The following is a 65987-nucleotide window of genomic DNA, read 5'->3' as shown; positions in this document are numbered from 1 at the left end:
CTGTCTCGCGAGCTCACCTTTATTACAGCCAATTGTTCATTTGGGAAACTATCATTAAGGAACAGGATCATAAGCAATATTTTCCAATCTAGACAAATTATCAAAGCAACAGGATTATCAAGCACCTTTCCTATCTACAATATGTAGATCAAATTCTTGCAAAAGAAGTACCCATCTAATAAGCCTAGGCTTAGCATCTTTCTTTGTCATTAGGTATCTAATTGCGCATGATCAAGATGAATAGTAACTTTTGAATCAACAATATAAGATCTAAATTTATCACAAGCAAAAACTACAGCTAATAATTCCTTTTCAGTTGTAGCATAATTTCTTTGAGCAGCATCAAGAGTTTTACTAGCATAATGAATAACATTCAGTTTTTTATCTACTCGCTGTCCAAGAACAAATACTTACAAGAAAATCACTAGCATCACACATAATTTCAAAGGGTAAGTTCCAATCAGGAGGTTCAACTATAGGAGCAGTTGTTAAGGCTTTCTTAAGAGTTTCAAAAGCTTCCTTACAATCATCATCAAAAACAAATGGTACATCTTTTTGAAGAAGATTAGTAAGAGGCTTTGAAATCTTGGAGAAATCTTTAATAAATCTCCTATAAAACCCAAAGATGACCAAGAACACTACGAATACCTTTAACATCCCTGATAGGGCATCTTCTCAATTGCTTCAACTTTAGCTCTATCAACTTCAATACCTCTCTCGTAAATTTTATGTCCCAATACAATTCCTTCATTAACCATAAAGTGGCATTTCTCCCAATTAAGAACAAGGTTAGTTTCTTCACATCTCTGCAAAACTTTATCAAGGTTTCGCAAGCAGCTATCAAAAGAATTCCCATAGACGGAAAAATCATCCATGAATACCTCTACAATACTTTCACAAAAACCATGAAAAATAGCAGACATGCATCTTTGAAAAGTAGCAGGAGCATTACATAAACCAAAAGGCATGCGTCTATAAGCATAAGTTCCATAGGGACAGGTAAAGGTGGTTTTCTTGATCTTTAGCTTTAACAAAGAATTTGTGAAAACCCGTAATAACCATCAAGAAAGCAAAAATGAGTATTTTTAGACAATCTTTCTAGCATTTGATCAATAAATGGTAAAGGGTAATAATCTTTCTTAGTAACTTTATTAACTTTTTGAAAATCAATGCACATTCTATACCCTACAACTACTCTTTGAGGAATGAGCTCATCATTATCATTAGGCACAATACCATACCTCCTTTCTTGGGAACGCAATGCACAGGACTAACCCATCTACTATCAGCAATAGGATATATAATACCAGCTTCAAGAAGTCGTAATACCTCATTCCTTACCACTTCCTTCATCTTCGGAATTAGACGACGCTGAGGTTCAACAACAGGCTTTGCATCATCTTCCATATTAATAGCATGTTGGCATATAGACGGAGAAATCCCCTTCAAATCATCAAGAGTGTAGCCAATAGCGCCTCGATGCTTCTTCAATATTTCCAATAACCTTTCTTCCTCAATCTCTGAAAGCTTAGAACTAATAATAACAGGATATATTTTCTTATCATCAATATGAGCATATTTAAGATTATCGTAAAGGCTTTAAATCAAAAACAGGATCTTCCTTTGGTGGCGGTGTTGTACCCAAATCTTCCACCTAAATCATGCTTGAGAATAGGTTGGCGAAGAAAAATTTCCTCAAGCTCATCTCTTTCTTTCCTAAAAATTTCGCTCTCGCTATCCTCCAAATGTTGCTGCAAAGGATTATTAGGAACAAGAACAATAGATGCACATTGCTCCATTTTAAAATCATTACTAGGCAAATCAGCTTTATAAGGAGTTTTAGTAAATTTAGAGAAGTTAAACTCATAAGATTCACCAGCAAATTTAGTCAAAATTTTCTCTTTCTTGCAATCTATAATAGCTCCACAAGTATTTAGAAAAGGTCTACCAAAAATAATAGGACAATAATCACTAGCAAAGCAGAATCCAAGTACCAAAAAGTCACAGGATATTTAATCTTACCGCATAAAACTTCCACATCTCGAACAATACCAATTGGAGAAATAGTTTCTCTATTAGCCAGCTGAATAACCACATCAATATCTTCAAGTTCACAAGAATCAATTTCGTGCATAATCTCCGTGTAAAGCTCATACGGAATAGCACTAACACTTGCACCAATATCACATAATCCATAATAACAATGATCACCAATTTTAACAGATAGCATAGGAACACTAGCTTGTTTGGGTTTATTAGGATGTGAAACAATATTAGAAGCATCTTCACGTAAAATAATATGACCATCCTCCACATTTTCAAATACAAGATCTTTAACTATTGCAACAAAGAGTTCAACTTTTATTTGTTCTTCGTGTTCTACAGTTTCTTTTCACTTTTATGAACCGCACTATTTATAACAGAGTACTCCTTCATTTTAGCAGTGGAAAGGAGTTTTTTCAATATAAACCTCAGAATAACATGATCAGCAGCTTCAACTACAACACATTTATTAATAGATGAATCAATTTTATCTTTATATGGTTCATGATACTTATCAAAGTTCTTCTTTGGCAATTCATAATGAGAGGCAAAAGCTTTAAAAAGATTTACAAAGAACTTGAGAATCAAGACCATATGTAGCACTCATATTACGAAATTTATCAAGATCCATAAAAGCTTCAACGCATTTATAATCATAAATTATACCCGATTCTCGATCTTTGTCGTTCTCCCAACCTTCAAAGATTTTCTTGGATTCGATCAAGAAGGTCCCTTTTAAACTCTTCTTTGTTGCGTGTAAATGATCCGTATCAAGAAGTATCTAGCAAGGTCTTGTCTTGAAAAGAAAGTCTTGCATAGAAATTATCAATAATAACATTACCAGAAGCTCATGAATGGGGCATTTGAGCATTAAAGACTTCAATCTCCCCAAGCTTGGGCAATACTCTCTCCATCATGAGGCCAAAAATTATATATGCGATTCCGATCCTTATGAATTTCACTTGGAGGATAGAACTTAGAATAAAACCGGGCACAATATCATTCCATTCAAGAGAATCCCCATTATCCAAGAATTTATACCAATGCGCCGCTTTACTGCATAGCGATAAAGAGAATAGTTTCTTCCTCACTTCATCCATAGCAATACCTGCACATTTGAATAACCCGCATAATTCATGCAAAAACAGTAAATGATCACCTGGTGGACAGCTCCATCCCCTTCATAGCGTTATCCATAACACGTTCAATAATTTTCATAGGTATTTTATATGGTATTACTTCCTCACCTGGCGCCTCATCCACTACCGTTGCAGTAGTAGTAGATTTCCCAAATAGGAATTGAAGAGAAGATCTCTCCATAATGACTTATAGCAAGAAAGTAAATAAAATCAGCACAACAAGAAAGGTTTTCCTTACCAATTCCACTTACCAATAGCGCTTCACTCCCGGCAACGGCGCCTTAAAAATAGTCTTGATGACCCACAAGTATAGGGGTGTATCGTAGTATCTTCGATAAGTAAGAATGTCGATCCCAACGAGGAGCAGAAGGTGTTGACAAGCAGCTTTCGATGAAGGATTCACCGTAAATGCTCACAGACAAGTATTCTGGGGGGGTTGGATGTAACAGTTGAATAAAGTACGAGTATGTAAAGTGCGAGAGTAATAATTGCAGCGAGTGGCCCAATCCTTTTTAGCACAAAGGACAAGCCGGTTTGTTTACTTATAATGACCAAACGTTCTCGAGGACACACGGGATTTTAGTCTAGTGCTTTCGCTACATACGGCTAAATAATCTTCATTGTTGTGATAAGTGTTGTGTGGGTGAACCTATGCTAATGTACCGCCCTTCCTAGGACTAATACATACTTGTGATTATACCCCTTGCAAGCATCCGCAACTACAAGAAAGTAATTAAGAAATAAATCTAACCACAGCCTTAAACTCGAGATCCTGCGATCCCTCCCCGCATCGATATACCAACGGGGTTTAGGTTTCTCACTCCGGCAACCCCGCAATTGGCAAACGAGTACAAGATGCATTCCCTAGGCCCATAAATGGTGAAGTGTCATGTAGTCGACGTTCACATGACACCACTAGAAGAATAACACCACAACTTAAATATCACACCATTGAATATTACTCATCCATAGTTCACTACTAACATTTAGACTTCACCCATGTCCTCAAGAACTAAACGAACTACTCACGAGACATCATACGGAACATGATCAGAGGTGATATGATGATGAATAACAATCTGAACATAAACTTGGTTCAATGGTTTCACTCAATAGCATCAACAACAAGTAGAAATCGATATCGGGAGAGTTTCCCCTATCAAACAATCAAGATCAAACCCAAATTGCTATGGCGGTGTAGGTGTCCAGCGGTGATGACGGCGGTGATGATGGTGGAGATGATGATGATGGTGATGGCGATGATGTCCAGCTCGATGACGGTGACGATGGCGTCGATTTCCCCCTCCCGGAGGGAATTTCCGGCGGATTCCCCGCCCGCCGGAGAGCTCTTTTCTCTCTGGTGTTCTCCGCCCGCAGAGGCGGCTGTAACTCTTCGCGAGGTACCCTCTGTGGCTTAGGTCTTCGGACGAAGGGTTTGGCGAAGAAAAGGAGGCGAAAGGGGTCGTGGGCCCTCCACACCACAAAGCCGGCGCGCCAGGGCTCGGGCCGCGCCGCCCTAGGGTGTGGGCCCACCCCGGCTGCTCCGGCTCCTCCTTCTCGCTTCCTTCGTCATCTTGAAAAATAGGATTTTTGGTATAATTTCCTTCCAGAGTCGATCTTCCCAAATATTGCGTTCGACGGTGCTTTTTCCAGCAGAATCTCGGCTCCGTGTTCGATCCTCCAATAACGATGAAACATGCAAAATAGATGAAATAACATAAGTAATGTGTCCCAATATGAAATATATCAATGAATAACAGCAAATTATGATATAAAATAGTGATGCAAATTGGACGTATCACGCCCCCTACTGTGTCACCGCCTCGTCAGCCTTCCGACTCCGCCTCTTCGCCTATTTAAAGGTCCCTGACCTAAATCTTCGAAAAAAAGCCACGGTACGAGAAACCTTCCAGAGCCGCCGCCATCGCGAAGCCAAGATCTGGGGGACAGGAGTCTCTATTCCGGCACGCCGCCGGGACGGGGAAGTGCCCTCGGAAGGCTTCTCCATCGACACCACCGCCATCTTCATCAACGCTGCTGTCTCCCATGAGGAGGGAGTAGTTCTCCCTCGAGGCTAAGGGCTGTACCGGTAGCTATGTGGTTCATCTCTCTCTCCCATGTGATCTTTATGTGATCATGAGCTTTGTGATCTAGTTGAATATCATCTATGTGCTACTCTTGTGATGTTATTAAAGTACTCTATTCCTTCTTCACGGTGTAATGGTGACAGTGTGTGCATCGTGCAGTACTTGGCGTAGGTTATGATCATAATCTCTTGTAGGTTATGGAGTTAATTATTACTATGATAGTATTGATGTGATTCATTCCCCCTTCATAGTGTAAAGGTGACAGTGTGTATGCTATGTTAGTACTCGGTTTAAATTGCAAAGATCTATTATGCTCTAAAGGTTACTTAAATATGAATGCCGAATGTTGTGGAGCTTGTTAACTCCGGCATTGAGGTGCTCTTGTAGCCCTACACAACGAATGGTGTTCATTATCAAACAAGAGTATATGTAGCACAAAGGAAGAGAACTTATTTATTTATGTGATCAATGTTGAGAGTGTCCACTAGTGAAAGTATGATCCCTAGGCCTTGTTTCCAAATACTGCAATCATCGCTTGTTTACTGTTTTACTGCATCTTTACTTCCTGCAATATTACTACCATCAACTGCACGCCAGCAAGCACTTTTCTGGCGCCGTTACTACTGCTCATATTCATCCATATTACTTGTATTTCACTATCTCTTCGCCGAACTAGTGCACCTATACATCTGACAAGTGTATTAGGTGTGTTGGGGACACAAGAGACTTCTTGTATCGTGATTGCAGTGTTGTTTGAGAGGGATATCTTTGACCTCTTCCTCCCTGAGTTCGATAAACCTTGGGTGATCCACTTAAGGGAAACTTGCTGCTGTTCTACAAACCTCTGCTCTTGGAGGCCCAACACTGTCTACAAGAATAGAAGCACCCGTAGACATCAGAGCCCATCATTAAAATGAAGGTCAATGATTTTGATTGTAATACTTTATGTGATCTTGGTGCAAGTATTTCTGTTATGCCTAAGAAACTTTATGATATGCTTGACTTGCCACCGTTGGAATATTGTTATTTGGATGATAATCTTGCTGATAATTCTATAAAGAAACCTTTGGGGAGAATTGACAATGTTCACATTACGGTTAACAATAACCTTGTCCCCGTTGATTTTGTTGTTTTGGATATTGAATGCAATGCATCTTGTCCTATTGTTTTGGGAAGACCCTTTCTTCGAACCGTTGGTGCTATTATTGATATGAAAGAAGGAAATATTAAATATCAATTCCCTCTTAAGAAAGGTATGGAACACTTCCCTAGAAAGAGAATGAAGATGCCTTTTGATTCTATTATTAGAACAAATTATGATGTTGATGCTTCTTCTCTTGATGTTACTTGATTTTCACTTTCTGCGCCTAGCTGAAAGGCGTTAAAGAAAAGCGCTTATGGGAGACAACCCATTATTTTATTTCTGCAATTTTTGTTTTATATTTGAGTCAAGGTGCTTGTTACTACTGTAGCAATACCTTTGTATCTTTATTTTATTTCATTGTTGTGCCAAGTAAAGTCTTTGATAGAAAGTTGATACTAGATTTGGATTTCTGCGCAGAAATAGATTTTTTGCTGTCACGAATTTGAGCTTTTCTATCTGTATAAAACTCGTAAAATCCTGAAAAAAATTCATAAGTAATCCTCAGATATGTACGAAACTTTCGTTCAACTGGAGCTTTTCCATCTGAGCATGTTAAGTGCCTCGAAAAAATTCATCTTTACAGACTGTTCTGTTTTGACAGATTCTGCCTTTTATTTCGCATTGCCTCTTTTACTGTGTTTGAGTGGATTTCTTTGCTCCATTAAATTTCAGTAGCCTTGGGTAATGTCCAGAAGTGTTGGGAATCATTGTGTCCTTGCTGAACATGTGAATTTTTGATTATGCACTAACCCTCTAATGAGATTGATTTGAGTTTGGTGTGAAGGAAGTTTTCAACGATCAAGAGAGGAGGATGATATAATATGATCAAGAAGAGTGAAAAGTATAATCTTGGGGATGCCCCCGTGGTTCATCCCTGCATATTTCAAGAAGACTCAAGCGTCTAAGCTTGGGGATGCCCAAGGCATCCCCTTCTTCATCGACAACTTATCAGGTCACCTCTAGTGAAACTATATTTTAATTCCGTCACATCTTATGTGCTTTACTTGGAGCGTCCGTGTGCTTTTATTCTCGTTTGTTATTTTAAGTTCTCTTAATAAATCGGATCCTAACATGCTTGTGTGAGAGAGAGACACGCTCCGCTTTTTCATTTGAACACTTGTGTTCTTCGTTTTATTTTTCATGTTCATGGCGAAAACTGAAAGCTGCAGCACTTATTGTTATTTGGTTGGAAACAGAAAATGCTTCATGTGGTAATTGGTATATTGTCTTGAATAATTTGATACTTGGCAATTGTTTTGAGCTCTCAAGTAGATCATGTTTAAGCTCTTGCATCATGTAGTTTAAACCTATTAATGGAGAACTATCATAGAGCTTGTTGAAATTTGGTTTGCATGATTGGTCTCTCTAAGGTCTAGATATTTTCTGGTAAAAGTGTTTGAGCAACAAGGAAGACAGTGTAGAGTCTTATAATGCTCGCAATATGTTCTTGTGTAAGTTTTGCTGTACCGGTTTATACTTGTGTTTGCTTCAAACAACCTTGCTAGCCAAAGCCTTGTACTGAGAGGGAATGCTTCTCGTGCATCCAAAACCTTGAGCCAAAACCTATGCCATTTGTGTCCACCATAAATACCTACTATGTGGTACTTTTCTTCCATTCCAAGTAAATACTTCATGTGCTACCTTTAAACAATTCAAAACTTTATTACTCCTTATTTGTTTCAATGTTTTATAGCTCATGAGGAAGTATGTGGTGTTTTATATTTCAATCTTGTTGGGCAGACTTTCACCAATGGACTAGTGGCATATACATCCGCTTATCCAATAATTTTGCAAAAAGAGTTGGCAACGGGGTGCCCAGCCCCAATTAATTAACTTTCATTAATAATTCTCTTCACATGTTTTGCCCCGATTCATCAGTAAGCAACTTAATTTTGCAATAGACACTCCTCCATGGTATGTGAAATGTTGGAAGGCACCCGAGGATTCAGTTAGCCATGGATTGTGAAAGCAAAAGGTTGGGAGGAGTGTCATCTATAAATAAAACTAAAATACATGTGTAAACAAAAGAGAAGAGGGATGATCTACCTTGCTGGTAGAGATAACGTCCTTCATGGGAGCCGCTCTTTGAAAGTCTGTTTGACAAGGGGGTTAGAGTGCCCACTACCATTCGTTGACAACAACAAACACCTCTCAAAATTTTATTTTTATGCTCTCTATATGATTTCAAAACTTGAAAAGCTCTAGCACATGATTTAATTCCTGCTTCCCTCTGCGAAGGTCCTTTCTTTTACTTTATGTTGAGTCAGTTTACCTACTTCTTTCTATCTTAGAAGCAAACACTTGTGTCAACTGTGTGCACTGATTCTTACATGCTTACTTATTGCACGTATTATATTACTTTGTGTTGACAATTATCCATGAGATATGCATGTTGAAAGTTGAAAGCAATTGCTGAAACTTAAATCTTCCTTTGTGTTGCTTCAAAACCTCTTATTAAGAATCTATTGCTTTATGAGTTAACCCTTATGCAAGACTTTTTTATGCTTGTCTTGAAAGTACTATTCATGAAAAGTTTTTGCTATATGATTCAGTTGTTTAGTCATTATCTTTTTGTTAGCAAACTATAGACCATTGCTTTGAGTCACTTCATTCATCTCTTATGCTTTACAATAGTGTTGATCAAGATTATGTTGGTAGCATGTCACTTCAGAAATTATTCTTATTATCGTTTACCTACTCGAGGGCGAGTAGGAACTAAGCTTGGGGATGCTTGATACGTCTCCAACGTATCTATAATTTCTTATGTTCCATGCTAGTTTTATGAAAATACCTACATGTTTTATTCATACTTTATAATGTTTTTATGCATTTTCTGGGACTAACCTATTAACAAGATGCCACAGTGCCAGTTCCTGTTTTCTGCTGTTTTTGATTTCAGAAAAGCTAGGTTACAAATATTCTTGGAATTGGACGAAACAAAAGCCCACGGCCCTATTTTCCACGGAGTGTTCCAGAAGACCGAAAAATAGTCGAGGAAAGCCAGCAGGGGGCCCACACCATAGGGCGGCGCGGCAGTGGGGCCCCTCGCGCCGACATATGGGGAGGGAGCCCCCTGGCTCCCCCGACGCTGCCCCTTCGCCTATTTATTCCTTCGTCCCCGAAAACCCTAGGACGAAGAGCCAAAATACCAGAACAGTTCCAGAGACGCCGCCGCCATCAACCCTATCTCGGGGGGTTCAGAAGATCTCCTCCGGCACCCTGCCGGAGAGGGGAATCATCACCGAAGGGCTCTACATCACCATGCCCGTCTCCGGACTGATGCGTGAGTAGTTCATCCTTGGATTACGGGTCCATAGCAGTAGCTAGATGGTTGTCTTCTCCTCTTGTGCTATCATGTTTAGATCTTGTGAGCTACCTATCATGATCAAGATCATCTATTTGTAATGCTACATGTTGTGTTTGTTGGGATCCGATGAATATGGAATACTATGTCAAGTTGATTATTGATCTATCATATATGTGTTATTTATGATCTTGCATGCTCTCCGTTGCTAGTAGAGGCTCTGGCCAAGTTGAAACTTGTAACTCCAAGAGGGAGTATTTATGCTAGATAGTGGGTTCATGTCTCCATTGAATCTGGGGGAGTGACAGCAACCCCTAAGGTTGTGGATGTGCTGTTGCCACTAGGGATAAAACATCAATGCTTTGTCTAAGAATATTTGTATTGTTTACATTACGCATAGTACTTAATGCAATTGTATGTTGTTTGCAACTTAATACTGGAAGGGGTGCGGATGCTAACCTGAAGGTGGACTTTTTAGGCATAGATGCATGCTGGATGGTGGTCTATGTTCTTTGTCGTAATGCCCTAAGTAAATCTCATAGTAGTCATCATGATATGTATGTGCATTGTTATGCCCTCTCTATTTGTCAATTGCCCAACTGTAATTTGTTTACCCAACATGTTATTTATCTTATTGGAGAGACACCACTAGTGAACTGTGGACCCCGGTCCATTCTTTTACATCTGAAATACAACCTACTGCAATCATTGTTCTCTTTTGTTTTCTGCAAGCAAACATCATCTTCCACACCATACGTTTAATCCTTTGTTTTCAGCAAGCCGGTGAGATTGACAACCTCACTGTTAAGTTGGGGCAAAGTAGTTTGATTGTGTTGTGCAGGTTCCACGTTGGCACCGGAATCCCTGGTGTTGCGCCGCACTACACTCCTTCACCAACAACCTTCACGTGGTCTTCATCTCCTACTGGTTCGATAACCTTGATTTCTTACTGAGGGAAAACTCGCTCCTGTACTCATCATACCTTCCTCTTGAGGTTCCCAACGGACGTGTGCTTTACCGTCACAAGCAGCGACGTTTCACGGTTTTTTCTTTGTTCAACAAAATTAGGAGGGTAGGATGATCTTGTAAAGTAAACTCTGTATATATGGCATCCCGCACCTTATTACAGGTTGGCTCAACAAGTTCTCTGGTGCCTTCAGCTGTGTTTCAGCAGTAAACTGCATTATTACCAAACTCTGTCATCAGTCTTGCGACTTCAAATATGGTAATACAGAGGCTAGCAGGTCAAACTGAAGCTATAAGCTGACACTGAAATAGGGTATATATACTTTGGAGTGGGATTGTGGGATCTAGTGTGATATCAGCACTTCGGATTAGTACTGCACATGGAGATTTTAAGTGTTGATCTACATGACATTTGACAGCTCGGCTTGCCACTTTGCAGTTTGCACCTTGTAATTCATGTCAGCTTAATAGACTTCTGTTGTAGGATAATCTTGTATGATAGATTAGTGACTTAAGTTATGTGTTAATGTCTTTATCAAGATAGGCAACGTGTATCAAATGGCGAATTTGCCATTGAATTTGTCTCAAATGGCATAGTCGTGCTGTAATTTTCTATTAAGAATCTCGTGCAGGATTAGGGTGTCTTTTGTTCAAAGAAATTTCATAGAAACTTTGAAGGATACCCATGTCTTGAGTATTTTCTTGTATGAGTTATTTATATATTAATGGGATTGGAGGAGTGCGGACAAGGAGGCTGAGCTCCAGGGAGCCTTTTATTTTTTAAAATTCAAAAGTCATATTTGCAAGTTCAAAAAAAATATGAAAAAATTCTAGATGTAGACAATGATGTATCCTACAACTACAACCATGCAAAAAATCAATTCGAAATTCTATATATTCGGGGCTACAGAATCCCTACCTTTTTTTACCTTAGTTTGATTTTTTGATTTGAAACAGAATTTCCTTTTCTTCTAGTCAAATAGTTTACTTTCCAATTCTTTGTCTCCTCTTATTCTAAATATCCATATATAAAACCTACCATGTACTAGGTTACCATGCTGAATATAGCCTTTGGATCAAATGGATGGATGACCCAAAATATGTTTGAGACTGTAAGCTTTAACTAAAAGGGTCAGTTGCAATAGTAACCTTTTGAATTCATCAAATGTTGTAACTCTTCTAGATAGGGTTTACCGAAGCAAAACATTATATCTATATAATTCTCTTGGGATCAAATAATCCATGAAGAAAAACATTGCTCCAATAGGGAGATGCCGTAAATGGGGAATTACAACAATAAATGTGTATTCAATGTTTATGTAGAGTACTTTTGTAGATGAAATGCACTGCATGCCCGACTTAAAATTGATAAATCCATCTGGCTCACAATACTAAACATTTGGTGTTTATGTACTTTGCTTCGCTTCTATCTAGTCACCCTCATGTTTACCTTTTATGGTGGAGGAAAATAAACATTAATATACATTCTCCATTATCCATGGATGGAGAAGGAGAACTTTTATCCATATTATGTAAACCTTGTTTTCGCATAAACCATCATGTAAGATGTGTTGATTAAACAAGCATCAACATCACTTAGAATTCGGAGTTTCTTACACACGAGGGCTGCAAAAAATTAGGAGTTTCAAACACATAAGGACTATATATAATATTCCACATCTATTAGTTGGTAGAACTCATTAGTGTGAAATCATATTTGAGCACGCCCACTACTTATTCAAAGGCACACCACAGATCAGTCCTCACATCGACCCTTTCCTCCCACCTTCACATAACTGTGTTTAGGTGAGAGGACAACTATGTTTACTTTCATGAGCATAATATATACTTGGATCGGAAGAGAGCACAGTTGAGAGTTCATGTACTTAGACAATCACACCCACACCCAAACAAATAATTCCTTTGCTTAAAGGTCCGAGAGACAAGAACCTTCTATATAGGTTGGTTTGGACTAGATCTTGAGAATGAGCAGCATCAGGAAATGGGTTATTTGGAGCATCTAGCCTTTGTGCGCTGCCTTTTGATCTGATGCTCTACGTGTTGGATATCTTCAAGGCTGAACTGCAAATGACTGCACTTTACACTATGTAAATTCCTCTGGGCCATCTGATGCTGCTACAATCAGGATATTCATTTCGGCTCACAGGTGCATATAGACCCGCTGTGTAAAAACATATTTCAAAATATCAAAAAAAAATCTGAAATAAAATTGCATGTACATCTAGACATTTTATGTTCGTGCACATGCTTTCGGGGAAAAAAGAATATTTTTTATGTTTCATGTAAAAAAGACAATTTTTGATGTTCTAATATGAATATTCATGGATCATTTTTTTTGTCTTTTTTGCATAGGCCACGTAAAATGTTAGTTTCACCCGGAAACTTGTGTGCCAACATAGAATGTCCGAATGTACAAGTAAAATTTTATCTCTTTTTTTTTGACATTTTTAAGTTTTATTTTTTATCCATTTTAAATAATAGGTTCATATGCATTTATGTGCCGAAACACCACCTCCGCTACAATCGAGCTATATGTATATACTCATATAACATTTTGCATTCTGTACGGCCTACACACATTTTTAGTTGTGCTTTGATCATCAACTAGACGGATGTTTTATGAATTATGCGCCCAAAAAATTGTACCTTTGTGAATTTATTTCGTACGTGAACTCAATAGTAGTATTATGTTCAATTGATTTTATGGAAATCCGAGTCTCAGAGCGAAAGTAAAATTGAATTTACTAAAATCCTTTGAAATATGTCAAGTTCAATTTAGATTCACTCATGGGAAGTAAAAAAACACGAAATCAATATCAGAAGTGCATTTTAGATTACAACTATTTGTGATTGTAGGGACACATATTACTACTAAAACCGGGTTAAAATGAGTGAGGTATGATTCTTTTTATGTCTTATGAGAATTCCACAAATCATTTTGTAAAATTTCGTTGACAAAGAGTTCAAATAGACATTTGTGTATGTACATAAAACACACGGTGCGTCTGCTTCGTCGAGTTCAAATACCTCCTCCTGGAAAGGAGAGTGAAACCAATAGCCGAGATATCAGATATACTTGCACATGCAAAAGCCAAACCAGAAGATTTAAGCTCCGTCATGTAGGTACTATTTGTAATGTTCCACATCTACTAGTTGGTAAAACTCATTATTGTAAAATCATATTTTAGCACCCCTACTGCTCATTCAAAGGCACAACACACATCAGTCCTCACATCGACCATTTCCTCCCACCTTTACATAACTATGTTTAGGTTAGAGGACAACTATGTTTACTTCCATGAGCACGATATATACTTGGATCGGAAGAGAGCACAACTAAGAATTCATGTGCTTAGACAGTCACACCCACACCCAAACAAATAATTCCTTCATTTGAAGGTCCGAGAGACAGGAACCTTCTATATAGGTTGATTTGGACTAGATCTTGAGAATGAGAAAGGAAATGGCTTATTTGGAACATCTAGCTGTCTTGCGCCGCATTTTTATCTCATCCTGTACGTGTTGGACATCTCCAAGACCGAACTGCAAACGACTGAACTTTACACTATGTAAATTCCTCTGCGTACAATTGATCTACATAAGTGTGATTGTAGGGAGAATTATCACTAAAGCTGGGTTAAAATAAGTGTGATCCGATTATTTTTTATGTCTTATGAGAAATTCCACAAACCATTTTCTAATAGTGTGCGACATATCACCATGTGGCATGCGGATCCGGCATTACATAAGTCCGACAATCTTTGTGAGGATTGAAAAAAAAATTAGGGGCCTCTTTGATTCAAAGGATTGTCGTGGGAAGTTCTCAGGATCTAAATTCTTAGTTTTTCTGTACGATGGTTGTTTGATTTGTAGGATTGAATTTCATATAATTTTTTCAAGGAACCATTTGCACTCCATTTTACACGAGGCTACTCAACCTTTTGGTAAGCATTATTAATTCTTTGCTTCTCTTGTGTGGAAATCAAACAAACTTCAAAGTGTGGACTAAACAAGCACCAACATCATTTAGAATCCAGAGTTTCTTACACATGAGAGCTGCAGATATTAGGAGTTTCAAACACATAGGGACTATTTGTAATGTTCCACATCTACTAATTGGTTGAACTCATTATTGTGAAATCATATTTGAGCACGCCTACTGCTTATTCAAAGGCACAACACACGTCAGTCCTCACATTGACCATTTCCTCCCGCCTTTACATAACTATGTTTAGGTAAGAGGGCAACTGTGTTTACTTCCATGAGCACAATATATACTTGGGTCGAAAGAAAGCACAACTAAGAGTTCATGTGCTTAGGCAGTCACACCCACACCCAAACAAATAATTCCTTCGTTTGAAGGTCCGGGAGACAAGAACCTTCTATATATGTTGGTTTGGACTAGATCTTGCCATACGTGTTGGACATCTCCAAGGTCGAACTGCAAATGACTGAACGATACACTATGTAAACTCCTCCGCGTAATGTGATGCTGCTACAATCGAGCTACGTAAGTGTGATTGTAGGAAGAATTATCACAAAAGCTGGGTTAAAATAAGTGTGATCCAAATTTTTTTATGTCTTCTGAGAATTCCACAAATCATTTTCTAATATCGTGCAATAGAATTGAATTTATTATAATCCTTTGAAATACATCAAGTTCAATTTTATTTTCACTCATGGGAAGTAAAAGAAACATGAAATCAGTATCACAAGTGCATTTTGGATTACAACTATTTGTGATTGTAGGGAGAAATATCACTAAAGTTGGGTTAAAATGAGTGAGATCCGATTCTTTTTATGTCTTGTGAGGATTCGACAAATCATTTTCTAATAGCGTGTGGCATGCGGACCCGGCATTACATAAGGCCGATAAAATTTGTGAGGATTGAAAAAAAGAGAGTTAAGGACCTCTTTGATTTAAAGGATTGACGTGGGAAGTTCTTAGATCCAAATTCTTAGATTTTTTTTTCTACGGTAGTTGTTTGATTTGTAGGATTGAATTTCATATAATTTTTTATTCAAGGAACCATTTGAACTCCATTTTACACGCTTCTACTCAACCTTTTGGTAAGCATTCTTTGCTTCTCTTGTGTGGAAATCAAACAAACTTTGGTGTACAAGAAACTTGGTGGGATTGGTATGTGTCTATGATTGCAATCCTACGTTTTCCTATTCCTAAATTCTCAAAATCCTGCGAATCAAAGAGATCCTAAATGAGGAAAACATCGAGTAAAAAGAGTATCTGTTCCTTGTTACGATTGTACCAAAAAAAAAGTTAAGAGCCTCTTTGATTCAAAAGATTATCGTGGTGCGAGTAGTACATGGAAAGTCCAAATGAGAAGATTCAAAAAAAAAGCAAAATGAACGGGCAAACCAGCACGATAATTCCGAGTCCATTTCGCTTTACGATCGTACGCTCGAACCGAACCGAGCTCGCTCCCTGGGTCGGACCCCATCACGGCCACCTCCTCTGCGCTTTCTGCCTCTGCAAAATCGCCTCCCTTCTTCTCTTCTGCGTTCTGCCCCTCTCACTACGCGAACCCGCCTCGGCGACACGAAGCGAGGCGTGAGCTCGTCCGCCGCGAGATGGTAAGCACGATCCCCTCCCCCATTCCCATTCCCATGCCTCCGCCGGCCCGCCGTGCCCAGCGTCCGCCGCCGCGTCCGCACGCGGATCTAGCCCGTCACCGGTGGGTCGCGAAAGGATCCCCTTCCTCGCTGTCGTTTGGGTTTGTCGAGGGTTTGGGATCGATCGGAGGTCGCTGCTAGGGTTTTGGCGGGGGACGGGGGGCGGTCGTTGCGTGATTTAGCGGATCCGTGAGGGTCTGGGACCGATGGGTGGACTGGTTGCGGAGGGAGGGAGGGAGGGATGCATGTTGTTTCCACGACATTCCACGCGAACGCTGTTAGGTAGTTTGCTCACTCAACCAATGGCCCAATGCCGGTGGACTGGTAAGCGCCTGGGTGCTACTCATCTGTGCGCTGAGACTTGAGGACCGAAATTTGTTACGGTAGCTGCAGTTGGAAACTCATGGTTAATCCATGCCTTCGGGTACAGCTTGCTGCAAATGCTCTGGGGAGTTCGTTTGGGATGCCTTCTGCCACCAGCATTGATGTGCGTTCATCTCACGCTGAAGTTGCCCTGTCATGACCATAGTATCTGAAAGCTGATACAGTAAATACCTGAGCGGCATGAATATTGTGTGCTAATCCCTACCAATTTTAGTAGTGTTAAGGATGTTCAGAGGTTTGTAACATTGGAGACCCAGTTTTCTGATATTAATCTTGATTAGGAAGCAATTGCTCATTCGTTATACATGCTGATATAGACTCTTGTGACCTGTTAGTCTGATCCATTTCCTTTGCTTGATGTTAATCCTAATCTGTTTATCTTGTTACTACCCTGACTCAGACTTGTATTTGTTTGATTTCATCCTAATCTTGGTATTAGTTGGCTCACTAGTGTTGTTAGCCCTAACATTTCCTTTGCTTGGTATTCTTATCAAGTTTTAACAATTTCTTTGCAATTGGGTTTGGAGGATATGCTTGACATCCCCTGTAGATTTAGATTTAAGCTGTTACTGTTAGTCTGATCCATTTCCTTTGCTTGCTGATATAGACTCATGTGACCTGTTAGTCTGATCCATTTCTTTTGCTTGCTGTTCATCCTAATCTATTAATCTTGTTGTTACCCTGACTCACACTGTTAGATTTCATCCTAATCTTGGTATTAGTTGTCTCACTAGTGTTATTAGCCCTTACATTTCCTTTGCTTGGTGTTCTTATCAAGTTCAACAATTTGGTTGATGCTTTTACCCCTTTCTCTTCTTTTTGACACAAATAATACTACCCTTGTTTGACATAGGAAGGTAACATATGTATGTAAGTAAGATGGAGGATGCTGTTTGAAGGATGCAAAGCTTCAGATGCTTTCATCCTGTTTGTAGAGTTTGTTTGACCTCCTTTTGCTATTTAAGGGATTACCTCTGAAGCTTGGAGCATTATAATAGTATTCTGTTGATCTTTGGGAAGTTGGGTTAGCTGTGTTATAACTTATAAGTTGTGACCCCGTCTTATTATTTGTTTGCAATTGGGTTGGGAGGATATGCTTGACAATCCCCTGTTGATTTAGATTTAAGCTGTTACTGTTTGAAATAATATATTCATTGTGTTGAAGTGGACATTAGAAATCTGTACTATCTGTTGATGGTGCAACATGTCTGAAGTATTTACTGCTTTCCTCTGCTTTTCTGTGCAGGTCGCACTTTTACATTAGATATGCTAGTTTGTTTCTTGTCATCTTTTCAAAATGGTGAAGCTGACAATGATAGCCCGTATCACTGATGGCCTTCCATTGGCTGAGGGGTTGGATGATGGTCGAGATCTGAGGGATGCCGACTTCTACAAGCAGCAAGCAAAACTGCTGTTCAAAAACTTATCAAAAGGGCATCATGATTCATCAAGGCTGTCAATCGAGACTGGACCATACCTTTTCCAGTATCCTTAACCTGTACGCTACCTGCAGCATTTTGGTTTTGTTCCTCTTTTGGAGAAAATGTGATATATCCATGATTTTTTTGTCAAAGTTTTCTGTCCCAGAGAGGAATAGAATCATGCAACTTGTGCAGCTTAATTAGATAACTAGCTTCAGTAGTTGCTCTATTAGTAGCTGAAGTCTCTTCTGCAAGCTTATGTCAATTTTCTGTGCCAAAGAGGAATAGAATCATGCAACTTGTGCAGCTTAATTAGATAACTAGCTTCAGTAGTTGCTTTATTTGTACCATTGTAAAATTCTAGGCCACAAATTTAAATTTCTGTATGCTTTATGGCATAATACACTGTTTTTGTTAGCGTTTTTATTTATATAGAACCTGCTTATTCTGATCTGCCCTAGCATTTCATAGGCATTGGTAACATACTTCTACTGCTTATGTGAGTAAAAAATTTGGTGACTTGAATCCTAAACACTTTGTTGAACTGCCCTCCCTTTTACATCTACAACACCTCTTGTAGTGCACTCTGTCTTCATGATGCATTCGTGTGTTTATTGCATGTAGTCAGACGTTGCTAATACTGTATATTGAGAAGGAAATCCTCATCTGTAGTTGTAACTTGTTTTCTTGGTGAAATTATTGTACCTCTCTTGTTGCACCTTGATTCAACAAAACAGTTACATCATTGAGAGCCGTGTATGCTATTTGACAATGTGCGACCGTTCTTATCCAAAGAAACTTGCATTCCAGTATTTAGAGGATCTAAAGAATGAATTTGAGAGAGTCAATGGCAGCCAAATTGAAACTGCTGCAAGGCCATATGCTTTCATCAAATTTGGTACGGTTCTGTGGATCTTATATGAAGATTCTTCCTGCTCATTTTCTTAATAGCTAGTACTTGAGAGCTTATATATATGTCTATGTTTAGACACGTTCATACAGAAAACCAGGAAACTGTATTTGGATACCAGAACCCAAAGGAACCTTGCAAAGTTGAATGATGAGCTCTACGAGGTGCACCAGATTATGACTCGCAATGTTCAAGAAGTTCTTGGCGTGGGTGAAAAACTAGATCGTGAGTTCCACACTGTCATCGTATGTTCATTACGTTGCACTGTTGCTTCATTATATTTTTCTCGATTGATAGACACGTGAATGATTTCCGTGCATATTTAGATATAGCTGGAACATATCTGTAAGTGTGTACCCCGAAAGGCATCAGTGAGTAGGGTGTCTGTTATGTTCAGAAACTAATTTGGTTTCAATGGATGTGAAATTTCTGTTGGACTATAGTATAATTTTGGTTTCATCAATAGGACCTTTTACTCTTCCATATTTCATTACACATGCTTCTTTTGGAATCCCTTATCTGTAGTATGAAGTTATTATGACTGCCTTAATGCTATGTTTTCTTGCTAGTCCTATATTTCGAGAACACGTGCAAAGACTTTTGTGCAATTTACTTTTGGACACTGCATTTTCATATTTTCAGCTTTTTTGCAGTGGACGCTTCCTTTTTAGCTGCACTTGTTGTGGTCTATCTACGTATCATTACATATTCATAACCCTCAGCCATGTCAATTTAGACTGTTGCTCAAAAACAAGTTTCTATTTGTCCTTTGCAGAGGTGAGTGAAATGTCTAGTAGGTTGATCTCTGATACCAGAATGTATGCAGACAAGGCAAAGGATCTCAATCGCCAGGTATCCCCCATGTAACTCCACTTTCCGCTCCAGTATATATGTATCCAAGCAGTTAAGCTGAGTACTAGTACTAAAACAAATGATAAATCTGTACTGGACACGAGATAAGTACGGCCCGCTTTTGTTCAAAGTAGTGTTTTCATCTTTTTTGTTTCTTATGTTAAATGAAAGTAATCTTGAGGTAAACTATTTGCTTGGTTCGTACTATCGTGGTGCCATCTTTTTTCTCAAACTTACTAGTTCAAGATTCCATAGTTAGATGTAGGCTGCAATTGACATTGCAGTGGATTATGATAAATTCCATCTGCCTAACCAACTTTTGCTTATTTTTTCCTTTTGGTTGCCAACTTTTTATTTATTTCCGTGGCTTTTTGTCTAAAACAGACTATAAAATGCGTGCTGCTCAACACAGTTGAGTAGCCACAAACTTCCCTTCATACTTCCTGTTTCAGTTCGATTGGTCACTTCCTGCAAATTTCATTTGTTGTAATTCTCACTCTAAACAAATAAAAGCCGTGCACTCAAAGCCTAACTTTGTCCCATTGTGATCTGCAACAACCTTCTAATTAATTCTTAATTTGTTTCCGTCTTCTATTTGGTAACCATACAAATTCCAGCAAGTTTCTGCAATCCTAGATGAGCATGGGAATCTTGCATGCCGTACTATACCCTGTCTCTGTTGTTAATACTGGTTTTATCTTGTGTGGTTGAGTTGATTGTTCAGTATAACGGCTACCTGATGTATACCACTTCTGAGAATGTGCAAGATATCTGGTTATCATTTCATTCCATAAAAAATAACAGTTTTACACTGGTTTCAAGAGAACCACCACACATAAAACGATAGGCTAAAAGAATAAATTATCATATGGGGTACGGCTCCCAACTATATCTCTATGTATTGAACAACCTGCCTAAGGGCTCCGAGCCCTGCCATCTGATAGACACCACTTCACCCATGTAATTTACTCATTTACAAACTAGTCAACATTTTTTTGCTGGTTGTGACTTGTGAGTGCTCATCGAGCATTCCGCTCGATAACTAGTCACCGTTAGCTACTGTCCTTTTTCAAATTAATCTAACAGCATCGCCTCTTGTTGTTTTCAGGCCTTGATTCGGAAGTATGCCCCTGTTGCCATTGTGATTGGGATAGTAGTGATGCTCTTTTGGGTCAAGAACAAGATATGGTGACCGGGTGACGCTCGGACATCCTCCATTACAAGATGAAGACTTCTCAAGATCCCGATTCACCGTACAATCGATTCCAGCTCAACAGTCGCTTCTACAGCTTATCCCGCATCTGCCTATTCAAGCGAGAGTACACTTTAGCTGCATATTCCTCTCAAACAAGAGTACCGAACTGCAAACCTAAACGCGTTGTGTAGTAGTAATAGAGCCTTATCCTGATGGATGAGTTCCATGAATTCTTGGAGCCGCACATTCCATTAACCAATATACTTCGTAGATGTGTAGAGTTGGCTTTTCGATCTCGGAAATGGTAAATGTTTCTTTTTGCCATGTACTACTAAGATTCCAGGCTGATCGGCTAGTATTTGTACGGTTCTAAGTGGGCATGTTTTTGGAATGTTCGTAAACGCGATGAAATCTGTTCACAATGCTGGCTGGAGAACAGGCCATTTCATTCCCACATTTCTAATTTGTTCGGTTGATGAACGTTTTGGCCCTGGGTATTTCACACAATTCTAGTCGAAATTGCCTCGTTTGCTGTAAAATTCTGACCTGATTTCTTACAGTTCAATCCAAACCTTTCTAGAACTAGCAGTAGGGAATCAGCAGCGGAAGCCAAGCACCCTGCCGTCCATGGGCGAGACGCCGACGCGGCACATCTTGGATGCCTGCACCCGGTGCGTGAGCACCCCCAGCATCTTGACCCTCCCCTTGACCACCAGCAGCGAGTCCACCTCCATGACCACGGCGGCGGCTGCCGGCTGCTGCGCGGCCATCTGCAGCGGCGGCGGCGGCGTGGCGGCGGGGAATGCCTGGACGGCGAAGCTGGCGGTGAGGTGCTTGGTGCTGCCGCTGTCGATGAGGCCCGCGGGGATGTAGATGGAGCCGATCTCCCCGCCGGCGTAGGCGATGCGCAGCGAGCTGTCGAAGTGCGCGAGCGGCGCGCGGTTGGGGTTGCGCACCGTGGCCAGCTGCTCGAAGGTGAAGGCCACGGTGCCGTTGGCCGCCGCGAAGGACGGCAGCCGCACCGCCGACACGGCGATGTCCGGCGGCCGCGGGCGGAAGAGCAGGAACAGCGCGGCGGCGGCCCCGCCGCCGGCCAGCAGGAGGAAGACGGCAGCCAGGAGGCAGGACGTCAGTGGGGAGGCGCGGCGGCGTCGCCGGGGCTGCTCTGGCTCGTAGTAGTACGGGTACGGCCAGGTGGCAGGCGATGGCGGCCTGTCGGTTGTTGCGACGGGAGCCCCGCGCCCGTCCTCCGGCACGTAGTAGGGTTCCGGCCGCGGTTCTGCCGGCCTCGCCGCGGTGGGGGCGGGAGGTTCCTGATTGGCGCGGCCGTCTGGAACACCGTTGGCCTGCCCCGGTGGCTTGGCCACTTGCTGAGCGGCGCGGCCCTCTGGAACGCCGTTGGGGTGGCCGGGTGGCCTGGTCACGGTGGCGAGTGGAGCCTCACGAGCTGCCCGGCCCTCCCGCGCGCCGTGCGGCTGCCCCGGCGGGCTGGCCACGGTGGCGGCGGGAGCTTCCGGAGTCGCGGGGCGCTCCACTGGCGGCCTGGCCACGGCGGCTGCGACGGGAGCCTCTCGAGTTGCGCGGCCCTTCGGAGCCCTCTCCGCCTGGGCCGGCGGCCTGGCCACGTCCGCGAGGAGGGCCGCGCGGGCCTCGGCGGCGTGGTTCGTGGCCGGCCGAGGCCTGGGCGGCTGCGGCTCAGGCTCCGGCGGCCTGGTCCTGACGGGGACGGGAGCCTCGTCGCCCTCCGCGGCGCGGTACGGCCTCCTCCCCTGCCCCAGCTGCTGCTGCCGGCGCTCCGGCGGCCTGGCCGTGCCGTCGCCGGCCGCGGCCGCGGGCTCGCGATCTGTCGGCGGCCGCATGCGCGGTGGGAGCGGAAGTGGTTGCTGCCGCATCCTACTCGCTCGTGTCGCCCGCTCTCTACTCTCTTGTTGTCTTCCGCCGCTTTACCTCGGCACGACAAGGCAATAATAATGGTGTTGGGTGGCATGTGCCCGGGGGGGGCGGAAAGGGAGGGGAGAGTGGGGGAGTGAGCTGCTTGCTCAGTGGAGTGAGCTTTTCGACTTTGGAGACTTCTCTTCCAGATGAGCTGAGAGACTGAGCTGATTGTACGTTACCACCATGTGAGTGATTTTCTGGCGGTGTGAAACGGCCACGGAGGTCGACGGACGAATCTTGACCGTTCGCGACGCTCACGCGGTTGTGATCTCGGTCAGGGAGGGATGAGTTTATCAGCGCATCTCCGCGGCGGCGCGAAGCATTTTAATGTCTGCGAGCGTCCTTTGGTCGCGCTGCCGACGCTAAAATAACCGTTTTTATCTTTGCGTCCGGGGGCTGCTCCGGTGGGGTGATGCATTTTTTTTCCTCTTCTCCATTTAAACATAGTTTCAAATATCACATTTTGAAACATGATTTTACACAAACTAACACATAGTTTGGAACATGGTTTACACAAACTAACACATAGTTTGAACCATGGTCGACACAAATATAATTTTTTTTAAGGGCATTTCCAGCGGCGCGACGCATTTCGGACGCCCAAAAGTGGTCGCGAGCGTCCGTTTGCGTCGCCCCGCGGACATATTTTGTCCGCTCGTTCGTTTGCGTCTGGGTGTGCTCCCACCGGGGCGGCCCATTTTTTGAATTGCAACATAGTACAAACATTGAAAGTAGTACATAAAAATGCATAAAAACTATATAAAGTAGATCTATAGGCCTAGACTACTTGCTTCCTGATGGGCCGGCACCGTCGTTGCGTCGCTCCGTCGCCTGCTTCTCCGCCGCCTCCCGCGCGGCCGCTATGGCTCGGTGCGCCGCCGCGTCCTCTTGCAGGCACTGCTCCAGCCTCGCGTTGGCGGCCTCGTCCTTGAGCGTCTCGAAAGACTCGACGAGGGCCCGCTGCTCCGCCGCCCTCTCCTCCGGCGTCGGCGCATCAGGGTCATCGGATGACCAAGATATCTCCGAGTCGAGTCCCTGGCCGCACGGCAGCTCGCGAGCTCGCTGTTCCAGCCTCGGCGTCCAACGCTCGCGTGGCCCGCCAGCTCCTCCTCTCGCTTCGCGCCGCGAGTGCCGGGCCGCGGTGTCCCCGACCGGTCGAGGAGGTCGCCCGTGTCTTTCGTAGTCGAACTCGTCGGAGGAGCTCGACGCCGGAGGAGGTGGAGTGGGAGGTGAAGGTGGAGGTGGAGGCGCGGCAGCCTGGCCGCGTCTGGCGCTGCTCATGGTGGATCTGCTTGAGAGGAAGCGGTGCTACGGCAGCGGCGGCTAGGGTTTGTGGGGAGTAGATGAGATGCTCGTGCCCCTGTATGTATAGCGCGGAGGCAGGGCGACGGCCGCGCCACGCGTGGCATCGCCATTACTACGTGCGCAGAGGTAGGCGACGGCCGCGAGCCACGCGAGACATCGCCATTAACGCGGCCGCAGACTGCCGAAGCGACGCCTCGGTGCCAGTACTGGCGGAGAAGACGCATCGACGCTGCGCACGCTCGCGGAAGCCGAGGCACGCCATTAACGCGGCCCTGCAAAGGCTGCAGCGCGCCGCCCGAAAGTAATGCCGCGGAAAACGAAGAAGTTGTGCCGCTGCCAGGCGGGCCCGTGCGAGGACCGAGCGGACATTTTCCGCGACCGCCGAGTGTCCGCGTAGACGCAAACCTGGCGCATATTTGGGCCAGGTTTCCGTCTCCGCGGACGGCCCGGTCACTTTGCGTCGCCCCGCTGGAGGTGGTGCCAGACGCATTTCCGGTCACGACGGACACAAACGGTCGCTCAGCGTCCGTTTGCGTCGCGCCGCTGGAGATGCCCTAAAAAGAAGCCAGTTGTGTTGATTTCCGTATGTTCGCTACCAAGAAAGAACATTCGAGGGGCACACCCAATCACCCAAACTGGAAAATCCAGCGGGAGGAGACGGTGCCCTTGTTGGTTCTACCGAGGAAGAACATCCAAAAACCTCGACTACTGGCTTCGTCTGGCCCGTAGCCAGATACGCTGCAAAGAAAGAACACTCTAAGTTCTAACTATCGGTGTCCGAGCCGAATTCGCCGGTTTGGTAGTGCCTGCGGTAGGCTGTGTCGTCGAACACCTTGACGATCATCTCGCCGCCCCCCTCGTAGAGGAAGGTGAGCTGGCAGCCGGGCTCGAGCGCGAGGTCACGGGCGAACTTGTCCCGCCCCGTGTGGAGGTACATCTTGCCCTGCCCGTCGAACAAACCTCCACGGTCCAGCGGCAGAAGTTGCAACTGGCCTCCTGTAGCTGCAACTGCGCCGGCTCGACGCCGTCGACGAACTTGTCCGGGAGCCGCTTGATGTCGAGTGGGTCGTCGTCGATGCGGGGGAGGAACTCGAAGCAGCGCTCCTCATGCGAGGACGAGGAGGGCGCAAGCGACGGCGAGCGTGGGGCTGTAGCTGCTCCACCACGGCGGCCCCTGCCCCGGCCACGGGGGCACCCAGGGCCGCAGCCTCGACCGCCTCGCCGGCCACCAGGACCGGCCATGGACTACCTCGCGGGCCTGGATGTGTCACAGGAACACCTAGGCGGCGCTACGGTCGAGCTTTGTGGCGGCTAGGGTTTCTTTGGAGGAGTAGATGAGGAAGAAGAACGCGCGCCCTCTTTATATAGGCCGGAGGCATGCGGTGGCCGCGGGACGCGTGGCGTCGCCATTAACGTGGTTGGCGGAGGTGGGCGGCCGCTCGGCAGCCGAGGCATCGCCATTAACGTGGCGTAGAGTGCCGAAGCGACGCAACGGCGCAGTCGCTGGCGCGTTTGAAAAGACGTATCGACGTAGGGTCGCTGCCAGACGCCCGACGAAACGTCCGCCAGACGCGAGCGGACACTTTCCGGACGTCCGCAGAAACGCATCCGAGGCGCATATTTGGGCCAGGTTTGCGTCTCCACGGACGACCCGATCACTTTGTGTCGCCCCGCTGGAGGTGATACCAGACGTATTTCCGGTCACGACGGACGCAAGCGACCGTTTGGGCGCGCCGCTGGAGATGCCCTCAGGGGTTCTGTTGCGCCGGTAGGTGACCAGCAGGCTAAAATAGGCGATTTTTCATCTCTTTTCTCCTTAGCTTCATCGGCACACTTCGTTGTTTCGTTTTTCCCCCCCACCTTTGGGTAAAGCTACAAGATCTTTATCTTGAAAAAAGCTTACTACTACTACATGATCTTAGTCTTTAAGCAACGTGCCACGCTGGCTGCGATTTCTTTTTTGCTTGTTGGGCCAGAGCAAACAAATACGACGTCATTGGTTGCTACTATGCTGGACAATGAACAGATAAAACTGCACTTTCCACCAGCTTCATTTCAAGATTTTGCAAGAATAACCATTTTTACGGTTTTCACCCCTTCCACGTCTAACATGTTGCATGATCTACCAGGTCTCCGCTAATGACTACTTACCTCGGCTAATACGCCTACTCTACCTCCTTTTTTTTTCTTCTTTTTTTTGCTCTGTTTCCATCTTCGAAGTTCTCGGTTTTGGAGAACTTGAACTTCAGTGTTATCATGCTGATGTTTGTGATGCTGATGTAAGGAATTGAGACTACAGCGGGATTTTTTTTTCTCTTCCTTTTTAGCTATGTGCATTCGTACTACTATTAGGATATTACTTTAGTATAGAGACTAGGTATAATTGGTATCTTCACGCGATATGAATATATTTTCTTTATTGAAAAATCAATGTCTAGAAAACATGGTACATTATACTAAATTGAAAAATCAATGTCTAGACAACAATGTCTAGAAAACATGGTGCACAATTCTAGTGGTCATGAGTCCAGCGTGGCCGTTTTCTAGTTTTATCACCATGTTCTCCCGATGCCTTCACCTGAGCTGCCCTTTCTCTCTTCCTCGGCATCTCCCTCTCACAGACACCCGTTTGTCCTCCTTCTCCTCTGCATCCCGCTCCCCTAGTTTCTTCCCTAACTCATCAAGCCAACGCTGTTGCTCTTCTCTATGTTCATTTATCTCTTCCTCTCACGCTTCTTTCGCCTATGCAGCAGCATCTCTCCCACAATCCTCCGCGTACATGTCCTCACATGCATGACGACCGCGGTCCTCAATCTCTTTCAGTGCCCACTCCAGTTGCTACGTGTCAATCCAATGGTACGACGTGAAGAGGGGCTGAGGAGACTGCAACACAAATAACTACGTCAATTGCAAAGACAATAGAAAAATAAACAATATGTCTATTCATCTTGCTTACAACTTGTGGGTGCACCATGATCATAGTTGGAACACATGAAAAACTTCTTGTCCAACTTATCAGAAAAATCCTCCTGACTCCTTCATCTCTGCAAGATCTCCACACCAGCATCGCTCCACTCTCAGACCTCGGAGCAAGCTTGCATCTTTCATCTTCCTCGTCCTAGAGCCTTGGTCTGAGCAAGGTACAGTCATGGTGGCTAAGAGTTGGCGGAACGAAGAGGAGGTGTAGGAGCACTGGTACATCTATAACATGTTGATGCCTGGTTTTATAGAGGGCACGACGAGAAATAGCGGTAAAGGGTGGCAAGAGAAAGTGGCGGGACGATAAATGGCGGGAGTTGTTGGCGGGAGGTAGTGGCGACAACAAGACATGGTTTTAGGGCTCAAACTACCGATTAAATCATGGTAACCACAGATGTACTGCATTGATCATGCATCTTCGAACTTGGCCATAGCAATAGCATCCTGTCGACCACACCCAAGATGAAAAGACTTGCCGGCCCCGCCGATGGCGCTAGGTTTCGATCGGTTTCACCAACGCCGATTTGTTAGTTTACGTGATTGCTCTGGCGATTGACCAGCCCATCGGCTCTAGCGAGGTTCAAGTCGGTGTGGAGGACGCCGAGGTGGTATTATTTTCGTGATTTCCCCGATTTACATAACATTTATGGTATTGAATAAAAATCATATTATTTAAAAAATAGCCATGATGCAGTCATCAATCTTGATGCCAACTGAGCTAGATAGTGCATAAACAAATAATCTAGATAAGCACGTGTTAATGTTTCATACTACATAATTTTTGTGACAATGAGATGATGCTTTTCAGCCTGAGAAATAAAACGGGCAAAAAAGAGTTCCGTCGCCGGGACTTGAACCCGGGTCTCTCGGGTGAGAGCCGAGTATCCTAACCACCTAGACTACGACGGATTTGTGGCAGAAATCATTGCTTACTATTTGAATACACTAATATAATACCATATCCAGTTAGCCTAGCCTGGCTTTCTTGCACCCGAACTACGAGAGGACGACAAATTATGCACCTTTCGCATGCTCAAAAAACACATCTTCGCCTATCCGCGAAAGCGCCGGCCGGAGAAGAGAGGTGGCGCGTCAACTCCGGGCTTCCGCGGCGCGAGGGAACCGCGCTGTGACCGAACACGCCGCCGCTTCCGACAGAGGCGCGCACGCCACTTTGTCCAGATTTACCACGTCCGCACGTTCAGCAGGCAGACCGCAACTTGCGAGCTACCACGAGCGACGCCTATAAATTGGCGGGCGCGTCCCTCTTCCTGATCACAGCAGCCGGCGCATCCATCACAAGCTAAACCATCAACCATTTGGGCAAGCATCCTCGACCGAATCCACCTTCAGCAATGGCCGAGCACGTGAGCCACCAGGCCGGCGCGGCGGTTGGCCACGCCCAGGTACGTCAGTTGGCCGGCCGGCGACGTGCTTCCTGCTCAGGCCGTGCAAGCGTGTGTAGTTAGCTTATTACTATAACCTGGATGCCCGATTGGCAGGACACGACCGGCCATGTGGCCCACGACGCCGCGGGCACCGCGCACGGCGCGGCGGGCGCTGCCCACGACGCCGCGGGTGCGGGAGCCAACCAGGCCGGCGGCGTGCTCGAGGAGGTCGGCGGCCAGGCGCAGCTGGTCGCTCACAGCGTCACCGAGGCCGCCGGGGGCGCCGCGGAGGCCGTCAAGGACGCCGCCGGCCACGGCGGCAACTAGGCAGCCCGCCAACCCCGAACGCGCGGCGCAGGCATGTGCGTGCCTACGAGCATCGATCTACTCTTATATATGACTGGAGGCTGAAAGGATCATCAGCCGACGCGTCTATATTTGCTTGTTTTGCTTCCCACTACTACTTGTTACTGAAACTAGCCGGAGTGGTTTGATTCTCGCCGGTGGACTGAGCTGAGGATCGCCACGCTAGCTCTGGTTCGATTTGTCTCGTCCCGCTATGTAAGGTGCGACGTGATTTCTAATAACAAGTGGAGTATTGCCGTACTGGATCTTGCATTCATCATTGCATTATGGACGGCGGTGTTGCTATTGCCGCTGCTATGCACGCTAGCTTTTCAGGCTACCTGCTGAACACGCTAACCCCTGCATATATATTGTCTGCTCCCGAGAAATAGAGTTGCTGACCTCATCAACATAATGTGATCAAGGGAATATCAACAGTAAGCATAACTTGAGTAGCAGTGCAAGACCTTGATATTCTACAATTAATCACAAGAACAATTTAAACTGAGTTGTTGGAAAACCCTTATCAAATAAGATCATCTTGTACGGGATATTCACAACATCTTTTCGATAGCAAGTGCAATGACCACTCCAGCAAGCATACAAGTGCCAGTTTGTCAATGTTGCACCAGAATTCAACATAATGCTTCCAATATTATAACAACTTATTACCAGAATCAGCTTTTTTTTTGTTGAGTGCGAGGCTAGCTATTTGTCAAGCGCCTTTCATTGGGCACTCGGCAAAGAAGCTCTTCACCGAGTGTCTTAGAAAAACACCCTGCAAAGAAATGACACTCCACAAAATAAAAGAAAAATACTTGTGAAAGATTTTTTTTAAAGGGGGGCAAAAGATTTGTCCCCATTCATTAAATAAGTAGGATAGTCTTGACAAGACAAAATAAAAAGGAAAACATAAGTTCCTAAGAGATTACTCTCCCGATATTACAAAACTCAAATGCTTCGCACCCGCGGTGCTCCAAAGTTTAGCCTCATCCTTAATGATTTGAAGTAAGGTGGTTGGGGGCGCGGACTTATTGTTGAAAATTCTCGCATTGCGCTCCTTCCATATTGTCCAAGTGACAAGCATGGTTATGGAAGATATGGCTTTCCGGTTCTCCATTGCATTGCACAACATCATCTTCCACCACTCCCGAAGGGACGCATCTCCCCCACTCATGAGTGCAGACGGAGGGGAATCCAAGCCAACTCTTAACCATATCCCAAATCCTCTTGGTATAGCGGCATTGAGAGAAGAGATGTGCCGCCGTCTCTTGAGTTTGCATGCAAAGCAGGCAAAGCCCACAATTGTCCCAACCCCTTCTCTCAAGACGATCCGCCGTCCAAATTCTATTGCAGATGGCCAACCAAGCTAAGAACTTGACCTTTGGAGGGGCTCAAACCTTTCACACCATCTTGTTCATATTTGTTAATGTGGCTCCAAAGAATTGCGCCTTGTAAGCGGAGGTCGTCGTGTACTCCCCATTCGAAGTGAGGTTCCAAGTGATGGAGTCTTGAGCGCCCTCAATAAGTTGAAAGACATTTAATTGCACCCAAAGCCGGATGTACTCATGAATGTGATGGACGGTCAAGTTGGTGTCCATTTTTATTTTGGCAATCCAAGCGTTATTGGTGAGTGCATGCTTGACTTTCCATTTCTTCCTCGTGGAGGCCTCATATATGAGTGGGGCAATATCTTTGGGCTTTTTTCCGTTGAGCCACGAGGAGTCCCAAAAAGGAGCAATCTCCCCGTTACCAATGGAGATAGTGGTGGATGCATAGAAGAGCTCCATATCCACCTCATCACAAGGGGTACCCATGCCCACCCAAAGCTTACTCGGGTCACGCCATTCAAACCAAGGCCATCTCAACCGAAGAGCCCACACAAATTTCTCGAGATGTAGGATGCCCAAACCACCAAGATTCTTGGGTCTATGATGACCCACAAGTATAGGGGGTGTATCGTAATACTTTCGATAAATAAGAGTGTCGAACCCAACGAGGAGCAGAAGGTGTTGACAAGCAGTTTCGATGAAGGATTCACTGTAAATGCTCACAGACAAGTGTTCAGGGGGTTTTGATATAGCAGATGAAATAAGTACAAGTACGTAAAGTGCGAGAGAAATAATTGCAGCGAGTGGCCCAATACTTTTTAGCACAAAGGACAAGCCGGTTTGTTTACTTATAATGACCAAACGTTCTTGAGGACACACGGGAATTTAGTCTAGTGCTTTCACTTCATATAACTAATTAATCTTCATTGTTTTGATAAGTGTTGTGTGGGTGAACCTATGCTAATGCACCGCCCTTCCTAGGACTAATACATACTTGTGATTATACCCCTTGCAAGCATCCGCAACTACAAGAAAGTAATTAAGATAAATCTAACCACAGCCTTAAACTCTGAGATCCTGCTATCCCTCCTGCATCGATATACCAACGGGGGTTTAGGTTTCTGTCACTCCGGCAACCCCACAATTGGCAAACGAATACAAGATGCATTCCCCTAGGCCCATAAATGGTGAAGTATCATGTAGTCGACGTTCACATGACACCACTAGAGGAATAACACCACAACTTAAATATCATAACATTGAATATTACTCAACCATAATTCACTACTAACATTTAGACTTCACCCATGTCCTCAAGAACTAAACGAACTACTCACGAGACATCATATGGAACATGATCAGAGGTGATATGATGATGAATAACAATCTGAACATAAACCTTGGTTCAATAGTTTCACTCAATAGCATCAATAACAAGTAGGAATCAACACCGGCAGAGTTTCCCCTATCAAACAATCAAGATCAAACCCAAATTGTTACAGCGGTGACGAGGTGCAGCGGTGGAGACGGCGGTGATGATGATGGAGATGATGACGATGGTGATGGAGATGATGTCCAGCTCGATGACGGTGACGATGGCGTCGATTTCCCCCTCCGGGAGGGAATTTCCCCGGCGGATTCCTGCCCGCCGGAGAGCTCTTTTCTCTCTGGTGTTCTCCGCCCCGCAGAGGCGGCTGTGACTCTTCGCGACTATCCTCTGGGGCTTAGGTTTTCGGGACGAAGACGTACGCGAAGAAAAGAAGGCGAGAGGGGGCTGTGGGCCCCCTCCTCACAGGGCGGCGCGGCAAGGCCTTGGGCCGCGCCGGCCTATGAGGTGGGCCCACCTCGGGTCCCCTCGGCTCCCCCTTCTAGCTCCCTTCGACTTCTGGAAAAATAGGAATTTTCATATAATTTCCGTCAACTGTTGATCTTCCGAAATATTGCATTCTGACGGTGCTTTTTCCAGCAGAATCCTGGCTCCGGTGCGCGATCCCCAAATAATCATGAAACATGCAAAATAGATGAAATACCATAAGTATCGTCTCCAAATATGAAATATATCAATGAATAACAGCAAATTATGATATAAAATAGTGATGCAAAATGGACGTATCAACTCCCCCCAAGCTTAGACTTCGCTTGTCCCCAAGCGAAACTGAACTCGGTAAACAAGACCACATGTTTATGGAGGGAAGAGTCGATAAATACAATACGGACAAGAAGCATCATATTCATTCACACAAGACATTCTAATAAACAACTTCCTCATATAATTCAACTTGAAACAAGTGGAAGGTAATCACAAATAAAGGTGCATAAGGAATCATAATTGGTGATGGCAAACTTTTTTCTTGGTCAGAGAACAGTTAACAGATTATACGTATCTATTGAGCAGCGCTCTCATATTAAAGCTTATAATAAACTTGCATACTCAATCATAGTAATCTCCTCATAATCATCGATAACTTTCAAAGCTGTATTCATCAAATTTGTACTAAACAAGGAAAAGTAAAAGGCATAATGAAATAGATCACAATATAAATGGTTTGATCACAACAACTCAAATGCTTGCTGATGTCTACGGGTGCTTCTATTCTTGTAGACAGTGTTGAGCCTCCAAGAGCAGGGGTTTGTAGAACAGCAGCAAGTTTCCCTTAAGTGGATCACCCAAGGTTTATCGAACTCAGGGAGGAAGAGGTCAAAGATATCCCTCTCAAGCAACCCTGCAATCACGATACAAGAAGTCTCTTGTGTCCCCAACACACCTAATACACTTGTCAGATGTATAGGTGCACTAGTTCGGCGAAGAGATAGTGAAATACAAGTGGTATGAATGAATATGAGCAGTAGTAACGGCGCCAGAAAAGTGCTTGCTGGCGTGCAGTTGATGGTAGTAATATTGCAGGAAGTAAAGATGCAAAGAAACAAGAAACAAGCGATGATTGCAGTATTTGGAAACAAGGCCTAGGGATCATACTTTCACTAGTGGACACTCTGAACATTGATCACATAAATAAATAAGTTCTCTTCCTTTGTGCTACATATACTCTTGTTTGATAATGAACACCATTCGTTGTGTAGGGCTACAAGAGCACCTCAATGCCGGAGTTAACAAGCTCCACAACATTCGGCATTCATATTTAAGTAACCTTAGAGCATAATAGATCTTTGCAATTTAAACCGAGTACTAACATAGCATACACACTGTCACCTTTACACTATGAAGGGGGAATAGATCACATCAATACTATCATAGTAATAATTAACTCCATAACCTACAAGAGATTATGATCATAACCTACGCCAAGTACTACACGATGCACACACTGTCACCATTACACCGTGAAGGAGGAATAGACTACTTTAATAACATCACAAGAGTAGCACATAGACTAATAGTGATACAAAACTCATATGAATCTCAATCATGTAAGGCAGCTCATGAGATCATTGTAGTGAAGTACATAGGAGAGAGATTAACCACATAGCTACCGGTACAGCCCTTAGCCTCGATGGAGAACTACTCCCTCCTCATGGGAGACATCAGCGTTGATGAAGATGGCGGTGGTGTCGATGGAGAAGCCTTCCGGGGGCACTTCCCCGTCCCGGCGGCGTGCCGGAACAGAGACTCCTATCCCCCAGATCTTGGCTTCGCGATGGCGGCGGCTCTGGAAGGTTTCTCGTACCGTGGCTTTTCCGTATCGAAGATTTAGGTCAGGGACCTTTATATAGGCGAAGAGGCGGAGTCGGAAGGCTGACAAGGCGGTGACACAATAGGGGGCGCGGCCCAGGCCCTGGTCGCGCCACCCTGTCATCTGGTGGCCCTGTGGCCCCCCTATGATGGCTCTCGGGTGTTCTGGAAGCTTCGTGGAAAAATAGGATGCTGGGCATTGATTTCGTCCGATTCCGAGAATATTTCCTTACTAGGATTTCTGAAACCAAAAACAGCAGAAAACAAGAATCGGCCCTTCGGCATCTCGTCAATAGGTTAGTTCCGGAAAACGCATCAAAACGATATAAAGTGTGAACAAAACATGTAGGTATTGTCATAAAACTAGCATGGAACATAAGAAATTATAGATACGTTTGAGACGTATCAAGCATCCCCAAGCTTAGTTCCTACTCGCCCTCGAGTAGGTAAACGATAACAAGGATAATTTCTTAAGTGACATGCTACCAACATAATCTTGATCAATACTATTGTAAAGCATATGAGATGAATGCAGCGATTCGAAGCAATGATGAAGACATTGAGTAAACAAAGGAATCATATAGCAAAGACTTTTCATGAATAGTACTTTCAAGACAAGCATCAATAAGTCTTGCATAAGAGTTAACTCATAAAGCAATAGATTCAAAGTAAAAGGCATTGAAGCAACACAAATGATGATTAAGTTTCAGCAATTGCTTTCAACTTGTAACATGTATATCTCATGGATAGTTGTCAACATAAAGCAATATAACAAGTGCAATAGGTAAACATGTAAGAATCAATGCACAGTTGACACAAGTGTTTGTTTCTAAGATAGAAGGAATAGGTAAACTGACTCAACAATAAAGTAGAAGATAGGCCCTTCGCAGAGGGAAGCAGGGATTAAATCATGTGCTAGAGCTTTTTAAGTTTTGAAATCATATAGAGAGCATAAAAGTAAAGTTTTGAGAGGTGTTTGTTGTTGTCAACGAATGGTAATGGGTACTCTAACTACCTTATCAACCAGACTTTCAAGAGCGGCTCCCATGAAGGATATTATCTCTACCAGCAAGGTAGATCATCCCTCTTCTCTTTTGTTTACACATGTACTTTAGTTTAGTTTATATTTTTTTTTATTTTTTTAGATGACACTCCTCCCAACCTTTGCTTTCACAAGCCATGGCTAACCGAATCCTCGGGTGCCTTCCAACAATCACATACCATGAAGGAGTGTCTATTTGCAAAATTAAGTTGCCTACTGATGAATCAGAGCAAAACATGTGAAGAGAATTATTAATGCAAGTTAATTAATAGGGGCTGGGAACCCCATTGCCAGCTCTTTTTGCAAAATTATTGGATAAGCGGATATGCCACTAGTCCATTGGTGAAAGTCTGTCAGAAGTAAATGACAAGATCGAAAGATAAAACACCACATACTTCCTCATGAGCTATAAAACATTGACACAAATAAGAGATAATAACGTTTGAATTGTTTAAAGGTAGCACATGAAGTATTTGCTTGGAATGGCAGAGAAATACCATGTGGTAGGTAGGTATGGTGGACACAAATGGCATAGTTTTTGGCTCAAGGATTTTGGATGCACGAGAAGAATTCCTCTCAATACAAGGCTTAGGCTAGCAAGGTTGTTTGAAGCAAACTCAAGTATAAAACAGCGCAACAAGACTCACATATGAACATATTGTAAGCATTATAAGACTTTACATCATCTTCCTTGTTGTTCAAACACCTTAACCAGAAAATATCTAGACTTAGAGAGACCAATCATGCAAACCAAATTTTAACAAGCTCTATGTAGTTCTTCATTAATAAGTGCAAGGTACATGATGCAAGAGCTTAAACATGATCTATATGAGCACAACAATTGCCAAGTATCAAATTATTCAAGACATTATACCAATTACCACATGCAACATTTTCTGTTTCCAACCATGTAACAATGAACGAAGAAGTTTCAACCTTCGCCATGAACATTAAGAGTAAAGCTAAGAACACATGTGTTCATACGCAACAACGGAGCGTGTCTCTCTCCCACACAAGCATGAATTTATTCAAACAAAACAAAAACAAACAGACGCTCCAAGTAAAGTACATAAGATGTGACCGAATAAAAATATAGTTTCAAGAGAAGAAACCTGATAAGTTGTCGATGAAGAAGGGGATGCCTTGGGCATCCCCAAGCTTAGACGCTTGGGTCTTCTTGAAATATGCAGGGATGAACCACGGGGGCATCTCCAAGCTTAGCCTTTTCACTCTTCTTGATCATAGTATATCATCCTCCTCTCTTGACCCTTGAAAACTTCCTCCACACCAAACTTAAAACAAACTCATTAGAGAGTTAGTGCATAATCAAAAATTCACATGTTCAGAGGTAACACAATCATTCTTAACACTTATGGACATTGCACAAAGCTACTGGAAGTCAATGGAACAAAGAAATCCATCCAACACAGCAAAAGAGGCAATGCGAAATAAAAGGCAGAATCTGTCAAAACAGAACAGTCCGTAAAGACGAATTTTTTAGAGGCACCAGACTTGCTCAGATGAAAATGCCCAAATTGAATGAAAGTTGCGTACATATCTGAGGATCACGCACGTAAATTGGCAGATTTTTCTGAGTTACCTACAGAGAACCCTGCCCAAATTCGTGACAGACAGAAATCTGTTTCTGCGCAATAATCCAAATCTAGTATGAACCTTGCTATCAAAGACTTTACTTGGCACAACAATGCAATAAAATAAGATAAGGAGAGGTTGCTACAGTAGTAACAACTTCCAAGACACAAATATAAAACAAAAGTACTGTAGTAAAATAAACACATGGGTTATCTCCCAAGAAGTGCTTTCTTTATAGCCATTAAGATGGGCTCAGTAATTTCAATGATGCACTCCCAAGAAATAAGAGTTGAAGCAAAAGAGAGAGCATCAAGAAGCAAATTCAAAACACATTTAAGTCTAACATGCTTCCTATGCATAGGAATCTTGTAAATAAACAAGTTCATGAAGAGCAAAGTAACAAGCATAGGAAGATAAAACCAGTGTAACTTCAAAAATTTCAGCATATAGAGAGGTGTTTTAGTAACATGAAAATTTCTACAACCATATTTTCCTCTCTCATAATAACTTTCAGTAGCATCATGAACAAACTCAACAATATAACTATCAAATGAAACATTCTTATCATGAGTCTCATGCATAAAATTATTACTACTCCCAACATAAGCATAATCAATTTTATTAGTTGTAGTGGGAGCAAATTCAACAAAGTAGCTATCATTATTATTCTCATCATCAAATATAGGAGGTATAGTATCATCAAAGAAAATTTTCTCCTCAATGTTTGGGGGACTAAAAATATCATGCTCATCAAAACCAGCTTCCCCAAGCTTAGAATTTTCCATATCATTAGCAACAATGGTGTTCAAAGCGTTCATACTAATATCATTGCTACTAGCATGCAAATAAGGTTCCATAGGTTTTTTAATTTTCGCATTAAACCATTCATGTCTTGACTCAGGAAATAGTTTAAAAAGCTCACAAATGTTTTCCATTATGCCTTACTAGTGTTTAACAAAAAACAAAAAGATGCAATTGCAGGATCTAAAGGAAATAGCTTCGAGCACACACACAACGGCAACAGAAAAGTACTTAGTTACCTGGGACCGGAGTATGAGTGCCTTTTACCTTTCCTCCCCGGCAACGGCGCCAGAAAAGTGCTTGATGTCTACGGGTGCTTCTATTCTTGTAGACAGTGTTGGGCCTCCAAGAGCAGAGGTTTGTAGAACAGCAGCAAGTTTCCCTTAAGTGGATCACCCAAGGTTTATCGAACTCAGGGAGGAAGAGGTCAAAGATATCCCTCTCAAGCAACCCTGCAATCACGATACAAGAAGTCTCTTGTGTCCCCAACACACCTAATACACTTGTCAGATGTATAGGTGCACTAGTTCGGCGAAGAGATAGTGAAATACAAGTGGTATGAATGAATATGAGCAGGAGTAATGTGCGCCTTGAAAAGTGCTTGTCGGCGTGCGATTGATGGTAGTAATATTGCAGGAAGTAAAGATGCAGTAAAATAGTAAACAAGCGATGATTGCAGTATTTGGAAACAAGGCCTAGGGATCATACTTTCACTAGTGGACACTCTCAACATTGATCACATAAATAAATAAGTTCTCTTCCTTTGTGCTACATATACTCTTGTTTGATAATGAACACCATTCGTTGTGTAGGGCTACAAGAGCACCTCAATGCCGGAGTTAACAAGCTCCACAACATTCGGCATTCATATTTAAGTAACCTTAGAGCATAATAGATCTTTGCAATTTAAACCGAGTACTAACATAGCATACACACTGTCACCTTTACACTATGAAGGGGGAATAGATCACATCAATACTATCATAGTAATAATTAACTCCATAACCTACAAGAGATTATGATCATAACCTACACCAAGTACTACACGATGCACACACTGTCACCATTACACCGTGAAGGAGGAATAGACTACTTTAATAACATCACAAGAGTAGCACATAGACTAATAGTGATACAAAACTCATATGAATCTCAATCATGTAAGGCAGCTCATGAGATCATTGTATTGAAGTACATAGGAGAGAGATTAACCACATAGCTACCGGTACAACCCTTAGCCTCGATGGAGAACTACTCCCTCCTCATGGGAGACAGCAGCGTTGATGAAGATGGCGGTGGTGTCGATGGAGAAGCCTTCCGGGGGCACTTCCCCGTCCCGGCGGTGTGCCGGAACAGAGACTCCTGTCCCCCAGATCTTGGCTTCGCGATGGCGGTGGCTCTGGAAGGTTTCTCGTACCGTGGCTTTTCCGTATCGAAGATTTAGGTCAGGGACCTTTATATAGGCGAAGAGGCGGAGTCAGAAGGCTGACGAGGCGGTGACACAATAGGGGGGCGCGGCCCAGGCCCTGGCCGCGCCACCCTGTCATCTGGTGGCCCTGTGGCCCCCCTCTGCTGGCTCTCGGGTGTTCTGGAAGCTTCGTGGAAAAATAGGATGCTGGACATTGATTTCGTCCGATTCCGAGAATATTTCCTTACTAGGATTTCTGAAACCAAAAACAGCAGAAAACAGCAACTGGCCCTTCGGCATCTCGTCAATAGGTTAGTTCCGGAAAACGCATCAAAACGATATAAAGTGTGAACAAAACATGTAGGTATTGTCATAAAACTAGCATGGAACATAAAAAATTATAGATACGTTTGAGACGTATCACTTGCCTGAGATGGAGGGAAATAGGTTTACTGACTCAACATAAAGTAAAAGACAGGCCCTTCGCAGAGGGAAGCAGGGATTAAATCATGTGCTAGAGCTTTTCGAGTTTTGAAATCATATAGAGAGCATAAAAGTAAAGTTTTGAGAGGTGTTTGTTGTTGTCAACGAATGGTAGCGGGTACTCTAACCCCCTTGCCAAACAGACCTCCAAAGAGCGGCTCCCATGAAGGACGTCATCTCTACCAGCAAGGTAGATCATCCCTCTTCTCTTTTGTTTACACATGTACTTTAGTTTATTTAAGGATAACACTCCCCCCAACCTTTGCTTACACAAGCCATGGCTAACCGAATCCTCGGGTGCCTTCCAACAATCTCATACCATGGAGGAGTGTCTATTGCAAAATTAAGTTGCTTACTGATGAATCGGGGCAAAACATGTGAAGAGAATTATTAATGAAAGTTGATTAATTGGGGCTGGGAACCCCGTTGCCAGCTCTTTTTGCAAAATTATAGGATAAGTGGATGAAGCCACTAGTCCATTAGTGGAAGCTGCCTAACAAGATTGAAAGATAAAACACCACATACTTCCTCATGAGCTATAGAACATTGACACAAATAAGAGGTAATAGCTTTTGAATTGCTTAAAGGTAGCACATGAAGTATTTACTTGGAATGGCAGGGAAATACCACAAAGTAGGTAGTTATGGTGGACACTGATGGCATAGGTTTGGTTTAAGGGTTTGGATGTACGAGAAGTATTCCCTCTCTGCATGTGTCTTTGGCTAGCAAGGTTAATTAGCAAGCATAAGAGTCGAGGGAAACAAACAAATATACATGTGATAGAAACAATCATGCATCTTACTTGTAAGCACAAACAATTTTAACTTCAGAATACTAAGCTAAGAACTAACAAGAAAGATAATAACATATCTACATGTATTTCCTCTTCTCTACTTAAAACTCAAAGTGTTGTTGCTATTGACCAATGCTAAGTTTGCCAAAACCAAATAGATTTACTCAATGCTCCCAAAGTGATACCCCTACTAACAACAAGATCAATCATATAATAGAGATTGCAAACTAAAATATGATGTGCAATATGTAAATGATAAGACTTCTCATTAATATTCCATAACGATAACTCACACCAAGGGATACATAGATAACCAACTAAAGAGAGATAATTCCATACCGCAACACATCTTATATGATAACTTCCCTACTCATGATATGACACTACTTGAAAGTAAAAAGATAAAAGATAGTGATGATGTGATACCGCGGCACTCCCCCAAGCTTGGAACAAACCAAGGGGATGCCAATACCGATGATGAATTACTCCTTCGGTGGTGATGGTGGTGGTCCGTTCCTGCGATCCTTAAAGATCTCCTTCAGCTTCAGCTTCTCAGTTTGGCAATTCTGCACTAAGACTCGAAAAGATTCATTGTTATCTGAAAGTGGCGGTGGTGGCCTTGTGATAGGAATTGAGTAATACTCCAGCATTCTGTGAAGTCGGTTGTTCTCCTCAAGAAGTATCTTCACTTCCCTTCTCAGCGCACGGTATTGATCACAAAACTCATTGGTAACCCGTAGTGCTTCTTCCACACAAGGGAAAGAGTCGAGGCTAAGAGCAGGCGGTAGAGGTCCCTGCAGGTTATGAGAAAAAGAACGTCCAGTGTTAACCGATCCCACCAAGATTGGCTTACTCCCCGCAGTTTCCCGCTTCCTTTTCATTGATGACATCTCCTTTATTTCCTCCAAAGGCTCCTTGTCCTTGTTGTTGGAGACCATGGTGCTTCTAGATCAAAACAGATCCTGGCAGAAAACAGTTCGAAACAAAACACGTCGAGAAAACGATATACGGACCTCCAGGGGTCCGGGGGATTATATAGCAAAAAATTTCACGACAAACGGAAAGTACCAGGTCGAACTAGAGTCGGAGAGGGGTGACGAAGCGGCCTCCTCACAGGGCGGCGCGGCCAGGCTGGGGCCTGCACCGGCCTGTGGGGGCACGCCCTCGTGCGTCTCCTCTACTCCGTTTCGATCTCGTAATTTTTCATATTTTCCAAAAGTTGCAAAAACATTGTTCGGAAAGTTAAACGCGGACTTTTTCTTACCAGAACTGTTACCTATTCAAAGTCGGACTCTCCAGGACTGTCAACTTGGCCTTTGATGAAGGCTTCCGGAGTTACCACTTGAATAACATCAACATCTTCATTGTAAGAATCACCCGAGATATAATGCTTGAGTCTTTGTCCATTCACCACTTGTGTGGCATTACCTTGCAGAGAGCTAATTTTAATTGCTCCTGATCGATAGACCTCATCAATGACATATGGTCCTTCCCATTTTGAGAGTAATTTCCCTGCAAAAAATCTGAGACGAGACCGATACAATAGGACTTTATCTCCAACATTAAATTATCTTTTGATAATTCTTCTATCATGCCATTTCTTAGCTTTCTCTTTAAAGAGTTTAGCATTTTCATACGCTTCACTTCTCTATTCATCTAGAGAACTCAATTGTAGCAATCTCTTCGTACCAGCAAGTTTGAAATCTTTATTAAGTTCTCTCACAGCCCAATAAGCTTTGTGCTCTAGTTCTAAAGGTAAATGACATGCTTTTCCATAAACCATTTTATAAGGTGACATACCCATGGGATTTTTATAAGCAGTTCTATAAGCCCATAGTGCGTCCTTCAATTTAATAGCCCAGTTCTTTCTAGATTTATTAACAGTCTTTTGCAAGATAGATTTAATCTCTCTATTTGATAATTCTACTTGCCCACTAGTTTGAGGATGATAGGCAGAAGCAATTCTATGATTAATACCATATTTAGCAAGAGTTTTTCTAAAACCACCATGAATAAAATGAGAACCTCCATCAGTCATAATATATCTAGGAACTCCAAATCTAGGGAAAATAATATCTAAAAGCATTCTTAAAGAGGTCTCACCATCAGCACTTTTTGTAGGTATGGCTTCCACCCATTTAGTAACATAATCAACATCAACAAGTATATGAGTGTTACCTTCTGAAGAAGGGAAAGGACCCATGAAGTCAAATCCCCAACAATCGAATGGTTCAATAACAAGAGTATAGTTCATAGGCATTTCATTGCGTCTGGAGATATTACCAACCCTTTGACATTCATCACAAGATAAAATAAACTTTCTTGCATCTTTGAAGAGAGTTGGCCAATAAAAACCTGATTGTAGAACCTTTTGCGCGGTCCTATCTCCGGCGTGATGTCCTCCATAAACACTACCATGACATTTACTCAATATCTCCTGTTGTTCATATTCAGGAACACATCTTCGCAGAATACCATCCACTCCTTCTTTATATAAGTGTGGGTCATCCCAAAAATAATGCCTCAAGTCATAAAAGAATTTCCTCCTTTGCTGAGCTGAAAAGGTTGGAGGCAAGTACTTGGATACAATAAAGTTAGCATAATCAGCGTACCAAGGACTATCTCGCGAGCTCACCTTTATTACAGCCAATTGTTCATTAGGAAAACTATCATTAACAGGAACAGGATCATAAGCAATATTTTCCAATCTAGACAAATTATCAGCAACAGGATTATCAGCACCTTTCCTATCTATAATATGCAGATCAAATTCTTGCAAAAGAAGTACCCATCTAATAAGCCTTGGCTTAGCATCTTTCTTTGTCATAAGGTATCTAATTGCAGCATGATCAGTATGAATTGTAACTTTTGAATCAACAATATAGGATCTAAACTTATCACAAGCAAAGACTACAGCTAATAATTCTTTTTCAGTTGTAGCATAATTTCTTTGAGCAGCATCAAGAGTTTTGCTAGCATAATGAATAACATTCAATTTCTTATCTACTCGCTGTCCAAGAACAGCGCCTACAGCAAAATCACTAGCATCACACATAATCTCAAAAGGCAAATTCCAATCAGGAGGTTCAACTACAGGAGCAGTTGTTAAGGCTTTCTTTAGAGTTTCAAAAGCTTCCTTACAATCATCATCAAAAACAAAAGGTACATCTTTTTGAAGAAGATTAGTAAGAGGCTTTGAAATCTTAGAGAAATCTGATGTCTACTTTCCCCCTCCTTTCCTGTAGACAGTGTTGGGCCTCCAAGAGCAGAGGTTTGTAGAACAGCAGCAAGTTTTCCCTTAAGTGGATACCCAAGGTTTATCGAACTCAGGGAGGAAGAGGTCAAAGATATCCCTCTCATGCAACCCTGCAACCACAAAGCAAGAAGTCTCTTGTGTCCCCAACACACCTAATAGGTGCACTAGTTCGGCGAAGAGATAGTGAAATACAGGTGGTATGAATATATATGAGCAGTAGCAACGGTGCCAGAAAATAGCTTGATGGTGTGTAGTTGATGGTGGTAGAATTGCAGCAGAGTAACGCAAGAAACAAGAAACAAGCAGCGGTGATAGCAGTATTTAGGAACAAGGCCTAGGGATTACACTTTCACTAGTGGACACTCTCAACATTGATCACATAATGCAACGTATAAATGCATACTCTACACTTTTGTTGGATGATGAACGCATTGCGTAGGATTACACGAACCCTCAATGCCGAAGTTAACAAGCTCCACAATTTGTTCATATTTAGTAACCTTATAGTGTAAGATAGATCAACAGACTAAACCAAGTACTAACATAGCATGCACACTTTCACCTTCATGCATATGTAGGAGGAATAGATCACATCAATACCATCATAGTAATAATTAACTCCACAATCTACAAGAGATCATGATCATAGCCTACGACAAGAACCACACGGTGCACACACTAATCACCTTTACACACGTGCAGGAGGAATAGAACTACTTTAATAACATCACTAGAGTAGCACATAGATAAATTGTGATACAAAACTCATATGAATCTCAATCATGTAAAGCAGCTCATGAGATTATTGTATTGAGGTACATGGGAGAGAGATGAACCACATAGCTACAGCGAAGCCCTCAGCCTCAGGGGTGAATTACTCCCTCCTCATCATGGGGGCAGCGATGGCGGTGAAGATGGCGGTGAAGACGGCGGTGGAGATGGCTCCGGGGGCAATTCCCCGTCCGGCAGGGTGCCGGAACAGAGAGTTCTGTCCCCCGAATTGGAGTTTCGCGATGGCGGCGGTGCCCCTGGAGTCTTTCTGGAGTTTCGTCAATTGGTGTCGAGGTTTTAGGTCACGACGGCTTAAATAGGCGAAGAATCGGAGTCGGAGGGGGCCTGGGCTGGCCACACCATAGGGGGGCGCGCCCCCCCCCCTTGGGCCGCACCACCCTAGGGTGTGGGGCCCCCCTAGCACTCCTCCGACTCTCCTTCGGTGTTCTGGAGCCTTCCGGGAAAAATAGGAGGTTTGGCGTTGATTTCGTCCAATTCCGAGAATATTGCCCGAACAGCCTTTCTGGAACCAAAAACAGCAGAAAACAGCAACTGGCCTCTCGGCATCTCGTCAATAGGTTAGTTCCGGAAAACGCATAAAAATGATATAAAGTGTGAACAAAACATGTTGGTATTGTCATAAAACAAGCATGGAACATCGGAAATTATAGATACGTTGGAGACGTATCAGCATCCCCAAGCTTAGTTCCTACTCGTCCTCGAGTAGGTAAACGATAAAAGATAATTTCTGAGGTGACATGCTACCAACATAATCTTAATCATACCATTGTAAAGCATATGAGATGAATGCAGCGATTCGAAACAATGTAAATGCAATGAGTAAACAATTGAATCATATAGCAAAGACTTTTCATGAATAGTACTTTCGAGACAAGCATCAACAAGTCTTGCATAAGGATTACTCATAAAGCAATAAATTCTTAGTAAAGGTATTGAAGCAACACAATGGAAGATTAAGTTTCAGCGGTTGCTTTCAACTTGTAACATGTATATCTCATAGATAGTTGTCAATGCAGAGCAATATAACAAATGCAATAAGCAAGTATGTAAGAATCAATGCACAGTTCACACAAATGTTTGCTTCTTGAGGTGGAGAGAAATAGGTGAACTGACTCAACAATAAAAGTAAAAGAATGGTCCTTCAAAGAGGAAAGCATCGATTGCTATATTTGTGCTAGAGCTTTGGTTTTGAAAACATATAGAGAGCATAAAAAAGTAAAGTTTTGAGAGGTGTTTGTTGTTGTCAACGAATGGTAATGGGTACACTAACTACCTCGCCAACCGGACTTCCAAGAGCGGCTCCCATGAATTATTTTATTTTGGGTGGCACTCCTTCCAACCTTTCTTTCGCAAACCATGGCTAACCGAATCCTCGGGTGCCTGCCAACAATCTCATACCATGAAGGAGTGCCTTTTTATTTTAGTTTTATTATGATGACACTCCTCCCAACCTTTGCTTACACAAGCCATGGCTAACCGAATCCTTCGGGTGCCGTCCAACAATCACATACCATGGAGGAGTGTCTATTTTTGTTAATTAATTTGGGACTGGGAATCCCATTGCCAGCTCTTTTTGCAAAATTATTGGATAAGCAGATGTGCCACTAGTCCATATGAGAGTCCGTCAAAAGTAAATGACAAGGTTGAAAGCTAAACACCACATACTTCCTCATGAGCTATAAAACATTGACACAAATCAGAGGTGATAAATTTTGAATTGTTTAAAGGTAGCACTCAAGCAATTTACTTTGGAATGGCAGGAAATACCACATAGTAGGTAGGTATGGTGGACACAAATGGCATAGTGTTGTTTGGCTCAGGATTTGGATGCATGAGAAGTATTCCCTCTCGATACAAGGTTTAGGCTAGCAAGGTTGTTTGAAGCAAACACAAGCACGAACTAGTACAACAAAACTCACATAAAAGACATATTACAAGCATTATAAAACTATACATCGTCTTCCTTGTTGTTCAAACATCTTACTAGAAAATATCTAGACTCTAGAGAAACCACTCATGCAAACCAAATTTTAACAAGCTCTATGTATTTCTTCACTAATAAGTGTAAGGTATATGATGCAAGAGCTTAAACATGAGCACAACAATTGCCAAGTATCACATTACCCAAGACATTATAGCAATTACTACATGTAGCATTTTCCAATTCCAACCATATAACAATTTAACGAAGAGGAAACTTCGCCATGAATATCATGAGCTAAGAACACATGTGTTCATATGCAACAGCGGAGCGTGTCTCTCTCCCACACGAGCATGATGTAATCCAATTTATTCAAACAAAAACAAAAACAAAAGCACACAGACGCTCCAAGTAAAGCACATAAGATGTGACCGAATAAAAATATAGTTTCAAGAGAAGGAACCTGATAATTTATCGATGAAGAAGGGGATGCCTTGGGCATCCCCAAGCTTAGACGCTTGAGTCTTCTTGATATATGTAGGGGTGAACCACCGGGGCATCCCCAAGCTTAGAGCTTTCACTCTTCTTGATCATAGTATATCATCCTCCTCTCTTGACCCTTGAAAACTTCCTTCACACCAAACTTCTCATAAACTTCATTAGAGGGGTTAGTACATAATCAAAAACTCACATGTTCAGAGGTGACACAATCATTCTTAACACTTCTGGACATTGCTCAAAGCTACTGGAGTTTAATGGAACGAAGAAATCCATCCCACATAGCAAAAGAGGCAATGCGAAATAAAAGGCAGAATCTGTCAAAACAGAACAGTCCGTAAAGACGAATTTCTAATAAATACTTCCGTTGCTCAGATCAGAAAACTCAAAACTAATGAAAGTTGCGTACATATCCGAGGAACACGCACGTAAATTGGCATATTTTTCTGATTTTTCTACAGAGAGAAAATTCCAGATTCGTGACAGATAGAAATCTGTTTCTGTGCAGAAATCCAAATCTAGTATCAACCTTCGATTAGAGGCTTCACTTGGCACAACAAAACACAAAACTAAGATAAGGAGAGGTTGCTACAGTAGTAAACAACTTCCAAGACACAAATATAAAACAAAGTACTGTAGCAAAATAACACATGGGTTATCTCCCAAGAAGTTCTTTCTTTATAGCCATTAAGATGGGCTCAGCAGTTTTAATAATCCATTCGCGGGAAATAGTATTTGAAGCAAAAGAGAGCTTCAAGAGGCAAATTCAAAACAAATTTAAGTCTAACATGCTTCCTATGAAGAGGAATCTTGTACACAAATGAATTCATGAAGAACAAAGTGACAAGCATAAGAGGATAAAACACGAGTAACTTCAAGATTCTCAACATAAAGAGGGGAAACTTAATATCATTAAGATGCATATAGCCATATTTCCCTCTCTCATAATAACTTTCAGTAGCATCATTGATGAAATCCACAATATACCCATCACTTAAAACATTCTTATCATGGTTCATATGCATAGAAGTATCATTAAATTTGGCATAAGAAGAGTTATTCTCATTAATAGTAATTGGAGCAAGATTATTATCCAGAATTTGAACATGGTAAACAAGTTGCCTATTAAGGGGATTGTTTTTGGTAATCCAATCATGACTATGACAAGTTTCATAAGGATAATTAGAACCTATATCATAGCATTCTTTATAATAATCATTAGAGACCGGAGGCATAGTGTCATCATAAGAAATAGAATCAATTTCCCAGAGATTTGCAATATCAAAAGTGGTGTGCTCATTCAAATCATGATTGCTAATGTATGTAAAGGGCATAGGAAGATCATCATATTCAGATTCATTATCACAATAATCATTAGGAGCAACATACTTACGGTTACCTATTGTTATCTCATATACGCGGGGATATGATGTTACCTCTTTCTTTTTATTCCCCTTCTTCTTCTTCTTCTTCTTCGTTCCCTTCTTCTTCTTCTCTTCCTTCTCCTCGTTCCCTTCTTTAGGTGGAAGAGGCTTGAAGGGTGGCTTGTCCGCATAACCTGATTTACTTTCAGAAACAATAGAAGAAACTTGGGAGAATCCCTCCTTTTCATTAATTAGTTGAAAACACATAGCAGTCCTATCATATTTTGGCAAGGTGTCATCTTCTAAGATATTTTGTATGTAAGTATTTGTATGGCTATTATCAATGCAATAAGAAAAACACCCATGCAGGACATCATCAATATCAAGATCACTCATATGTAACAAAGAGATTTTTCTCGACAATTCTTCACACCCCAAAAATAAAGTAAGTTCATCATGCTGATTAGGAGTAATTTCATCATCACAATACAAATTTGCAGCACTCATTGGGTTCAATATATCACTGGAGGAGCATTGAAAATTAAAATGACCCACTTCATGGCAAACTTCACAAATAAAAGGATAGAGGGCACAAACTTTTTTACCAAGATCATCTAGAGCCCTAAACCACTTTCTAGTTTTTTCATTAGCATGATGGATACAATATTCATCTTTGATTTGATTAATTCCACAAGGTCTATGTATTCCACAAAAATTAACATGCTTATAGGAAATAGCATTCTTAGGAGTTTGAGCATGCTTATTGCAATAATTAACAACAATTTCATTCTTCATGCAAGCCTCTTTAAAAGGTTCATGATACTTATCAAAATTGTTTTTAGGTAATTCAAAATGAGAAGCAAAGGCTTTATAAAGATTCGCAGCAACTTGAGAGTCAAGACCATAAGTAGCACTCATATTTCGAAATTTATCGGTATCCATAAAAGCTTCAATGCATTCAGAATCATAATTTATACCGACTCTTTACCTTTGTCGTTCTCCCATCCTTCAGCGTTGTCCTCAATTCGATCAAGGAGATCCCACCTAGCTTCAACCTCCTTGCTTGTGAAAGATCCCTCCGAACACGCGTCCAGATAGTCCTTGTGTTGTCCTGAAAGTCTCGCATAAAAATTGTTAACAATAACATTACGGGAGCTCATGAATGGGACATTTGAGCATTAGAGACTTCAATCTCCCCCACGCTTGAGAAATACTCTCTCCATCACGAGGATAAAAGTTATAAATATAATTCCTATCAATATGCACTTCATGCGGAGGATAAAATTTAGAATAAAAGAGAGATGCAATTTCCTCCCAACCAAGAGAATGCCTATTCTCCAACAATTTATACCAATGCGCCGCTTTACCAGACAATAAACGGAGAATAGCTTCTTCTTCACTTCATCCATAGAGATACCTGCACACTTGAATAACCCACATAATTCGTGCAAAAACAAGTAAATGATCTCTAGGATGGACAGTTCCATCCCCCTTATAGTGGTTGTCCATAACACGTTCAATAATTTTCATGGGTATTTTATACGGAATACTTTCAGCAGGTGGATTTAAAATATCAGAAGCATTATTAGAGTTATCACATATGGGAGATAAAGCATTATCGAACAAATTTTCTCCCCTAAAGATGGGAAGCTAAAAAGACCACAAAAACTAGCTTCCCCAAGCTTAGACTTCTTCATAGCATTAGCAGTAATTGCATTCATACTAATAACATCGCTACTAGCATGCAAATAAGGTTCCATAGGTTTTTTAATTTTCGCATCAAACAATTCTAAATCAGGAAAAAGATTAAAAAGCTCACCAATTTTTTTGTTGTTTTCCATTATGCCTAACTAGTGTAAACAAGAAACAAAAAGTTGCAATTGCAGGATCTAAAGGAAATAGCTTCGAGCACAAACACAATAGCGCCAGAAAAGTACTTTACCTGGAACCGGAGTATGAGTGCCTTTTACCTTTCCTCCCGGCAACGGCGCGTAAAAGTGCTTGATGTCTACTTTCCCCCTCCTTTCCTCAGACAGTGTTGGGCCTCCAAGAGCAGAGGTTTGTAGAACAGCGGCAAGTTTTCCCTTAAGTGGATACCCAAGGTTTATCGAACTCGGGAGGAAGAGGTCAAAGATATCCCTCTCATGCAACCCCGCAACCACAAAGCAAGAAGTCTCTTGTGTCCCCAACACACCTAATAGGTGCACTAGTTCGGCGAAGAGATAGTGAAATACAGGTGGTATGAATATATATGAGCAGTAGCAACGGTGCGTAAAATAGCTTGATGGTGTGTAGTTGATGGTGGTAGAATTGCAGCAGTAGTAACGCAAAGAAACAAGTAAACAAGCAGCGGTGATAGCAGTATTTAGGAACAAGGCCTAGGGATTACACTTTCACTAGTGGACACTCTCAACATTGATCACATAACAATGTATAAATGCATACTCTACACTTTTGTTGGATGATGAACGCATTGCGTAGGATTACACGAACCCTCAATGCCGGAGTTAACAAGCTCCACAATTTGTTCATATTTAGTAACCTTATAGTGTAAGATAGATCAACAGACTAAACCAAGTACTAACATAGCATGCACACTTTCACCTTCATGCATATGTAGGAGGAATAGATCACATCAATACCATCATAGTAATAATTAACTCCACAATCTACAAGAGATCATGATCATAGCCTACGACAAGAACCACACGGTGCACACACTAATCACCTTTACACACGTGCAGGAGGAATAGAACTACTTTAATAACATCACTAGAGTAGCACATAGATAAATTGTGATACAAAACTCATATGAATCTCAATCATGTAAAGCAGCTCATGAGATTATTGTATTGAGGTACATGGGAGAGAGATGAACCACATAGCTACAGCGAAGCCCTCAGCCTCAGGGGTGAATTACTCCCTCCTCATCATGGGGGCAGCGATGGCGGTGAAGATGGCGGTGAAGACGGCGGTGGAGATGGCTCCGGGGCAATTCCCCGTCCGGCAGGTGCCTAACAGAGAGTTCTGTCCCCCGAATTGGAGTTTCGCGATGGCGGCGGCGCCCCTGGAGTCTTTCTGGAGTTTCGTCAATTGGTGTCGAGGTTTTAGGTCACGACGGCTTAAATAGGCGAAGAATCGGAGTCGGAGGGGGCCTGGGCTGGCCACACCATAGGGGGGCGCGCCCCCCCCTTGGGCCGCGCCACCCTAGGGTGTGGGGCCCCCCTGGCACTCCTCCGACTCTCCTTCGGTGTTCTGGAGCCTTCCGGGAAAAATAGGAGGTTTGGCGTTGATTTCGTCCAATTCCGAGAATATTGCCCGAACAGCCTTTCTGGAACCAAAAACAGCAGAAAACAGCAACTGGCCTCTCGGCATCTCGTCAATAGGTTAGTTCCGGAAAACGCATAAAAATGATATAAAGTGTGGACAAAACATGTTGGTATTGTCATAAAACAAGCATGGAACATCGGAAATTATAGATACGTTGGAGACGTATCAAAATCTTTAATAAATCTCCTATAAAACCCAGCATGACCAAGAACACTACGAATACCTTTAACATCCCTAGGATAGGGCATCTTCTCAATTGCTTCAACTTTAGCTCTATCAACTTCAATACCTCTCTCAGAAATTTTATGTCCCAATACAATTCCTTCATTAACCATAAAGTGGCATTTCTCCCAATTAAAAACAAGATTAGTTTCTTCACATCTCTGCAATACTTTATCAAGGTTTTGCAAGCAATTATCAAAAGAATTCCCATAGACAGAAAAATCATCCATGAATACCTCTACAATACTCTCACAAAAGCCATGAAAAATAGCAGACATGCATCTTTGAAAAGTTGCAGGAGCATTACATAGACCAAAAGGCATATGCCTATAAGCATAAGTTCCATAAGGACAAGTGAAAGTGGTTTTCTCTTGATCTTTAGCTTTAACAGCAATTTGTGAAAACCCAGAATAACCATCAAGAAAGCAAAAATGAGTATTTTTAGACAACCTTTCTAACATTTGATCAATAAATGGTAAAGGGTAATGATCTTTCTTAGTAACCTTATTAACTTTTCGATAATCAATGCACATTCTATACCCTACAACTACTCTTTGAGGGATGAGCTCATCATTATCATTAGGCACAACCGTCATTCCTCCTTTCTTAGGAGCACAATGCACAGGACTAACCCATCTACTATCAGCAATAGGATATATAATACCAGCTTCAAGAAGTTTTAATACCTCATTCCTTACCACATCCTTCATCTTCGGAATTAGACGACGTTGATGTTCAACAACAGGCTTTGCATCATCTTCCATATTGATAGCATGTTGGCAAATAGAGGGAGAAATCCCTTTCAAGTCATCAAGAGTATAGCCAATAGCTCCTCGGTGTTTCTTCAATATTTCCAGTAACCTTTCTTCCTCAATATCTGAAAGCTTAGAACTAATAATAACAGGATATATTTTCTTATCATCAATATGAGCATACTTAAGATTATCAGGCAATGGTTTTAAATCAAAAACAGGATCTTCCTTTGGTGGTGGTGTTGTACCTAGATCTTCAACCGGCAAGTCATGTTTAAGAATAGGTTGACGAAGGAAAATTTCATCAAGCTCATTCCTTTCTTCCCTAAAGACTTCACTCTCACTATTCTCCAAATGTTGCTGCAAAGGATTATTAGGAGCAAGAGCAATAGACGCACACTGTTCAACTCTAAAATCATTATTAGGCAAATCAGCTTTATAAGGAGTTTTGGCAAATTTAGAGAAATTAAACTCATAAGATTCACCAGCAAATTTAGTAACAATCTTTTCCTTCTTGCAATCTATAACAGCTCCACAAGTATTTAGGAATGGTCTACCAAAAATAATAGGACAATACTTACTAGCAGCAGAACCAAGTACCAGAAAGTCAGCAGGATATTTAATCTTACCACACAGAACTTCCACATCTCGAACAATACCAATAGGAGAGATAGTTTCTCTATTAGCTAGCCGAATAACCACATCAATATCTTCAAGTTCACAAGAACCAATTTCATGCATGATCTCCGTATAAAGCTCATAAGGTATGGCGCTAATACTTGCACCAATGTCACATAAACCATAATAACAATGATCACTAATTCTAACAGAGAGCATAGGAACACTGGCTTTCCTAGACTTATTAGGATGCGAAACAATATTAGAAGCATCTTCACAGAAAATAATATGACCATCTTCCACATTTTCAGTCACAAGATCTTTAACTATTGCAATAGCAGGTTCAACTTTTATTTGCTCTTCAGGTTCTATAGGTTTCTTTGCACTTTTATTAACCGCACTAGATATAACAGAGTACTCCTTCATTTTAGCAGGGAAAGGAGTTTTTTCAATGTAAGCTTCAGGAATAACATGATCAACAGTTTCAATTACAACACATTTGTTTATAGATGAATCAATTTTATCTTTATACGGTTCATGATACTTATCAAAATTCTTCTTAGGCAATTCATAATGAGAGGCAAAAGCTCTATAAAGATTTGCAACAACTTGAGAATCAAGACCATAAGTAGCACTCATATTACGAAATTTATCAGTATCCATAAAAGCTTCAATGCATTTATAATCATAGTTTATACCTGACTCTCTATCTTTGTCGTTCTCCCATCCTTCAGTATTCTACTGGATCCGATCAAGAAGGTCCCTTTTAAACTCTTCTTTGTTGCGTGTAAATGATCCAGAACAAGAAGTATCCAGCAAGGTCTTGTCTTGAAAAGAAAGTCTTGCATAGAAATTATCAATAATAATATTACCAGGAAGCTCATGAATGGGGCATTTGAGCATTAAAGACTTCAATCTCCCCCATGCTTGGGCAATACTCTCTCCATCATGAGGCCAGCAATTATATATGCGGTTCCGATCTCTGTGAATTTCACTTGGAGGATAGAATTTAGAATAAAATAAGGGCACAATGTCCTCCCAATCAAGAGAATCACCATTCTTCAGCAATTTATACCAATGTGCCGCTTTACCAGACAACGATATAGAGAATAGTTTCTTTCTAACTTCATCCATAGCAATACCTGCACATTTGAATAACCCGCATAATTCATGTAAAAATAGTAAATGATCACCAGGATGGACAGTTCCATCCCCTTCATAGCAGTTATCCACAACACGTTCAATAATTTTCATAGGTATTTTGTATGGAACCTCGTTCTCACCTGGCGCCTCATCCACTACCCTTGCAGTAGTAGTAGATTTCCCAAAGAGGAATTCAAGAGAAGACCTCTCCATAATGATTTATAGCAGCAGGCAGAAATAAAAACAGCACGTACAGTAAAAAGTTTCCCTTACCAATTCCACTTACCAATAGCGCTTCACTCCCCGGCAACGGCGCCAGAAAATAGTCTTGATGACCCACAAGTATAGGGGTGTATCATAGTACTTTCGATAAATAAGAGTGTCGAACCCAACGAGGAGCAGAAGGTGTTGACAAGCAGTTTCGATGAAGGATTCACTGTAAATGCTCACAGACAAGTGTTCAGGGGGTTTTGATATAGCAGATGAAATAAGTACAAGTAAGTAAAGTGCGAGAGAAATAATTGCAGCGAGTGGCCCAATCCTTTTTAGCACAAAGGACAAGCCGGTTTGTTTACTTATAATGACCAAACGTTCTTGAGGACACACGGGAATTTAGTCTAGTGCTTTCGCTTCATATAGCTAATTAAATTTCATTGTTTTGATAAGTGTTGTGTGGGTGAACCTATGCTAATGCACCGCCCTTCCTAGGACTAATACATACTTGTGATTATACCCCTTGCAAGCATCCACAACTACAAGAAAGTAATTAAGATAAATCTAACCACAACCTTAAACTCTGAGATCCTGCTATCCCTCCTGCATCGATATACCAACGGGGGTTTAGGTTTCTGTCACTCCGGCAACCTCGCAATTGGCAAACGAATACACGATGCATTCCCCTAGGCCCATAAATGGTGAAGTATCATGTAGTCGACGTTCACATGACACCACTAGAGGAATAACACCACAACTTAAATATCATAACATTGAATATTACTCAACCATAATTCACTACTAACATTAAGACTTCACCCATGTCCTCAAGAACTAAACGAACTACTCATGAGACATCATATGGAACATGATCAGAGGTGATATGATGATGAATAACAATCTGAACATAAACCTTGGTTCAATAGTTTCACTCAATAGCATCAATAACAAGTAGGAATCAACACCGGGAGAGTTTCCCCTATCAAACAATCAAGATCAAACCCAAATTGTTACAGCGGTGACGAGGTGCAGCGGTGGAGATGGCGGTGATGATGATGGAGATGATGACGATGGTGATGGAGATGATGTCCAGCTCGATGACGGTGACGATGGCGTCGATTTCCCCCTCCGGGAGGGAATTTCCCCGGTGGATTCCTGCCCGCCGGAGAGCTCTTTTCTCTCTGGTGTTCTCCGCCCCGCAGAGGCGGCTGTGACTCTTCGCGACTATCCTCTGGGGCTTAGGTTTTCGGGACGAAGACGTACGCGAAGAAAAGGAGGCGAGAGGGGGCTGTGGGCCCCCTCCTCACAGGGTGGCGCGGCCAGGCCTTGGGCCGCGCCGGCCTATGAGGTGGGCCCACCTCGGGTCCCCTCGGCTCCCCCTTCTGGCTCCCTTCGACTTCTGGAAAAATTGGATTTTTCATATAATTTCCGTCAACTGTTGATCTTCCGAAATATTGCATTCTGATGGTGCTTTTTCCAGCAGAATCCTGGCTCCGGTGCGCGATCCCCAAATAATCATGAAACATGCAAAATAGATGAAATAACATAAGTATCATCTCCAAATATGAAATATATCAATGAATAACAGCAAATTATGATATAAAATAGTGATGCAAAATGGACGTCTCAGTCTACAAACTGATTCCCATTTAAACTTACACTTCCCCCCGGTGACCTCTTTGGTGCCGGCCCAAAGAAAAGCACGCTCGATTTTATTCATGGAAGTGATGCACCCCGGTGGGATTTTGAGAGGGGTTAGATGGATAATTGCTTGGGACGCGAGGACAGATTTGATAAGGGCCCCTCTCCCGACTGCATTGATATTTTCCCATCCCAAGTAACAAGCTTGCCGGCCATCTTGTCTTCTAATGGTTGAAAATCGATCCTCTTAAGCTTCCAAACCGATAGGGGCAGCCCCAAATACTTGATTGGGAAGGAAGCGCGGATCACCGGAACCCCATCAAGCACCTCGTCAATGTCAATATCTTGACATCTAATGGGAATGACCATGCTCTTTTGGAAGTTTGTGAGGAGACCGGTAGCTTCTCCGAATAAGGCGAGGATGGAGGAAAGATTTTGAATGTCCTCCTTCTTGGGATCCATAAAAACGGCCGCATCATCCGCATATAGAGATGTTCGAATAATTGTTCCTCTTCCTCTTATCTTGTGAAGGAGCTCATGTTGGGTGGCCAACTCAAGTATTTTTTGGAGTGGGTCTATAGCAAGAACAAATAGGAGTGGAGACAAAGGATCACCTTGTCTCAAACCTCTTCCATGCAAAATGGGAGCGCCGGCCACCCCATTTAGGAGGACCCTTGAAGAGGCGGTCCAAAGCAAGGAGGTGATCCAATCACGGAAATTGGGAGGGAAACCGTGTCTCTTAAGAAGCTCAAGAATGTATTCCCATCTCACGGAGTCAAATGCTTTACGGATATGAAGCTTGAAGAGGAGTGAAGGGATTTTGCTCTTGTGTAGCCTTCTTGCAAGGTTTCTCACATACATGAAGTTGTCGTGTATGCTTCTTTTTTTGATGAAGGCACTTTGGGCATTGGACACACGGTCGCACATTAGAGGGGTGTAAGGGTACATTGCCCCTATGTGTGGTTTTGGTAATTAATGACAACCTCTATGGACTAATGTTTTCATTGAGTTTATATGAAGGAATATTCCATAGGTACTACTTGTAGTCCATGTGTTGTATTCAAGTATGGATGCCATGAAGATAAAGTTATATCTTGAGTATTGGCATAAAGATCATCGATTTAAAGACATATATGTGACATGATCAAGAAGAAAAAATGAAGATGGAGTTCTTATGTGGAGCTCAATATTAGCCATGCATGCTCTAGCTTATGTGTTAAACAATGAATGTTCAAGATCTTGAGTGCTTGATTCCGAGTGAAGAATTCAATATATGGCTCTAAGTCGGTGTCATGATAGTCTCATAAGTTGAGCTATGGTTGACTAAGATTTAGAGCATGCAAAAAATGAAGAATTCTTTATACACCTCAAGATAGTATAATAGAGCATGAGAAGATACAAGGTTGACCAATACAAAGAGTGAAGAATAGATTCAAGTTTGGTCAACACATGAAACATGAAGAATGTGCCACATGAAGTCGTGTGGTATGGTAAGCCTTGTCAATTATGCTTTATGAACTAACCCATCATATATGTACCCTTGTGTTGTCTATGTGGGTTAGGTATCTTTCCATGGGCATGCATCAAAAGTGAGATCTCGTATAGCCCATGAGAGGATGACATCAAGTGGTGATCGTCATCAAGGTTGAGTTGGGCAAGTTCAAGTTGAGAATCTCAAGAGGATCATATGCTTGAAGCTTGCCGTCCATTTGGTGATAATGGACATGTGAAGATGTGCATCAATGGATCTTTCCCATCATAGTGTATGGGGGAGCATTTATGAGTATTCACGAAGCAACAATGATAAAGTGAGGCATTCCGACTTGGGTGGAGTTTGAAGATTTATCATCAAGATCAAGCGAGATGTGCAAGGCAAAGGTATGGCCTTGCTAGGTTTTCCTTTTACCGGTATCAAGGTTGTTGTTGGGAGACCGGATTATAGGATAGATAGCCGCACTATCAAGAGGGACTTTCGGTTGGGTAACTTGATCACATCGTCTTAGGGAGCTCAATACTTTGCATATCCCTATTTCTTCTTGGTGTTTCTCTATGTGAGGTTCTTGAGCTTGTTGCTAGCTTTTCAACAAGCCCAAGTTCATCGAAAACGGAATCCGCATGCATCTTCTATTGCGTTTTCGAGTTTCACTACAAGAAAAGTTCTGATAGACAACGTCTCAAAATCATCCGCTAAGGGGTATTTTTCGTCGCCTATGGGCCTAACCCGACGATATGGGTTCTGTTGTGGAAACTGCGTCAGGCAAAGTCCTACGACGATTTTTTCGGTCCGTCGCGCTTGGGCGCCCTTCCGCCACGGAAAATCGGACCGTTGCCCAAGTGTTTCCGGGAGCCCGTTGGATCGCCGACGTCATGCAAGCGACATCGTGGCGTGACGCCGTTAATCGGCGATTAAGCGTTAACCGGCTGAAACCCCGTGGTAGATGGTAGGCCCACACGAGGCCTGCCACGTCTTAAGCGGGCCAGCCCATTAAGTTTGCGGGCTGGGCCAGCTGACTTAGTTTGACCGGTCAACTATATAGCTGGGCTGGTCCATTAGTTATGTGGGCCGGGCCTAACCTCTAAGGTTGACTGGTCAAAACATTAATGGGCCGGCCCACTAAGCATGTGGGCCGGGCCGAATGCACTCGTTTGACCGGTCAACCGGCAAAAGGGCCGGCCCAAAGACATGTGGGACCCACTTTCCTGTTATCGGGCCGGCCCATTTAACTAGTGGGGTCCACCTTAAAGCAACTGGGCCGGCCCAAGAAGTTATTGGGCCGGCCCATTTATCATGTGGGTCCCACTTTCCTGCTATCGGGCCGGCCCATTTAGTACGTGGGGTCCACAATAGATCAAATGGGCTGGCCCAACAAGAAAGTGGGCCGAGCCAAAAACATAGGTGGGTCCCACTTTCCTGTTAAAGGGCCGACCCATTTAGTACGTGGGGTCCACCATATAGCAAGTGGGCCGGCCCAACAAGATAGTGGGCCGGGCCAAAACCACAGGTGGGTCCCACTTTCCAGTTAAAGGGCCGACCCATTTAGTATGTGGGGTCCACCATATAGCAAATGGGCCGGCCCAACAAGATAGTGGGCCGGGCCAAAAGCACAGGTGGGTCCCACTTTCCTGTTAAAGGGCCGACCCATTTAGTATGTGGGGTCCACCATATAGCAAGTGGGCCGGGCCAAAAACACAGGTGGGTCCCACTTTCCTGTTAAAGGGCCGACCCATTTAGTATTTGGGGTCCACCATATAGCAAGCGGGCCGGCCCAACATGCTAGTGGGCCGGGCCAAAAACACAGGTGGGTCCCACTTTCCTGTTAAAGGGCCGGCCCATTTAGTATGTGGGGTCCACCATATAGCAAGTGGGCCGGCCCAACAAGATAGTGGGCCGGGCCAAAAACACAGGTGGGTCCCACTTTCCTGTTAAAGGGTCGGCCCATTTAGTATGTGGGGTCCACCACAAAAGCAATTGGGCTGGCCCAACTAGTTAGTGGGCCGGCCCAGTAGTGGGTGGGGTCCACCTTAAAGCAAGTGGGCCGGCCCAATAAGTAAGTGGGCCAGCCCGTTTAGTTGCTGTTTGTATGCCGGCATAATAGGCGCTTTAGGATTTTGCGGGCCGACACATATGTGATTCCGCTTAATTGGGCCGTTTAAGGGATGGAAATTCGTGATTTAGATACTGAGAATATTTACACAGCATTGATTTCTGTCGGATAGCCTCACTTACCACAAGCACCAAAGAAAAAATGCGCGAAAGAACTATAAAAACTAACTAAATATTACATCAGCTGCAAGGCTTTGAAAAAATATTACAGAACCCAGATAAATTGAATGGTAATTAAACCTAGCAATACAATGAAGCGATCCGGCAATCTTTTAAGTTGTCCATGCAACACCTATATCTGAAACAAAGACATTACAAGTTAAGACAGCAACAATGGAAAGGCAAAGACACTACAATATTGTTTGCCAAAGAATTTGGAACTCATCATTTCGTCGTTATAACAAGATCATTGTAATGCGCACAATAAGCAAACAAAGAGTGCATGCCGCATACCAACAGCCAATATAACAGAGCATGTTAGAATGAAACAGCAGGCTTACTACTGTCGAGTCCCATGCAAACCAACATGTTCAGGGAGTACAAAATTGGCATGAACAACATAGTAGCAGGCTATAAATTTTGACAACTGTTGAGCAAGATGAAGTTATGATGGCTACATCTACAGAGCAGGGAATGTAAACCAAAAATAGAAGTTACGATGGCAAAAGCTAAAGAGGAGGGAATGTGAACCAACATGTGCCAAGTGCAATTACTTCATTTTGGCCGTGAACTAAATAATACTCCTGAACTTATAGTGAAGGGGATGCAAATCAAGATGTTTCGGGATATAAACTTGTAATGAGCAACACATAGAGGATAGTTAATGCTGGAGCTTAGGATGGACCAGATACAGAATATAGTGGGATCACCGGTGAACTTGTATAAGAGGGAATGCAAACCAATATGTTCTGCATTCCATATGTGAGCGTCATGCCAAGTCAGAGAAACAAGTCAATAATGCAGCTTTTGAAGAACAAGATGGCACGCAAAATTATTATCTAGTAGTATGACAAGTTTATTTGTACTACAGGCTAGATAGCAGAGTGATAGCATGCCAAACTAAGTCCTTACTTTGTTAGCTTACAATGAACTAGATACAAAACAATGGCATCACCTGTAGTACAGGGAATGCAAGCCAACATGTTCATGGAGTAAAAAATTGGCACAAACAACATAGTAGCAGGCCATAATTTTTGTAACAACGATCTAGCAAGATGAAGTTATGATGGCTAGATCTACAGAGCAGGGAATGTAAACCAAATATAGAAGTTACGATGGCAAAAGCTATAGAGGAGGGAATGCGAACCAACATGTGCAATTACTTAAAATTGGCCATGAACTAAATAATAGCAGGATGTTACTATAATACCTATAATTTTTGTATCAACGATCGAGCAAGATAGAAGTTATGATGGCTACATCTACAGAGCAGGAATGCAAACCAAAATGTTCAATCGCTTAAAGTTAGCAATGAACTAGAAAATAGCAAGGTGTTACGGTCATAGCTAGGAATGAACTAAAAGATCTTCGAGACAAACAAGCATCTCGAACCCGAACATGGCGCTAAAACAAGGGACTTACATTAGGAGAAGCACTCTGTGGGAGTCACGACAGATCTTCCTGGGGTTGAAAAATCCGGTGATGAAGTACGCTACATGTGCTACTTGGGGTTGGAGAGACGGCCATTACACTTCATGGTTACTCATCTCATCTGCAAAAACGTAACGGCGCGTCGTTAGCACAAACAGGTTCCCCCAAGATTAAACAAGAACTTGCAGGCAAGCAATAGAAAAGCGACAGTAGAAGAGTTTAGATCATGCACGGCGCCGGTGAAGCAGATCCGGTTCATGCACAGCGGTGTCGGTGAGCAAGATCCGATGCGGTGGAAGACGGATCCGGCGAAGCGGCTCCGGTGGGGTGGACGATACCGCAGCTGAAGCGACTGCGGTAGACTGCTGGATGAGCATATGGTTTCGAGGTTCGGCGGGGATGATCCGGTCCGGTTGATGATGGCGTCGATGAAGCGGCTCCGGCAGGCAGCCGGATGACGAGGATCGCGAGGCCTCGGGTAGGCCAGCGAAGTCCGGCGGGGATGTTCCGGTGCGGTGGTCGTGGAGGTGGGAGAGAGAGCGACTTGGGAAGTCTCAGAGGAGAGACTGAGGGAAATGAATTTTTTTGGGGAGGGTTTCCGGGCTAGGGAGGTGGTGATCCAAAAAATGACGGGCATACCCCCCAACCAACCGACTTTGCTGCCATCTCCACAGGGGTAGAATGGGAATTTGGAAGCGTGTGAAATTTTTGTATTTTATGGGCGGGAAGTTTTGCTGCTATGAGATTTTGAATTTGGCTATGGTCAAGTATAATGATAAAAAATTGTGACACCGTACTAGTACCTCTGTTCAAGGCCGAGTGCAAAATCAAATCATCATCACGTTGAATATAGGTCACTACCATGATCATGATCTATCTTTTGGACAGAGATCCAGTGCCCCCACGTTCACAGGGCACAACGTGACCTGAGGCTTCCCATCCACCATTCGTTTCAATCCAACGGCAAGGAAAGCAACAGCGTGACCCGATTAATTTCTGCTGAGCTGAAGAGCTGCTGTGTTCTCTCGAACCTGAAGAAATAGAGAAGGGAACAGAAGATGATTTCGGTTCCGAGCGCATCTGTCCGGGCCAAAAATGTGTCTGGTACAAACTCCAGCGGGATGACGCATAGTGACTGGGCCGTTCGCAGCGACGCAAACATGCCCAAATATGCGTCTCGGATCCGTCGCGCGGACGCTGCGTGGATGCGTAAAGTGTCCGCTCGCGTCTGGCGAACGTTTCGTCGGGCCCGCTTGGCAGTGACCCAGCGTCGATGCGTCTTCTCAGCGGCGCCGCTTCGGCAGTCTGCGGTCGCGTAAAATGGCGATGCCTCGGTTGGCACGCGTCGTCACCTAACTCTGCGAATGGCGATGCCACGCGTGCAGCGGCCGTCGCGTGCCTCCGATCTATATAAACAGGAGCGTACGCATATCATCTCCTCCCACACTAAACCCTAGCCGCTGTCGCTCAACCTCCTACTGGGTTTTGTATAGAACTAGAACGCATAATTTAATCTCAAGTTTGATGTGCCCTGTGAACGTGGGGGCACTGGATCTATGTCCCTATCTTCTTAATCCCATTCAAAAATGCGTTTGAAATATTTCAGGATTGGTGGGAGATTTTGCCGCCCGACTGAGATTAAATTAAACCACGCGTTCGACAATTCAAACTTGAGACCAAGACTATGATACCATTTAAGTTCGAACTGATTGAAAAAGGCTATGCAATTAATTTATATAACATCCACAGGAACAACTACCAAGTTGATCCCAACTGCAGATAAATGCATCCACCAACAAAAGTAGGAACGGTGCCTTATTCTAAGGAAACATTTCACAAGACCAATGTACTCACTATGTAGTGTTCATCTCCAATTATCTATGGCATTTTCTAAGTCTTTGGGAGATTATAACGAACTTGATTGGCCTCGTGCAGTAGGGCATCACATGCTTCTAATCTCGATCTCAACATGTCAACTTTTGTTCTTAGCATAGCTGTTGCAACTCGTTCTACTTGGAGTTGTTCCTCCAAAACTTGAGCAGAGAAAGACTTGGACTTGGGCTTCAAAACCCAGCATTTCGCAGGAAAGAGATATCTTTATCTTTCCCATGTTTTGCCATCTCGAATTTCATATTAGCATGACAAGTTTTGAGTTGTGTAAAAAGAAAAGTTATTACAGAGAAAAATGCAGATGGTAGATTTAATGTGTACGAACTACTTTTAATCATACAAGTTGGCATGCCTGACTATAATAAGAACCATCTATCTTGCTAGCAGGCATAATTATTAAGGTATTATTAATGGGCTACCATGTTCGTAGTCTTCGAAGAAACAGCCTTTATTGCATTACGAGCAGAAAACAGTTCACACGTGCGCTCAGATTCAAATTTTCAGCATGCAGCCGATTTATGGTTTAATTGAAGTACACATCAGGATATTATTTCACACAAAATACAGCAGCCACATGGAACATATCTATTTTTAGTACAACAACAAAATTTGCAATTATTACAGACCACGAAATTTTGAGCAGTAATTAATTACAGCATTGGCATCAGCAATCCACTTGACTGAACAATAGAATCAAAGTTTATTTAGACACCTTCAATTCCCAGACACATCACAACTGGCTTACCATGACAAGTGCATAGGAGATTCTTTAGAACATTTTCTGTCAAAGTTTGCCTATTTTTCAATTCATGTATCTCTTGGCGTGTGTTGGCAATTATTTCATCAAGATCTTTGTTTTCCCGCCCAAATATATCAATCGCCTCTTGGAGTGCATCCCCAAATCTCTTTGTGCCGGATTAAGTTGAGCAATAGATACCATGGGCCTATGCGAGCAATATGCACTCTCACTGCTGCTTTGTGAAACATCAATACTTGAGGCATTGGCCCTTGCTTCTGGCTTTGTAGCTTTATTTGAAGCCTGAAATTTAGATAAAACAAGTTACACCATCATATGATGCAATAAAAGACCTCCAATTTCAAGAGCATCATTGAGCTGATATAACATAGCAAGCAATCCAAAATAGAGCCTCGTACATCTATTTCTTCTGGAACGGTTGGTGTACTGGACTCGGTGGACCAATGAGAGCATCGTGCCACATCACTGTTGCTCGTGAAATGACCGCAACACTTGATAAATGGGTTGTCCCTACCGACATTACAGCTTTGTTTGCAGGCTGAAACTAAGACAAAACAAGTTAAAATGCAATACAATACACGGCAAACAAACAAAGACTGTTGACATAATTTTGAAAGAACCATGGGCAGATATAACAAAGAAACCAGTTAAGCCACATGCCTCTTAGAACAAAACCAAACTAGATCATGGCGATGATGTATACAATGAACCAAGCAACTAGACATCATGTGCCCAATAACGAAGCCGTGTCACCGCACGTAAGAAATCTAGCAAATAGCCAAATACAGTCAAAACATGGGCATGGTGGATTGGATACCAGTAGGAAAATAATGTATGATTGATTTAAGCATGACTCATATAGTGCCTTCGACAACGTAGAAGGTCAATGCAACAATTAATTGTATGGCTTGTATGAAGTGCCATAACATTTAAATTAAGCATAACGAGGCATTGCTTAATCACGAGAACCGAGTGCTAGCTCGCTGGCAAGGCTTGCGAGTGCACAGCCAGCCCACCCGGGTTCGAGTACCAACGGGACCGAATTAAACACGAATGAAGCGAGATGTCAGTACAAGTAGTGGCAATAGAAATGCAAAATCCATAACAGGGCCAATGACAACATTCACTTGCCAACAAAATCTAAGGCTTTAGCTTTCATATACCCTCAAAATTTAAAATAGTGTAATCCCCCGAAAGGGTATCATGGTATCATTTAATCTCAGCCATCTCACCCCTAATACCAAACATGTATCATTTAATCTCAGCCGTTCTTTTGTTTTACTCAAGAAAACATTTTTGTTTTGGGAGTTTATAGAAGCACAAGCCATCGTCTACATTGGCACTGTGTTATGAAAAATATCATCTTCATCGTACATGGTTATGTGAAGATATTGATATATAATTCTGTGCTAGGAAAACAAATAGCAATTACTATGTTAGAAGAACCATCTTCAAGCTCGAAGATACGAAGTTCATTGGTTCACCAACCAAGGCTGATAAAATATTATATATTAATTTAGTACTAATATTTCGTATTTACTCATATTAAGGTCTAACTTTTTTCCCCATGACAAACCAGTTTTGATATAAAATCTAACGGTGGCCATGTGTGGGTCACATAAAAAGTATTGAGGTAGTAAATTTATACATAGATATTGGATAATGTATTTTAAATTTCAAAAAAAATGGTAGAAATATATAAATTAGATAGTCTTGCCGTGCAATATGCATGCCGCAAAAGGTAAGATAGATCCTTAAAAATTCTCGACTCTAATCACAAAAATATACATAATCCTAATGGGGTGTCCATGAAAAAGTTTTGTCAATTTCGTATTAAGGTATACTTCTATTTCATACTGACTAAAAAACTTAATTGTAATGAACTCACATATTACTCCTTCCATTACTTCTTTTAGGGTGTATTAGTTTTTCAAAAGCCAAACTTTAGGCTTTGTGACCAATTTTAGCAAAAAATAATAATTATCAACATCAAATAAAATATGGAAATATATTTTAAAAGTATATATGTCGTGACGTGCAAAGCACGTGCTACTTACTAGTAGATTACTAGAAAATGAATGAAGCAATTGAACATGGAGCGTATTATATAAACAGCCAGATCATTTGAATATGGATATACCACATCATGTCAATGGGACTCAGAAAAACAAAGCTAGACATTTAAACAAGTAATATAACTATTTT

The 65987-nt window shown here is 42.5% G+C and overlaps 3 protein-coding genes and 1 non-coding gene across 4 annotated transcripts; 2 read left to right on the top strand and 2 right to left on the bottom strand.

Annotated features, from left to right (window-relative positions):
• The first annotated feature begins 16171 nt into the window (after positions 1-16171).
• On the top strand, positions 16172-21425 carry LOC127342074 (25.3 kDa vesicle transport protein SEC22-1). The gene is made up of 6 exons (XM_051368008.2): positions 16172-16296; positions 17966-18204; positions 18878-19038; positions 19129-19275; positions 19826-19902; positions 21011-21425. The coding sequence occupies exons 2-6, from the start codon at positions 18017-18019 to the stop codon at positions 21092-21094; spliced, it is 657 nt and encodes a 218-aa protein (XP_051223968.1). The 5' UTR covers positions 16172-16296; positions 17966-18016; the 3' UTR covers positions 21095-21425.
• Positions 21426-21526: 101 nt separating this feature from the next.
• LOC127342072 (uncharacterized) lies at positions 21527-23172 on the bottom strand. Its single transcript, XM_051368006.2, has one exon. It carries the CDS (start codon positions 22987-22989, stop codon positions 21694-21696), a length of 1296 nt encoding a protein of 431 aa, XP_051223966.1. The 5' UTR covers positions 22990-23172; the 3' UTR covers positions 21527-21693.
• Positions 23173-28152: 4980 nt separating this feature from the next.
• On the bottom strand, positions 28153-28225 carry TRNAE-CUC (transfer RNA glutamic acid (anticodon CUC)). Its single transcript has one exon. It is a non-coding gene; the product is annotated as a tRNA-Glu (tRNA).
• Positions 28226-28574: 349 nt separating this feature from the next.
• LOC127342069 (uncharacterized) lies at positions 28575-29310 on the top strand. Its single transcript, XM_051368003.1, has 2 exons — positions 28575-28722; positions 28819-29310. Exons 1-2 carry the CDS (start codon positions 28672-28674, stop codon positions 29029-29031), a joined length of 264 nt encoding a protein of 87 aa, XP_051223963.1. The 5' UTR covers positions 28575-28671; the 3' UTR covers positions 29032-29310.
• The last annotated feature ends 36677 nt before the right edge of the window (positions 29311-65987 follow it).

The sequence above is a fragment of the Lolium perenne genome, chromosome 3 (assembly GCF_019359855.2).
Source record: "Lolium perenne isolate Kyuss_39 chromosome 3, Kyuss_2.0, whole genome shotgun sequence".
In the NCBI taxonomy this organism is placed as follows: domain Eukaryota; kingdom Viridiplantae; phylum Streptophyta; class Magnoliopsida; order Poales; family Poaceae; genus Lolium; species Lolium perenne.
Note: the sequence above shows the minus strand (reverse complement) of the source record. Positions and strands in the feature narration are given on the sequence as shown.

What these genes read in the sequence shown, in the direction of transcription:
- LOC127342072 (XM_051368006.2), bottom strand. Translation starts at nt 22,989, where the DNA reads ATGCGGCAGCAACCACTTCCGCTCCCACCGCGCATGCGGCCGCCGACA.
- LOC127342069 (XM_051368003.1), top strand. Translation starts at nt 28,672, where the DNA reads ATGGCCGAGCACGTGAGCCACCAGGCCGGCGCGGCGGTTGGCCACGCC. An exon ending in CGGCGGTTGGCCACGCCCAG is followed by an intron (nt 28,723 to 28,818) that starts GTACGTCAGTTG and finishes CCCGATTGGCAG; the next exon opens with GACACGACCGGCCATGTGGC.
- LOC127342074 (XM_051368008.2), top strand. Translation starts at nt 18,017, where the DNA reads ATGGTGAAGCTGACAATGATAGCCCGTATCACTGATGGCCTTCCATTG. An exon ending in ACTGGACCATACCTTTTCCA is followed by an intron (nt 18,205 to 18,877) that starts GTATCCTTAACC and finishes TCAACAAAACAG; the next exon opens with TTACATCATTGAGAGCCGTG. An exon ending in ATATGCTTTCATCAAATTTG is followed by an intron (nt 19,039 to 19,128) that starts GTACGGTTCTGT and finishes GTCTATGTTTAG; the next exon opens with ACACGTTCATACAGAAAACC.